Here is a 71586-nt window from a genome sequence, read left to right as displayed (position 1 = left end):
AAATTAACAGACCTAGACAAGCAAAATTTGGTTTCCGGGAAGTAATTTTGATGTAATTTTGAAATTTGATAAGAAATATAGGCGTTGCCTTTGGAAATTTTGTAGTTTTTTCTTATTTGTAGGTATAAACGGCTCCTTATGAAATTTTTGATTCAAAAACCTTCAAGAGTGCGTTAATATCTTTTGAATGATACCTCAGTCATGATTGCACAATAAACATGGGTCCCTTTCCTTTTCCATGGGTTCCAAAAACATCCCTTTTTCTTTCTACAACTGTACCATACAATTGCACGGAAAATTCTGCCTCTGTAAATTTTATTCAAGGATTGTTATTGTGATAAAAACTTTCTCAATTCCTCAGTTTTGAAAATAAAAGTTTAATTAATTTTAAAAAGTAAAAATAGCTATTTATTTTGAACTATACTTCTGTTTTATACTTATATAATTGTATCCTATCAAAATTTTTAAAAATCCGCCCCCCCCTCCTAAAAAAAGGTTTCCTTGACCCTATTCTAGTTATAATATATATCGGGGTCTCTAGCTTTCAATAAAACACTTTGAAAGATCAAAGATTCCTAAATACATCCTTATAAAATTTAAACGTTACAGCACAGCTATTTATAGATGTAATTCTTTAAATTATTCTTTTTTTGACAATTCCTATGTCCACATATGACCTTTAACTCTTCCTTAAGGCTAAAAATGAATAAAATATTTCTTTAAAACCTCTATGAATTAGGATTGATTATATAAATATATTTCCAATGATTTCGACGGATAAAACATTTTTATAATAGTAAAGCGAGCAGCAAGGTAAAATTGTCCACTTTTTTTCATAAGAAACAAAATAAAGATTTTAAGTGATTTTTTTAAAAAAAAAATGCTAATAAATAATATCAAAGTATTTTTATTTTAGTAATACCATCTGTTTTTCTTACAAATGAATACAAAATTAATTTTCCATCTCATATTTTAATTTTAGCCATATAACATGCTACAGTTTTATTATACAGCGGGATTTAAAAATCCTTTTTATTGAAGGTAAGAAATATAAGAAAAGTAATTAATATTAATTTTTCAATTAGAACTTATTCACTGGAAAACTTCTCTGCTATAAATCAAAATTCTAACAAGTTACTTTGCTATTTTTTGAATTTTTTCAAGATGTATTAAGGTATCCGGATAGGTTGTAAAGATGCTTTCTCCAGAAAAATTTGAAATTTTATTTATGATCTGAAAATAGAGTCCAAACTTCGTAGATTCTAAAACAGACCTTGTTTTTAATATATGTAGCATATAACTATAGATGCAGTAGTTTCATTAATACACAACAAATAAAAATGAAATCGGAAACAATGGTATTTTTAACCAAAAATAAGTGATTTATTTTATTTTTACCGTAAAATTCTCCAAAAAAATATCTTATATGTTTATATTAACTCTCTACCTACTCAATCGTAGTTTGTAATTACTTATTTTCGGCATTCCTGTTTAATAAATCGCATTTGTTTCCAGTGCATTTAGATGAACTAATTTACAATATCCAACCACAATTTCTGAAGAATGAATATTTCGTTGTCATCGATTTACGGAAAACTTGATCACAAAATCAATTCAATAAAATTTCATGAAATTTGGTATGCAGGTATTCAAAACCTTTGAAGGTGTGATAGACCATATATTTTAAGATAGCTTCATTTAAGCAAGTTTTACAGATACTTTAAGTTCGAAACACAGACAAATTTTGACACAAAATCATTAAGTGCAACTTCAAATGCTCATATAACTTTTATTTATTAAAATAATTTTTATCTTGTGGTCTGTTACATTTTATGTAGTTTGAGCTATATGTAGGTGAAGCAAAAATTCAATATTTCCATTATTTTTTTGACTTAATTGTTTTTTCTGACATTGAAAATTTTGCTAAATTTTCATTAATTAAACAGTTTTTTCCCAAAATTGTAGGCAATGAATGTATTTTTTTTTCTTCTAATAGTGACCTTTCAAATTTGTTTTCGGTATTTGGTACAATAAATAATGTTCATATATCAGTTTTTAAAAATTCGTCTCCTAACCTAGTCGGTACCAGTATACAATCTGTAAAGTGCTGTGTAGGATCAAATTTACGCCCCGCAACAGGGTGGTCTTCCCGATAAGATTCGAAAAGAGCTAAATGAGCACTAAAGAAGCCATTGTGGTAAAAAGCACACACTACGTCATCCAAGCTCTCGAAAACTTAAAATAACTCCTACATTTACCTTTTCTTTGACTTGCAGAGCAACCAACTGTAATTCTCCCATCCCAACCATCCCGGAGGTCTAAAAACAAACGTTTCAAATCAACGACGAAGGGTTCGGAATCTCTCGAAAGATCAACCATCTAGCTGAAAGAAAATGAAGACGCGTGTTTCTTCAGTAATTTCATTAATGCATTATAATCGGCTGAATTTTTTCCTTCTGCTTATCGACTAATATATGCTTTTTTTTCTTTTTCTTTCCTACTTTTGTATACATTTGACGTCGTTAAACACGGATAGAAACGCGAAATATTTTTGCCGCCAAATTAGAGCTGTGAATGAGAAAATTTTAAAAGCCTTTTAATAATTCCTTCCGACTCCAGAAGTCTAAAAAAAATCTAAATTTTTATCATTTAAAGTAAGTTCTCTCAAATCGTGGGCCGAATAAAATATTTCGAATGTTACTCAGACTTTTGCACTGCCTCTACTTTTATCATTATTTAGTATGCAAGTTGCCAAAATGTTCGTCTTGAATTAAAAGCTTTCGATAAAGTTTGTTTTGGAAATGATTTTCACTATCTTCAAAAATGGAAACAAAAAATACCATGAAGGAAAAAACATATTCACTATATTGAAAGAACACGCAGAAATATGTAAAAATAAATTGAATAAAAATGTTTTTTTTAATAAAGAATAAGATTTTATTTGTCATTTTTTTTCTATTTTTTAGTTCTAAGTTATAATTGATTTTCAAAAATATAATGCAACCTTGACAATAACTTTTCAATTTCATAACCTAAAAAGTTAATTTTAGTTTGGACAAACATAGGATAGTTTTTTTACGAAATTAAAAGATAGTATTCATTTTGTATTTTGTTAATTTTCTTCAAATTAAACTATTCGAAACTGCAGCGGTTACTTTAATATTTCCACTACTCATATACGTGAAAATCTGTGCTAAACAGTATCCTAATGAAGGTAACCAAAATTAGAAATAAATATTAAGTTAACAGCCAAAGAAACAAAAAGAAAGATTAAATGAATCCGGCCCGAAGACTTTTTCAAGGGTCACCCTCAGGCAAGGATTCAAACCAGGGATTTTTTCTGTGAGGGGTCTGACTTTCGTCCAACAAACTGACCCCTCGTGACCCGAAAATCCCAGAAAATTGAGGTTTTTGGAGATAAATTAGTATCACAAGATTAAAACAAGTAAAAAAACTAAAAAAAAAAATCCAAATAAACCACAACCATTCCTTGTTATAAATTTTTGAATCCATATAGAACTAGATTGGAAATCAACCCATTGCATTTCAAATTCTTCAATTTGCAACTAATCGAATTAGGATAAGTTCAGTTTATCAAATGAAATCGCATCAGGGTACATAATAAACTTGAGCGTTTCGAATAATTCTTTGAACTGAGAAAATCTGACTGAAATTCCTTGATTGACGAATCAATTACTGAAATAAATTCTTCAATAACTTTTTCTTCGTCTGGTTTCTCATATACATCTAAATCTTTGATATATGTGGTGTACGGAGCGTCATCCTGTTGGCGCTCGCGTCATCACTCAACAGCCAATAAGAAGCTATCTGATTCCCGCCCTTTAAACTGTATGCAGTACTGTAATAGCGTTCATCGATGTAAAGCGGCCCAGCCGTTCGTCCAGTTCATTAAATTCGTTTATGTTAAATTAGTGTGTGATTCTTGTAATAGGAGCCATCTCTATGCATTAATCGCAACCGGGCTTTCCCCTAGGGCCCCTGAGAGATATTTGATTTGATATATAATCCGATTGGTAGAAGCCTGTTTTTCGAGCCAGAGTTAACATGTCTCTACATATATTTCAAATTTAGGAAGTACTTGTAGTTTTTTTTAATAATATCGTTCCTAAAACATGCAATGCAATGTCAAAAGAGCGAATGAGATCCATCATGACGATAATTGTTTCATTTGTGCCTTGAAGCTTTACGTTCAATTCATTGAAATATTGGCATATGAATAAAACATCAATTTTGAGTCACATAACATCCAACAACTGTGAATATTGTTCAATTTATCCCACAGAAACAGTTCAATTTACAGAAACAGTCTGATTTCTTCCAAGCAGTCAACAAATCTTTGAAGTACGTTCCCGCGGCTCAACCAGCGAACATTATTAAACATTAGTAAGCCATTATACATCAAGATGACTTCATGCAATAAAACCTCAAACTTTCGCTTATTTAAAGTCTGCGACGATATGAGATTGATTATTTTTGTGACTAACGCCATTACATTATCAACAGATGTTAAACCACACAAGGCTTGTTGGTGAATAAGGCAGTGGAGTTCAAGGAACGCATGTCCTACGTCTGTTTGAAATAACAAATTAAACCATTTTTTTTTGCCCACCATATTTGGAGCACCATCAATTACTGAAACAAATCTTTTCAAATCAATTTCTTTCTCACCAAGCGAATTTTTAACAGCTGTACAAATATCTGTGCACTTTTTTTAAATGGAATGGGAACACTCACGTTTGTTTGTAATACTTGTTTGTTTGTTTGTAAATTTGGTATATGGTTTCTACAACAAATTTGTAGATTTATATCAATTTTTGAATGAAACCCTTTCAGATTAAGTCTATCCGTGCGACTCTCCGAGTACAAGTGAACACGATAACTACAAAATGTAAAGATTAAGCCAAATAAAATTTGGCACATTGCTGCAGTATTTAAAAAGTAAATTTGCACCGAATTTGGAACCAAATCTCTAAAGGGGTTGATTGCCTGTTGGTCTATATTTTTGCTTGCATGTAAAATAGGATAATTCAGAAATGTAGGTAAATAAAATTTGGTTCAAGTTTTAGCATCTGAAGTATAGATTCTTATGAAATTCTGAATCTGTCAAAGAGTTGACCATTTGTTGTTCTGCTACAACAGTTGTAGTTCTAAGCCAAATTTTGGCTCCAATCTGTCGGAAAAAAGGCACCCAAAATATATTTCCGATTATCTTGTTACAACTGCATGCTAGTGATCAAAGATTGTAAATTAGGTTCAGTAAAAACTAGATTCACGCGGAAGATCAATCTATTGTTATTATTGCTCTCCAGTTGTATATTGTTAATACATCAGTTTTCTTAGCTATGCTACGAAACGAATTCTGACATTTGGAAATAAAATTTAAAGAACCAAGCATTCGTGGCTTGTCCAAGGTACACAATTCTATGCGGGGATTACTCATTCATTTGAAAATATAAAGAAAGTTGCGCTCGCTGGTTTCCATTTCGATAGATATATTGATGATTACAGTTTACCAGACTATATTTTACCTGGTAAGATTATTATAATGTAAGATTACCGTGAATGAACATACATAGGAAAATTTTGTAAAGGTATTACTTTACAAGTGTAATGAGTATATTATTTGTACGTTACTTATACACCAGATTTACTGTAAAATTATAATTTGAACTTCCTTGAAGTGACATGGAGTTTTATTCAAATAAATAAACAAATAAACAAACAAAGAGTGCAAAAAAAAAAAAAAAAAAAAGGGAGAAGATGACGATTGTTTGTCTAACGTGTTGTGGACCGACGAATCCCATTTTACACTGCGAGGGTCTGTTAACTCCCACAGCTGAAGAATTTGGGCTATCGAAAATCCTAGAACTATCGTGAAAACCCCGTTCCAAGACGTTGCTTGTGAGGTTACTTGAAATCGCAAGTCTACCGAGATGGTCCGACCTCATTAGGGATGTTAAAAGGCAAAATCCTACAACAATTTATCACCACACCTACAGATATGCTGTACAGTGCTGTTCACAACATTCTTTCTCCACTACAAGTATTGTTGGCGAATAACAGTCAAAATGCTGGGCATTTGTTATAAAGAAGATATTTTTAGCTAAGACTAAATTGGTATGCTAATTTTTGATTTTTGCTATCATATGAAGAGCCATCTATTGGCCATTTTTTTGGTTTCAATAAAGCCCCATGTCATTTCAAACATGTGTGCCAATTTTTACCTCTCTGTCTACTTTATTCTGTAAATTATTGAATTTTCAAATGTTAACAGATTTTTGAATCGCCCGGTATGTGACGAAATTCTGCATTCAAGTATCATCTTACAACTGATGTGCAGTGAAGAAGAGCACCATATAATTTCAACTATTCAAGGGGAGATTAGTTGATTGTTCTCAATAGAGCCCCACCCGTAAGGTCCTTGTGAAAGACTGCAAAGAAAAAAATAAGCAGTCAAAATAAAAAAGTTTTATTTTTTAAATATTCATTTTAGGAATTTTTTCTTAGGTTTTTAATTTTGTTTCCATTTCTTATGTGATCCATTTTTTCCCAGCCATGAGTTTTAAGATACTAAAAGCAGGTGATAATAGAAAATACTTTCTGGAAAGAGAGATTGTATCCCAGCCGTCTTATCGCAAGGTTCTGACAGATATAAAAATCTAAGTGATGATTGTGGCCAGGGCTTGTACGGAAAAATTTAAAAACGTCTGTAACAAAAAAATTCTATTTTTTCTTGTTTGTTTATTTAGCTAAGAAAAGGCACAGGAAATGCCTACCCATGTCATTGCATCGGGAAAGCTAGCAACTTAACAAGTCTGTCACTTGTGTAATTCGATGATGCCTTTGGATTGCAACGTCTGTAAAAAAGGGGTTCGAAGTAGGCTAATATACTAGAGGCCAAGGAAACCATCTCATCGCTAAAGTCCTTTCTATTGGATAATATTTGGGGCTGTTACGAAGAGTAGTTTAGATATATTAACGTCCCGTTTTAAAGCAACACTAGGGTTATTTTTGGGACGGATTTCGTAATTTTGAACCTCAGTTAGATGATGATGATACCTGAGCTGGCACCCCCCTCTCCAAACTTCTACACCACACCAGTGGGAGGACGGTTACGAAGCGTAGGATAGCAGATTAGAAAAATGCTTTCCCATTTCCCATTCAACTGAAAAAAGGGAATTGAAATTATTGTAACTGCCAAACATAGTACCTTTTACCTTGAAACTACTTTTAAAGAAGAGCGTTAAATCATTATTATTTTAGAATAGTGTAACTTAGTTACTTTGAACGATTTAAATTTAATTCGTCAGCAATTCGAAACTTTTCCTAACACCTTGAATTTCCTATTAATATAATGTAAGAATATCCTTTGTAATTCGAATTTATTTTGTGTAGCTTGAGGTCAGGATCACAAATTGTAATTTTAAAAACATTCAAAATTTTTTTCGCTAGTTAAATATGGCCGCACTTTGTGCATTCAGTGATCCTGAAGGAATGACTTTAAGTTCCTTAATTCAATCGAGCACTTGACTGCTATTCTATGAATGAAATAAAAAGAAAGCAACAAAAATTCCATAAATTATGAACTTTAAAAAAAAAATGTATAAATAATATTTTGTTATAATTATTATAAAATTATTAACAATAAATTATATTATTTTATTTTCAAATTATTAAAACTGCTAATTATTCCTTATGTATTATCAATCATTTATTAGTACCAATTATCAGTATCAATCATTAAAATTTTATAAATGAAACTTTAATTCATTCATAAAATATATGCTAATTTATATAATATTATGTTTGCTATACTAATTTTCAGATAATTAGAGTTTTATTGGTTAAGTTAACTTCGAATTTGTCAAGTTCCGTTCTCTTTAATTTTTTGCTTTGCTTTTAAGTTTTAACAGTTCTAAGATGATTCTCTAAAAATTCTCTATTAATTATATTTTATTTTTCTTTCCATTGTCCCATTGAGTCTTTTAAAATGAGTATTACAGAGAAATAAGAGAGGTCGGTTATTTGTCGGTAGTTGGATCATCGACTTTATGAGGAAGAGAAAGGAAACACGAGAAATTGAATATTTAAGATATCAAAAAAAAAAAAATGATGATGATGAAGAAAATAAAATTATTTGCTTGCAATTGTGAGCTCTCCAAAAGAATGACATATTTCAGTAACAAAGAACGTTTGAATATGCCGATGATTTATGCTGTATAAAATCGTAATGCTGACCTATTTGTTGAAGAATGCGAACATCGTTTTCCAAATTCCGATAATTCTTCTAGGAAGTGCGTTCACAAAACGTTTATCTATTACAAACTACATGGTCCGTATTTCCACGGGAAGGAACGTGGAGGATGAGGTGTAATACATGTGATGTAGAAATTGACGTTTTAGTTTGTCAAGACTAGAGTACTAACAATCGGTTCTGAATTAAACATGACCATCTAGGGAATATTTTAATTTAAAAACTGATATCCATACAGCATTCGACGAGTCCATGGAGTGTTAACAACAGTTATATGGGCAATTACGCGAAGGACGTTCAGAATTTTACAATTTGGGGCATTTAGAGTTGGAGTTGTTTATTTCTATTTCTTTAATTATGTCGATTTTATCAATGTCACCAAAAAAAAATTTCTTCAATGGATTTTATAGTTTTTTTAATGAGGCGATGTTTAGTGCGTATATTATGATTCAGTTTCTCATGGACGTCCTCACTTTAATAATTTCCTTAAGGATAATATTTTGGCTCCAGTCGATGACGTTAGTTACTTTTAGTAGCATATCTCCAAATTGGGCAAACATATGTTAAAAGAGGTTTTAATATCATAATATAAATAAGCACTTTATTTTCCATAGACATTTCAGAATTTCGAAAGATTAGAGGATTGAATTTAAGGGAATTATCTTGTAATTTTTGTTTAATATAAGTTAAGTGAGGTATCTTATTATCTTAGCTCTATCAAGTATAACGTCTAAATATTTTGTTTCCTGCAACTATTCTATTTCTGTTTTGTTGATTTTTATTTTCCATGTTTTATGCCTTCGTTCTTTTCTTTAAAAAAGTACAGTTTCGGCTTTGTTACATTTATGGCAATACTCCATTTATAAAACTAACTTCTTACTTCTTGAATGTGTTTATTCAATGTGTGGGTGATGAATCTTAAATTTCAATTTTTGACCAGTATGGTAGTGTCATCGGAATAAATGCAAAGGTGTGTTTCATGTGTGTGTAGAATTTTATTAATAAATACTGAGCAGAAACATTCCTATTTTGTTACATTCGAAATTCATTTTGCTTCATACCTATTTACGGTTACAATTGAAATTTGTGTATTGTCGTATTTTCTCCTGAAAAAATTATATCGTACCATAAGGCAGAGCTAAAACTTAAATAGCAATATGGGTCGAATGAACTAAGCCTACGCTTATGCAAACCGCAAATAAGGAAGGGAAAAAAAGAAGAAGAAAACCCCTTTTCTGCCTATTTGTGGCCTAAAATCAGGTTTTCTTTCTTTCTTTTTGGAACAAAGTATAAAAAAGAGCAAGGACAAAAGTCTTCATTCTGACACTTGGTATCTCTTCTCTTTCCATTTTTTCGATAGTTGCTATTTTCAAAACGGACACAGTGCTAATGTTAGTCACCGTTAATCTAACAGGAGATTTTATCTCCTTTCGTAAGACAAACTAATTGTACCCTTTGATGACTAAATATTCAAATAATTTTATTTGCCAATTTTCAAGTGTTTGTATATCTAGCTGTCATATATTTGTAAAACTCAGATATTTAAATTTCAATGAATTTTCCTAACAAATTTGAACAGTACTGGATCTGCATATCGTTAGGGTATTGCTTTTACATTTATGAAGAAAACAGAAGAAAAAAAAAAAAAAAAAAAGAAAGAAAGAAAGAAACTTTTCTTCCGAGGATTTAAAAGCTTCAAACTCAGTTCTTACGCTTAAAATTTATTCTCCCTTATTCTCAGTTATTCAGTTTCTCTTAATTTAGTTCTCTTTTCTCTAATTCAGTTTTTCTTAAATTTAATTTTCATATGCAGGAAAGCGCTTTGACCCTAGAATGCAAGACTTTCCATTTTTCTTACGAGAAAAATACATGTGTTTTGAATAGCTGCATATAATTTATGAAAATTATTTTTTTAAAAATTAGTTTATTTTCTCTGGTGAAATTTTAACGAAACAATTGTAATGTGCCAATTGGCTACATTGTGAATTAAACAATATCCCAGGGACATAAATCACGTTATAACAATTCTGCAATAAAAACAACTCCCTTTTTATCAACATATTTTTTACAATGGAAATAAAATATTTTGATAGCATTTTTAATAGTAGAATTATTCATACAACAGACACCTTCGTATTTTTCTAAATTTCCAGTTTAAATCTAATTCTAGTTCCGCTCTTGTCATATATCGATGTTTTCTGCAAATTTTTTATCAAAACGCATTTAAAAAAGGATTTGAATCACTCATTATTGTCCTTTGAGGCAGTCATGTGAAGCTTATGAATGGAAATAAAAATGTGTAGCCAAATGGCTGCATGACGCATTGAAGGGTTAAATATCATTTATATTTGAATACTTGGCCACTCGCGATTAAATATTTGATCAAAGGATTTGAATTTCATTGCTACAACGAAAAATACTGTATAAAATTGCTAATATGGTATGAAATGTTTTTTTTTAATTGCCTGAATTCAAGGAAAAAAAAATCGCACGACAGCTAAAAAATAGTACCATTAAAAAGACAATTTTTTCTTTAAATTTAAAAACAGTATGAAAAACAATTTTGTGTAGTAATATTTCGAAGATTAAAGGCCTAATCTTGCATAAGTTTTAATGAAAATGTCGCTCAGACGTCACGTAGTTTGGACGGGTTTTATACTAATAATAAACCTTCTAAAAAACTCTTCTCACGTAAAATGAATACTTCAAAAATCATAAAATCACATGCCCGCTTAATGTTATATTTCTTTAGCATAACCTCCGAAATATATTCCATCGTCAACTAAATAGAAAACGTTTTTTACCAATCTATATTTGTTCCAGGAATTAACATTTTTTACAGACACACAAGTAAATTAAAGACAACAATGGAATGTAAAATATTTTTTTTATTTCTAATACTGTAAAAATCAGATCATTGAGAAGAAAATGCAATGGAAAGTAAATTCATAAATATGACTATTTATTTCAGCCATTTTGAGAATGTAATCTTTTCCGCAATGACCTTAATAGTAAAGTATCATGCGGGCGAAAGTATTTTGAAACGTAAAGGAAGAAACCAGAAGAAGAAAAATTATGTTTAAAAAATAGTAAAAGATATTCTTAAAAACTAATCACCACAATTTTTTTAAGATGCGAAAGTCATTTTCTAAGCTTCTACACAGTATAAGGCATTACTAACATCTAAAATATCACTATTATGATAAAAGCACCACATCAGAATTTTACAAAGACAATGAAAAACACTAATTTAAATTATTCGCGTGACAATTTTATCACCATAGAAAGCATTTACGTAAACAAAATTTAATAATACACTAAATGGACTTTTAAGGTTTTGAAAATTGTCTGTAACTTTATTTATATATGATCAAAACATCGGAGTAAATCTATTAACAATTTAAACATCGATATATATATAAAATATTTACTAATTTAAACTAAGTTTCCTTTTAGAACAACAAATTTATGGAGACATCAATATAAAATGAGACAATGTTTGATCCCTAGAAACAAAGAAAACATTTTTTAAATGTGTAATAAAGAAAGAATCAAATAAAACAGCTAAAAGTGCAAATAACTTTTCGATGGTATATCAAGAAACATATTTTAAATTGATTTTTAGAAGCCATGCATGCAATACATGTATGCATTCTATCTTAAAACCTGGAATATCGACGCCCCAAAATGACATGTTGAAACAATAGATCACATTAGTCTACTTCATACTAAACATATTTTTGAAAAGCAATTTGAAGCATTCAGTACTCATAGATACTCAGATTTCCATAAAAACTGCTTACTTCGTTGTTTAAATTCTAAAACATAATAAGTACAAAATCCCCACTTTTATTTTGGATATATACGTTATTTCAAAATATATCTTACTGTTTCTTAATGCGCTTTTCCTTACAGATACAAAAGTATGCAAGTAAAAAAAGTTGCTTCCCTGACTTATTCTTTTATAATACGATGGTTCCATGAATATATAAAGAATTCTCAATAACTCTGTTTATCTTTGTTGCAAACGCATTTGAAGATTTTCCTTAAATCAGATACGTCTATTTACATGGTATTTATAAATGGAATAAAGTACTTATTAAGTATCCCGCTCTATTAATAATTACTTAGTTAATATTTAATAACATTAATAATCTTATTTTTTTATTTTTAATTTTCGCAATCCTAACTACACGGCAGATGAACTGTACAAGATAAATTAACATTCTTATTTGGTAACTGTTAATGACATACATTGACAATAAAAATATTAATATTGAAGAATATGGTATTTATCGTGACCTTATTTAGAGATAGATCGTAATCATAATAACATTTAAAAAAAAACACTTCATCGGAATGATTTTGGTTCAAAATTTTATTTATATAAGCATTATTCCCTTCATCAGCTAAACAATAAAAAGAAGGATTTTATTCTAGTAGTAAGAAATTACTACATTGCCATACTATTAACTAATGTTTAATTTTTCCATAAATTAAAAAAAAGCAGTTAAGTTTTAAGTCTAATATTGAACAATGAAGAATATAAGTCGAAGGAATAGTATAATATATTGTGGAAGCACGGATTTTGAGAAGGTCAAATGTACATTAAAATGATTCGCAATCAGTGAATTAGCTGATTAACAAATCCAAAAATGTACAAAATCTTATAAAAAGTACTCTATTTTTCAACAATAGCACCTGCTTCAAACTTGATTTTTCACGAAAAACTAGTAACACTTCTTTCCATTAAAGATTACATTTGTTCAACTAATTTTTTAAGTATATAGGTTTAAGAAGTATTTAAGAACCTAAAAAGATATAAGTAACGATAAATTACATCTGGAAACAAATATTTGTATAACATAATTTCTGAAGCTTTCCACGAGTCTGACATAAGCATGATACACTGGTGTCTACAAGTTGAGGAACAAATGTACTCTTTGAAGTTATTTAAAAATAGTTGCCAATAATATATTACAAATTTATGTATAATGTACGATTGCAGCAAGTAAGAATTAAAGTCATAAAGTGACTTTTAAAAGCTTAAACTTTCATTTTTTAAAAGAAATATGAAACTGGCCGATTATTTTTAATTAGTATTTTCGTCTACAGAAGTATAGTTTTTAGCAGAAAATTCTTACGATTGATTGATTACCAAAAAATAGTTAACTAAATCGTATAGATGCTGAAATAAGATCAGTAGGCTTGTTACTGGTCAGTTTCAAGCGGATGTCGCTCAGTGAGTGTCTCAAATAGTGGTATTAAGGTTATGGAATAATGACAAGCTACAAGTATCAGCACTGGGAAGATCGTCTAGAAGTTACGAACCCTGCAAATGATCCATGCACAGAATTTATTGTAAGACGCCATTCAGCCAATGGCTGGAAAACTCTTCTGGATTTCACTGTTGCAACAAGAACGATAATTTCAATGAAAACAGAATCAGAAAAAAAAGGGAAGGACCGCAATTCGCTGTTTCTTCTAGAATGCTCAAGTTCAACATTACTTTTCATCAAAATATTTTTCTTCATAAAACTCTCAAATATAAATAACGGGATAATATGGAATTTTAATAACACCTCTAAAGAATCAGAAAAATTTCTCAATAGTAAGGAGCGTAATAAGCTGTAGTCGAGGTGAAACAGGAAAAAATGAAAGATATTTGGTGGAAATGAGATTTGGAATATGTCAAATAATTCAGGACACTATAGAACAAGTGAAAATGGTTATGCACTCTACACTAGAAAGGCCTAAATTTAGTCAAACAATTGAAACTATATTTCTTAATTGCAAATCTTTCCGCTGACAGAAGCATAAAGTGTTTAGCAATTAATAAATAAAATTTGTAAATATTTCTGACGTTAAAAGCAAGAAGTCTAAAATAACAAGTCAAATTTGTTAAAAAAAAAAAAAAAAGAAAAAGTGCAGGACAGATACGCAAAAGAAAAATCGGAATTCAGGTATTTTATAAAAAAAAAAAAAAAAAAAAAAAAATACGATCTATTAATGATGTTTAATAATTACTAACCGGCGTCCTGGCAAAGGAGTAGCGCGTCTTCCCCGTGATCTGGGCGTCCTGTGTTCGAGTCCCGGTTCGGGCCTGGTTGTTCTTCATCTTTTCTCTTTGTGAGATGTGTGAATGTGCCCCCCTGTAAAAAGAGGCTGTGCAAGCGAATGTGATGCGTGAGTAGCAAAATCGTACTCTTGGCTCTAGTTGGCGCTACTAAAACAAGAGACGCTACCTCTCGGCTTAAATCGCTGACTTCGAATCAGCGGGTTTGTCCATGACAAGTGCCATCAGAAACAACAATTATTAAGAAGTGGACATTTAATTCGGGATTTGGGAGGGAGCTTAAAAGCATATATCCCTTTCTCATTTATCAGCAAAAAATGAAGAAAAAATCTGATTCAAATAAGATAATTAGGCTTACCTTATATTCCAGGACCGCCACTATAGATGAGTAATAATATCAATTTTGCACAAATAATCCACATTCTTTGAGACGAAATATTTATTCTCAGTTCACGCAAATAAATAAACACAAATAACACTTAGCATTAAAGGCATCTTAAATTGCAGATTACAATCTACCCCGAAGACCATGTGTTGGAGCTTTCAGTAGAAGGTCTTGGTATCAGCTGGTTGGAATACATACAGCGGCGCTGCTGTCGGATTCCTAAGGCCAAGATGGGAGGAGTTTGTGACACCCTTAATCATAAAAATGCAATAGCATTTTTTAAAATTTATTTTTTGAGTTCAATCTATCTTTTCGTTTTTCTTTTTTATATAATAATACAGCATTTAAGGGAGGGGGGAGGGGGTAGCAAGAGATTTACCAATCTGCTATTTCAACCATTGAATTTTTAAAGCTGAAAGTTAATTTAGCACAAATTAGTTAATTTTTCTCATACTACTGAAGTAAAAAATGTGAAATGAGTTCTACCTACTTAGAAATGCCCATTATTCAACCTCTAATTAGATATAGTGTAAAATTAATTGCGATTTTTAACTATTTTTCGAATGATAAAAGTCGTTTGTTGAAATCAACAGTTAAATCAGACTGGCATATTCATCGTGTTTCTGTTGATTCTGAAATATTTCTAAGATTCAACAAAAATATCAGCTAAATTTTTAAATATGGTAAAACATTCCAAAAGAAGGAGAAAACAAAAAAGAATTTACTACAGTAAATTGCTTCTTTATCTTTGAAGAATTTGAAAATCTCTTAATGATTTTCCAGTTAATATCAATCATCAAATATTAAGTTAATATCTGATGATTGACATTAACTTTATTAAAAATTGAACAGTTGTAAAGTTCATTCAATTATATGAGGGTTTTATTTTTCTGGCACTACCTGAAACAAATTCATTAAAGATATCTAAAGCAAGGAAATGAGCCCTAATTAATAAAACACTAGTCATGCACCATCCAAAGAAAAGTTTCGAAATGAAGATATAGCATTATGTTGGAAAATTTTGGTCGCAGTTTAAAACACTCATCACAATTTTCAATTGAAAGAATATTTAAGTAAGGATGCTATTCATGAACATGTGAATTTCAACAATTTTCTATTTACACACTTCCATCATTCAGAATCTTTCAGTTTTCAATAATATGTTCTTAAAGGAAAAATTTTAAAACAGAAACCTTTCTAAATCCTTTTTCTTTACACATTTCACCAAGCTTATCAATGTAGAAACTCAACAAGTTTTATACATATCACAAAAAAATACATTTCAAAAAACTTTTCATAACAATTATGTGAAAAATTCACATATAATAAAATTATCTCGCTAGACAAGTGAACTATCACCAAAAAATCAAGTGATATGCATAATAATTATTGCTCTTTTTCACATCCTAATATACAAAATATAAAATTTTAACTGGCATAAAATTTATTAAACACAACGGAAAATAATTGGCACTTTCACCATAGTTACAAGAAAGCACTTAATACATCAGAAAAATTGAAGAATGTTATATTTCTTAAGTATATAACTGAAATTAATTGAATTATTATTTATAAACTATGCCAATGATCAGCAGCTATAAAATTAAAATAAACAAGAACACATAATTTACAGCTACTGTCGAGAAAAGTAAGGAATGCTAGAAAAAAGGCACATCTCCCCCTTAAGAATACACTTTATAACAATTATTTACAATTCACCAATCTACTATATTTTTCAAACTAAACTTTACTTTTGGACCCTTCAATGCAACTATTCAAGATAATTTCCATATTGATAAGGAAAAAAAAAAAAAAAAAAAAAAAAAAAAAAAAAAAAAACCAAGCAGGAATATAATATATCACAAGGCATAAAATCCTGATATGAATTACTTTTTTTTTCTAATAAAGGAAAGTGCGAAACTTAGCTCTCACAAAATGCGATATTTTTTTTACACAATAAATACACGGCCAGTCTTCAGTTTTACGATTCAAAAAAAAGTCTTGCATTAAAAATATAAGCTCTGTGTGTATATATATATATTACACACAGACAGAGATTTCTGTAATAACCCTTTTATAGCAGATCACATTTTAGGAAGGCCAAGTTCTGCACATTGTCTTTAGCCAGGAAAAAAATCATTCCTATTAACCATAAGTTCTTACTCCATTATCTCAAAAACAAACTGAAATCATGTATGCTTGCAGGACTATGCCAATTGAAGTGAATAGGAACATAGTTTTGTAGCTTCAAATGATACAATAAATTGAATGTCAATTTTGATATTTGAAATAAAGATTCGACTAAGAGATAAGCAGAATTTTCTGTTAGACATAATTCAACATGAGAATAGTCGTATTTGATAACATATGCATACTTGCAAAATTGTAATTTTATATGGAGTATTACAACAAAAAATCTCAGTTCAAAAGCATACAACTATATTTTAGAAATGAGTGAAAAAATTCATTTTAAACAGAAAGAATTATATGAGTTGCTTAATATCTCAAATATAAAATGAGCATATTTAAAAAAGAGAATTTTCAATTAATTATAAATACATAAAATAAATGAGTATTTAAAATTTATGGAGACTTAGGTCAGGTTAAATTAAGACGAAAATTTCAAGACATTACTAATAATATGACTAGCTGCAGCAAGACAATCACCTTGAACGAATCTCACAAAATTATCTCCAACTAAAGGCCCAACAGCATATATTCCTGGATAATAGGTACTTTCATGGCTGTAAAGGTCTATATTAATAGGATTTCTTTTACAATCCACAGGTTTTTCTGCATCAATACCAAGTTTTAAATCTTTATTAGGCAAGAAAGATAAATCAGGATGTCTACCAATAAGAACAAGAACATGGGAAACTTTGCAAACTGAAATGACATTATTGTTTTCAAAAGATGTAATAATGACTGTACCATCAGGTTTGATTGAATGTATCTTTGAGCAAGGAAATGCCTTGTAGCCTTCGTAATAAACACGATTTGAGTCTTTCATCATTTGATGAACTTTGTGATATTCCGGATATATATCTTGAGGAAGTTTGTTAAATATAAGATCAGGATCATTGACAGAACGTCGAAATACATGAACAGTCGGAATGCCATAGAAACGAGCAGTAATCACAGCATCTGCAGCACTAAGTCCAGCTCCCACAATAAGCAACTGATCAGAATTAGGTGAAAGTCTCTTTTTATACATCATATATTCCAAATCTGCTAAAGAATGCAGAACAAATGGCAAATCTTCACCATCAACATTCAATTTATTTGGTCTGTCTGAATTTCCAGTTGCTAATACAACATGAGGAGTAATGTATCTAAATGTCTGTTCAGGTATAGATGATTTATTCTTTATTAATCCAGAAACTTGCCAGAGAGTTTTATAACCTAGATTAAGAGCTACTTCCTCACTAACAGGAGAAACTGATGTCACAACAGAATTATTTAAAAAATATGAATGTAATCCTTGAGATTTTACATAAGATGCATAATATTCAGCAACTGTTTCAACTGTAGCACGTTTCTGCCGCAAGCCTGACTGCATGGAATGTAACCTAGTGTATAAACATTAGATAAATTAAAACATTATAAAACAAATATAAGAATAAGTTATATTTTTCCTCAAAAAAAATTAATTAACTAAGAATACATTTATAGAAGGTGATTCAAAATAATAAACTAAATAAATTGAAAATAAAGTCTGATTTCGAATCAATAAGATCAAATGAAAGATTTTCAGTTATTTTATTTTCTATACGAAGTAATTCTTCTAGAGCCTCCTAACAGTTATTTAACATTTCAGATTACAACAATTTACTTTACTTTATATTTAAAATAATACAGAAAAAAAGATTCATCTAAAATACAACTAATTGATTAAAAACTTAAATGTTTTCTAACAAAGTTATTTGCTAAGTTTAATAACATTAAAGAGCATTTTCAATACCAAAGAGTAGTAAATTCGATCATTTTAGAATTAAAAGAAAGATAAATACGTTAAAATTGGTCCAGGAGAAAACTCTTAAACAGTAAATAATTTTTTCTTACATTGCTTGCCGTCTTGCATCTCGTAATACAATTTACATGTAATATCTTCAGCAAAAACTTATGGCAAATAAACTTAAATAAAGATATTTATTTTTTTAGTTATAATCAAACAAAAGAGATCTACTTCTATTTTTATGTTTATCTGACTAATCATAAAAATAAAATGTAAAGAGATTTTATTCAGAGTAGAAGTTTTTGCAATATCCTGCAATAATTAAACGATCTTTTATGAAGTTCTCCTATAGTTTTGCTACCATTTACTTCTCATGTACTACACTAAAAGAATACATTTTGCAATCCTACTATTTATAGACTGAATCATAGGATATTTCTTAATATCGTGTGGGGTCTCATTTTGTCTGGTGAAATGTAGCAAGTTGATGTGTCATTATTTCAACAAGTCATTAGTCATCTTCTGGAGAAATAATCTTCCATACTGTCTCTACAGCCATAAATAATAGTGAAAATATTACAGAATTTTCTGCACGAACTGATCTCTCTATTATGCCATGTAACAACTTTACCATCTGGCAAGAAGAAGAAGGGGGAAAAAAAACCCACATTGCTTCGACTGAGCAAGAATGAGTAGGGAGAACCAGAGCCGGATTATCAAACACACAAAGTAGGCAACAGACTGGGCTCTCAGCTTTAGCAAGGGCATAGGCCTCAAAAAAATGCTACAGCAATTTCAGAGTAATTTAATTTTGCACTTTCACTGAATATATAAAAGGCTGTGCACTCGAACTTATTCAAACTAGAATCAAGAACCGTTTAAATTTTAAAACATTGTTCCTATTTGCCTTTTGTGTTATATTAAGTTACTTAGTAATCTTAAAACAATATTTAATTTTATAATTTAAAAAATGTCCAATAATTAAATAGTATTTAGAATATTATAATGCTTTGTCTTTTTTATTATTCTATATAAATTTCAATTTTAATATTGCATTTTGTTATATTAAAACTTTCTTTAAAGTGATCCAGAGCTTAATGTTCTGCTATTTCAGTTTTTCAAAATTCTCTACTTAAAACTGATTATATTAAAATCAATAAAAAAAATCCAGTTATGGAAGGCGGGGAAAGAAAAAAGGAGGGCCCTCGAATAACACCAGTCTCGAGGGTAATACCAACAAAGAGAGCACGTTTTTTTGGCGGCAGCGGAATTTTCCCATAATTATGTTTTCCTGCAGCATGGTTCGCTAGAATAATATTTTAGTGTTACAATGCCCGTGTTATTATGCTTGTTTGTAACTAAGTCTTATCCACGTACGAATGACCATAATAAAAATATAAATGCTAAAAATATGAATTAAAAAAAACTTTTGTAGATTCATTGGTGTTCTTCTACGGACCAAGACTATCCTCCCGGACAGATATGAAATATGTCCAACAGTGATTGCTACTGTTATTTACAATGTCGCATTTCTGTTCGTTAATACTGCCAACTAAATACACACATTGCTAGTCTCAGGCGTTAAGCAGAAGCAATCGGTCACTGTGTTATCCATGGTGGAAGATGTCTGAAATGATTTATTATTGGTGTGGATTACTGTGGATCGAAGAATGATGAATTGCCTAATAATTTCAGAATTATCTACTTCCAACTAGCATTTCGTCCTCTAAGTTTTAATTTTTGTCATGCAGTCTTATAACGGACAGAATAAATAACTTGAGTACAAATAACAGTCCTGAAAATATACTACCCATTCATGCATTTCTTATGTGATACTATTGCCAGCCGTATATTTGTATATTGCTATCCCAAGACATTTAGAATATCCATGTAGTAAGAAAAATTAACATATAGTATTAAAATGAGATTAAAAAAGATGTTCGAACATTAGAGAGAATCTATTAATTGAAAATGCTAAAGCATAATTATGCTTACTAAATTTTCTCTCAGTCTGAAAAAATATTATAGCTGATATCCAAGTTAGCCAAACATTTTTCTGACAAAATTAGCAAGTTTAATAGTCAATTCACAAACTGAAAATATTTGTGAAAAAATTAACTGAAAATATTTGTGTGACGTGTGATATAAAAACGACACATTCATGAGCTTGAAACAAAATGAAAACCTCAACAGAATAACATTTATAATGCTTTTATATAAAGATCAAACGAAAGTTCATTTCCATTCGTAATAACTACTAAAATATCACCTCACAGCACTATATTTTAGAATTTAATATTGTGAAAGGATTACAAATTGTACCAAATATTGTAGTGAAAAATATTAATAAGGAACACATGCCAAGTCTGTCATTTTAAGGAATAATATTGTTAAAAATTTACATTAAAAAATCTGTTGATTAATAGATAATAATTAATGCACATTTCTTCTTTACAAAACATAACTTAAAACATTTTAAGAATAATACAATCAAAATATAACTTTTTTCGATCACATTCTGAAATAAAATCAATGAAAGAAACCAAAAATGAACTGTGCTGCTTAACATGATATATTCATACCTAATTCTGTGGTCATCCCACTCCCTTATACTAAGATTTGGAAGTTCCATCCATGATCCAAGGCTTATAGTTAAAGTAGAACCGTCCATTTTCTAAAATAAAAGTTTTAATTTTAAATGCATATTGAATATATTTAAATAAAAAAAAATTCTATAAAAGTTTTGAACTTTTTTTTTTATATCACTTGTTATTACAAGGGCAAGTAAAAATGAAAAGAAAATGAGATATAGGACAAAAAATTAATTGGAATTTATATTGCAAATTGAAAAAGAAGATGATTATACCAACTAACACTTTTTATAGCAACTCACTAGCGCTCAGGTTAAAAAAAAACAACTCTGGATAAAAAGATATTGTATGTGTTTTTTAACAATTAGCATTTAACTGGATTGCCAAAAAGCATGATTCTTTGATGTTTTCTGACTCATATTTCTTTTATTCTCATAAACTCATTTTTTTACAGCATTATGTTGTACATATGAATGCAATTACTGCCTATTTTAGATACAATCATCTCACTACAGTGCTGTTTTATAGATGACAAATAGCTCAAGCTACAAAACAACACATAACAGATTAAAAATTAAAATTAATGGGAGAATTCAGCATATTCAATTCAATCTAATAAAATGCATGTTAAAAAGCAGTTGCTTTAAAAAACAAAAACCGCTGCATTATCAAAAATAACTTGGAAGAAACAAGTCCAAAGTTGTAATATAAGTTAAAATAATTATTTAAAATAATTTATAGCTATAACTAAATATACATTCAGACAAAAAAAAAAAAATCAATTCATCTTATGATGAATTGAAGGAAGGCGTAATTAGTACCAAGTGAAGATTTTTTATTTGAAGTAAATGAATTATGGAGAAATGTATTTAGTTCAATTTTTTTAATATTTTCAATATATATATATATATATATATATATATATATATAATATTTTCAAACATCTACAGAATTAGTGATTCAACATTTCACAATTTAAAGGTTTTGTAAAAATGAGAATTTAAACGGAAAATTATAAGCAGAAATTACAATAACTGTAAAACTACATCTGTTATATATTTTAATTTAAATGCCAGAAATATCTTTTTAAAGTAATGTAAACTTAAGTAACATGAACAATAAAAATATCTATTATACCTGCCAAGATCCACCAGGAATACCTTTACCAATAACAACATGATTAACAGCATTGTCAGGATTAAACTTCCATGATATCACAGATGCATTCTCAATTCCTACATCCGCCTGCGGACGAACTAAAGTATCAAATAACACAGACACAGGGTTAAGAGATCGACCTTCAAGACCTTCTGAAAGACTAGCTAGATCCTGCGAATAAATAAATATACATATATATTTTAAATATTTATTTTTTATGTAATGTAACATACTACAATTAAATATATTTATATTATAAAAAAATAGTCACATCTACAGAATTTTGTTTTTAATAAGCAACATATACGTCATAATGGACGAAAAGTTTTTATTTATTTATTTTTAAGTCTTGAAACAAAATTTTTCAAAAACATCTTTAAAATAAAAAGTTCAGCTCTCAAGCTCAGGCAAACATGGACCCCAAACAAACAAGCATGGAAGGAGGATTAGCTAATCTTATTCATACTTCTGGGCCGGAATTTAAAGTTAATCATCCTTTTTCCTATTGACAGAAAGCATCTCCATCATAGAATATTCAAAATGTATGGGACGAAACATCATGATCCAACGATCTTGCCTCTGAGATATGTGAAAGACAATCAAGTTTAAACACGTTACTAAGTTTTAGAGAGCACTGTCTACACATAACACTGATTTTAATCGTCAAAGTGGGCAATTATCTTGACCTCTTAAATTTGAGTTCTAAATAAATACTTTTAAACGAAAAGATGTATTTTTTTAACATATAAGCAAAATTTTACATTTACATTTTGTCAAATACCATTTAAGTCCCGTTCCCATGGCCCGTGTGCGCCTTTCGTCCGGCGCATTTTTCCCCTCTTTCCTCTCATTTGAAGTTATTCGTTGCTCTTTGTCAGTTCATTTTACCGACAGTTATATCCACAGCTCTGGACCGATGTCATAGATAAGAGTGGTCTTAAAATGAGTCAGATGGCAGATTTACGACCATATCCAAAAGGCAACAGGCCATAGGAACGGGGATTTACTGAGAGTATGCATCTGCTTACAGAATGTATTTTAAAAAAGATTTTATAACTCAGATGTGTTATAAAAAAGATTTTACTGAACGTCAAATAACAAAACAAAAATTTTATACAGTAGACTCCCGCTTATCCGCGCCTGCCGCACTAAGTTTTTTTTTTTTCCTTCCAAGCAAAGAGAAAATGCTTTCAAAGCAAGAACAGTATTAAAACAGTTACAGTATTAAAACAGTACATATGTTTTAATTTTTCTGTGTATCCTTGAAGCCTCTCGTAAGTACAAAGCACTTTTCCGTTTTCATTAACAAAATGCATTTTAGGTTAATTTTTAGTGATATACTAAAATATTAAGCGTTAGTTAAACATTTCCTGCTGTTTATTTTACGTTTTATTGTACATAAAACGATTTTTCAAAGTTGGAATGACTGTTTTCTCTTTTGCTATACCCGTTTTTAGCTTTTTTCGGATTATCCGCAATTTTTGTTATCCGCGGCAGCCGCGTCACCCAATTCCGCGGATAATCGGGAGTGTACTGTATTTTACATAAATTTTAAAACAAGTAAAAAATAAATTACCTGTTGCACAAGAGATTTATCGTTATTTTCAAGTCGATACTGCAAAAAGTCAATAGGGTGTGGTAGTCCATTATAATATGGCCAGTTACCACTTAAAATGTATGACAAAGTTATGCCAGATGGTCCATTACCTACATGAAGAAGAAATATAAAGTTAAACAAAAATGTACGTTATTCTCAAAATATTACTTAAATTCGAATTACTTTTTCTTTGTTTAGCGAAATTTTACATAAACTGCTGAACACTTCTGAAACTGGAAGAATTTTTTAATTTGTTAAGACTGGTAAATAAAGAGAAAATTTGATCATTGAACCACTGTTGTATTTCAAAGAATAAACCAGAATAGTTCAATTTCAGAATAATAATTAATTCAGAATGGAACTATGAAATCAATACACAGCATTTTCATGAGTATTTACACAAGGTTTTACCACCCCACCCCCCATAAGCAGAATTGCTAAAAACTATCAAAATGTAAAATGATCGATATACATATCGATAATATAATGATATACAGTACTGTGCGAATTAATTGGGACAAACATATTTTTTAAGAAAATTGTTCCTTTCTCGGAAAATTTCTGCCCCAAACCGGTTTCAACTGCATTTTTTTACAACGCGCGACTGCCCTTGACTAGTCTAAACCAGTTTGACCACGTGACCATGACATGACGGAAAATTTTTCCCATCAGTTGTGCTTTAGTTGCTGTAAGAAGTGGTCGCTTGTGTAAATTGTCTCCTTTTGACGTGTATTTCAAAAAATGGATATTACACCCAGGTAAAGGACTAGAATTATTACCATTAGTCAGCATACTTCTATGATTGTGAGGAATATTATTGCAGCAGTTGGAATTGGAAAATCCAGTGTTTCTAAGATTATTATTCAGCAAAAGAATTTGGGGATAGTGTCTCCAAAACGAAAGAGTAAATGTGGACGCGAACGCAAGACCACACCTCGAATAGACAAATTTCTTGTATGAAATAATACAATGCATCCTCACAAAACAAGTAGAGATCTTCTGAGAGAATTATTAGCTACTGGTGTAAGCGTGGATTCATCGACAGTTCGATGAAGGCGTATTGAAGCTGGGAGATTTGCAAGAAAACCAATCGAAAAACAGTTATTAACACCTGCAATGAAGGGAAAAAAATATATTTGGATTGGGCCAGGAAATATCAATCCTGGACTGCACAAGATTGGAAGAAGGTTGTATTCAGCGACGAAACGCATTTTCTTGTTCAAGAGTTGCGACCAAGATTTGTCAGGCGAAGTGGTGGAGAACCCATCAGGGAACAACATCTTATTCAAACAGTTACGCACCCTCACAAACAGATGTTTTGGGGTTATTTTACTTCTGGAGGACCTGGCAGCTTAGTACCATTTGAAGGGATGATGAACTCTAAATTCATTTCTATAATAGAAAGCAAAATTGTGCCTATGATGCAAACGTTCGCTGGTGGTGTTGGTATCTTTCAACAAAATCTTGCTCCATGCCATACTTCTAAGCTAACAACGAATTATTTTCAAAATAAAAAATAATAATAATAATAAATAACGGTTTTGGATTGTCCTGGTAATTCTCCTGATGTAAATCCCATCGAAAATCTGTGGAGCATTGTAAAGAGACGTGAGAGTAAAACGGACTACTCAATAAAGAAAACAATGATTGAGAATGCTATAAAAGTTTGTTTCGTGATGACGAGATCAAAAATTTATGTTCTAATTTAGTGGAATCCATGCCAAACCGTGTACAGGACCTCATTCAAGCTAGAGGAGGACATATTTTGTATTAGACTGCTATACCCTGCATGTAAGTTAACCTATACTAATTAAACAATATTTGTGAAAATTTTTGTATTTGTCCCAATTAATTCGCACAGTATTGTACATAATGATTTATAAAAATATTAATAATAATGTAACTTTTTTAACAATCTCAAATTATCACTTTTAGCATTGCTTATTCTAATTATGATTTACTGTAAAAGTTATGGAAGTTTTTAATTTATCAGCATATATACAAAGACTTAAAATAAAAGTATTTACCAATAACAACAGCATCTTTGAAAATTTCTTTTTCCATAGATGTTAAATTGAACAGCATTAACTCAATTGAAAAAAAAAAAATGTTCCAAGTTCCAACTAAGGTTATTTTATTAGGTCACCTGAAAAAGAAAAGAAAAGAAATGTTTAAAGAGTAATTTTGCCAAATTAATCTTAATATCATTTGTATATTCATTTATCATTTGTATCATTCTTAATATCGTTTGTATCACATTCATACACTGATTTATCTCCTTAAATTTTTAGGAATTTCAAAGCATTCATACATCCTCTTGCAAGTCCTAAAAAAATAACTCCAAATCAGATCAATTATCCCAAAAGCCTTTCATTCTGTTTTCTTATAGATTTAATGATATTTGAAAATAAAAATAGTCTAAGAAAATAATTTTATTCAATTTTTCCATATTACCATTTTGGGCCAAATTTTCACTTATTTCCCAATTTTCAGAAAAGTGACCTTTTTTAATTTTTTTTTTTCACATGAAAATGCAGATTGGCAAAATTGGGCCAATCTGTCCAATTTTGGCCAGAAAGTGATAATAGTCCTTATATAAACTACCAGTCGATGCTGAGGACAATATACAAATCTCATTAACAATAAAACTAGAAATAAACTAGTAGTTACAAAAAATGCATTAAAATCAGAAATATAACTCATATTCGTAAAGTTTTTTTAAGAAATTTATTTACTACTGACCCATTATTTAAGTGGAAAATAAAATAATAATAAACTTTATACTAAAACATATTTATAAAACAATATTAGTTTAAAAAAACATAAGCTGAGAAAATTAAACATAGCTTCTGCACCATAATAAAAGTTCGTAAATAATTATCCATACAATCAAAGAATGATTCTAATATAATTAAACAAGGTGCATAGTGAAAAACTGCTGCAAAAATTAAGCACTTAAGTATATTATTCAATAAAATCAAGTACCTTCATGCATACATGCCTACAAACATCACATTTTCTAAACATCGGATGTTCCCTGTTTCATAATAATGCATAGTTTTCAATGAAAACACACACACATATATATAATTTTAATATTTATAGCTATACATCATTATATTATCAAACATCTACTGGAAAATAAAGTATATCTTTTTGGCTTGATCAAAAAAAAAAAAAAAAAAATTTAAATGGTAATGCAAATTATCATTACCAAAAATACTGAGACTAGCTTTTATAAAATTAAATAAAAATAAGAATCTGTGACATTTTTTTAATATTTCTTAAAATTATTACCAATAAATTTGGATTGATACATCATTTTTAAAAATATTGATAACAATGTAAAAATATAGCACACTGAAAAATTTTTAGATGGGGGTCGATAAAATTTTTTTCATTATATTTATATCAAAACAGAATAAAAAAAAACCTAGAGAATGCATTAAAAAATCAATATTTTATCATGTGTTAAAATGTTTAAAAAAACTTGATAACTTTTTTCATTTTATTAATGTTAATTCACTTATATGCCCTGGCTCCCCCACTGTGGATGTTGGGGAAGGGGAATCAAGAAATTTGCTATTTTCTTCCTAGAGGCAGTTTTGTTATTATTTCACCAGAGACATCATAAGATTTACAGTTCACATATGAATAGCTGCATTCTGGATGCTGTTAAGCATAAAAGTTTTGGTATCACCATCACCAACATTTCAAAATATATGTTGTGTTTCGCAAGGAAGCAAAACACATCTAAACTGATAACTTTAGTACAACTACAACAGTTCATTTCTCAAGTTACTGACACATTTTGCAAAATGAAGGATTGATAAAAATTACATGCACTTCACCAGTGGCAACATATGTATGCTAAAGACAATTCAGTAAACTTTGAATTGTTAAAAACTACATGCACACTTCAATCATTCAGAATAAGCTTCATTATCTTTCAAATGCATAGTAATAAATCAAGAAAATTAGATTTGTATCAGATAGCAAAAAAGTTTAATAAAATGCATTTCTATAACCCAATTTAGTAGCACTATTGTCATTAGGATATATAAATATTATGAGCTGATTTATCATATTTTTATACATAAGTTTGCCCATTTGTGGTTACATCTGTCTTATAATAATATAATTATATTGCAAGTCCCTTTTCTTGCAATGCAAATCATTGGATATCTGAAAATGAATGTGAAATAAACCATCTATTTGTAAATATTTAAATTAAATGTTTTTTGTACATTTAAATATATTGCATATGCTTTAATATTAAAAAATGTACAAATTTTGAGATGAATGGGGTAAGAAGAATAGTAAGCTATTGTTTAAATGAAGTTGCCAAATAACAAAGAATAAGATTTATAATTTAACTATTGGATCTTATTTTTGTGATTCATTTATGCTTGGTTAAATTTAAAAGAGTTCTAGTTAACAGAATTACATAATTTGAAGAAAAACTTTTTCAATGGTGAGGGTAATTATTTCTTTTAAAATGTGTGGAATCAGAATAATAAGCTACAGATGGGGAAAAAAATTCCTCTAAGAAATTTGGCAATATTTCTATATACTGTTCATCCAATGACTATTCAACTACAAGATAAAGATCTGCTGAAAATTTGAAAGGATCATCATTACCCCCACTCTTCATCAGGTGAATCTTAATCAAAAGTAGGGCTATTTCTATTAACTCTAGTTAATAGGAACCTAATTAATTCAAAGTTGGGCAGACAATGGTTCGTATGGAATGGACATTAATGCCATTCCTATTAGCAACTGTAAAGAATTAACCCTTCAGCTGCTTATCCCATGATTTTTGTGGGTTGGCAATAATCCGTTTTCTTTTGTATCCTGCGTTTTTTGCAGTTAGAGTATTTATTCTTACGATTACAGATTTTTCACTTGGTTTGAAAAATATTTGAACTTATTTGTGAACATTTTGATAAATGCACATAAACTGATAAATGCACATCCTTCTTCTTCTTCTAATATAAGTGTACCATTTCTCAAACAGAAAAAAAAGCTATTAATAATTTTTTTAAAGCCATTCTCAATTAACAAACAAATAAGTGATGTCAATTTTACATTCATTAAGGAATAAAATTAAATATAATTTATTATAAATCGAAACCATTAATAGAATAACAAAATAAAAATATTGGATAAAATATTCCATTTCCAAATTAAAAAACATTAAACATAAACTAAAACCTATCTAAAATTGAATATACTTTAAAAAATAATCTATGTAAATATTGATATTTCTGCTATTATGTACAATCAAAGGCAAAATCCCATGAGACAATGCTGAAATTATCACTGAAAAGAAATCAAAGGAGGACATCTTGACAAAAATTTGCCCAAAAAATCTTGTATGTTCAGCTTTTTTTCTTTTAAAATGCAAATTAATATTAAAAAGTAAATTATTTTTGATAAAATTAAATGAAAAAAATCAAATTATATTTTGACTTATGAATAACTATATGGATATATTCATAACAAATACATGATATCTAGAATGATGAAATATAAGAAATTTCCTATAAAATAAAACAATTAATGATTATAAAAATAAATAATAGTAAACCTTATCTATTTCAAATACTTTATGACAACTTATAAAACACAATACAATGAATATTTATTATATCAAAACATTTTTGATAAAACTATAAGCATTGTTAAATCATTTTAAAGCATTAATTTAACAAAGCTTATAATTTTACAAAAACATTATAATTTTTATCTTTCATGTACATATTTCACAAAATAGACGCATGAAAAGATCTACTATAAAATCACACTAGAATGTCATAAATTTTTCATAAGGACTGCAAGCGAAAACTGAATATGATTCAATACGCTTGATACTCAGCTGATACACTTTACATTTTTATTATCTTTGAAAATTATTTTATTAATCTTATTTTGATTCTTTAAATTTTATAGTGGGTTTTTGAGTTTGTGAAAACAAGAATCCATAAATTCACGTACTACACAGCAAAATATTAATAATAATAACGTCGTTTTCAAGAACATCAAATTTAGACTTTGTTGCATCTGATCGCGCAATAATTTCAAACTATTAAGCAATAATAAAATTAACATTATATAGTGAAAACTTCTTTGCTATATATCTAAACGTGGATAAAAAAATAAAATAATAAACACAATTTGCAGAAATATGGAGAATTATAAAAAGAACGGGAAATACTAACAGTGTGAGTGATGTAATTTTCCTTTAGAACTGCGGTAGGTCGCCATAGTAGATCTTGGAAATAATAAAGAAATCCAAGAGTACAAGGATAACAACTGAACATGCAGCTCGATTTGGTGAAATACCTCTGAATATAACAAATTGCAGATTTAAATAACAGGCAACAGTTCATGATGAAATCACGATGAAATCCAAACGCATATCTTTGATAGAGAAAATCAACAATCAACAAACAAAACGAGCCGGCGATGCCACATTAAGAAAGCTAAAAAATGCAAGAAACTTCCAAACAAAATTTTGCTATAATTTCCTCTTCTTATTTCATTAGTAAATTTAAAAACACTTTTAATGAAGTTAGAAGGGGAAAAAAATTCTGGTGGAGAATATTTTCTCTGATTTACAGTTATTATTCTATGAAATATCCAAGTTTCACTCTCGAAAGTTCAGAAATGACGCTATAAGAGATTTTTTTCTTCTTTTAAAATGTTGATTCTGTGTATAGTTACTCCTTATGTATACTATTATATTTAATTTAGAGTGTAAAAGGGAAGTTCATGACCTATTTTTAAATGTGATTGATAATAGGATCATTTTGATGACGTCATCGTCATCAAAATGCTGGTCAGTTATTATTTTTTTATGAGCTCTGATCCTGCTTGTAGTCGTTTATCCGATATACTAATACATTTTGAGTGATTAAATTATCCAGAAAATTAAGCATAAGATCTTTGTTTATTTTTCTTGTTGATCCAGTTTACCCAAAAAGTGTGATCCTTGACTAGAGATGCATAATCCACGATTTTTTGAATAACAAATAATATTGCTATTGTTATTTTTAAATATGCGTTCCAAATATCTGTTATTTCAATCATATTATTAATTAAAAATTATTACTTAATATTAAATATAAAATTTATTAATTGTAATTAATACTTAATTTACTAATTTAATTAACGTGTGATTGAATTAATTTATCTGTTTCAGCTTACTTCTTAAATTTTATTTTTTTTTCTCAAAACTATTTATTTATTAGAGTGAACCATTTTCTGGAAAAGGTGAGTTAAAAATATATGTCATTTCTTTAAAATGTTTACTTTAGTCCTATATTCTATCAATAGATGGCGCCAGCAGTAAACAGAGTACATGTAATCAAAGTCAATCATGTCACGAGCAATAAAAAATGATCTGTATGGAATAGTGCATCATCAAATGCGAATATCGGTGACTTCGCACTTTCCAGTGAAGCCTCGCACTTTCCGGTGAAATCACCGCTGCGATAAATTTCAGTGATATGCAATTCAATGATACGATACGATAATTCCAATAACCGGTCCGTTCACTTTTCATCCAATCACAGATTTCTTTCGAGAGCTTCCATTGGACAGATCGTATCGTCACCGCTCCGGCAAATTTCAGTGATATCGTATCGATTGTTAGTTTCTATCGTGATCCAAAACTTGTAATCGAAATATCATCAGTAAGATCGTATGAAGGATTTGAATCACACCCCTCTTTGAAAAGTATTGATCACTTGTATTTGTGACTTTTTGATATTGGTTACGTAATAACCGCTCTGAAAATATTCGTCATCCCTATCCTTGACTGAAGTCAGCTGGGGGGAAAAAATTAGATGACACAGAGCATCCGAATATAAAGTGTCCTAAATTTATGACTTATTATTAGGGAGCTACGAATCAGAATATAATACACTGCTCCGTTATGGATTAAAAGACCTTACGTTTTTTTTTTTTTTTTTTTTTTTTTAAGGTCTAGCCTATTCAGCCGAGCAATTGGCAAGAAGATGAAAAGCCGGTCCAACGGATTGCAATAGTGAAGATTTAATTTCAGTTTAATTTTTTATTTTTTATTCCATATAATTTAATTTAATTAATTTCTCCATTTAGTTTCATTGGTAAAAATTAGGCTCCATTAGTAAAGTAACTTTGCTCTTATACAAATTCCATCAGATTTCTTGTTTCAATGAGATGACGCTCCTCTGTACTGTCACGGGGAAGTTGTATTGAAAGAAATAGCTTGATTGCCTGGCCGCAAAGTTCTCTGAATTTGATTCCATAAAACATTTTTTGGTTGGAAATTCATTAAATCAGTTGAATATTCAAACTGTGGATGAGTTCAAGAAGCATATTATTTAAATTATTAGTCTAACTACGCCTAATATGCTATAAAACATTTAGGGAAAACTCGATTACAATTTATATATTTGTCTAAATCTGTCGCTATTAAAACTTGGGGAGACTTTCTTTATAATTAAATATCTTTTTTTTTAAATTTCTAATTATAATTCCATGATAATAAGCCATAACTTCTGGATGCTTTTAGTTAGGATACTCTGTATATACTGTATGCATCTTGAGTGGATGGTAATAAATAATAAATAAATAAACATGCATGATAAAATATAATGAAAATTTTATAAATCACTTATGTAACTTTGTACATTCTAAATAGATATTGAGCCCATCACAGGAAAATTCTTGATTTATTGTTTAATACAATAGTTTTATATAAAAATTGATCTTCTTTTCACTGAAAATAAAAGCAAATGCGAAATCAAAAAGACATTCAGCTGTCAAGTAACTCTCCATTAGTTGCATAATGTAACTTCACTGTTTCGGTATTGTTCATTTATAACGCTATGAAATAGAAAAAACTATGTAAAACCCTGAAAACTTGGAATAAGTGCTTTGTCCAACATGATTCAATTAACACTTTTATGAGGTTTTTACGTTAAAAAAGCATCGGGAAAATGACTTTCTAAAAAATGAAATTTAGTTACAAAAATTCATCATTTTGGTACGTATGAATTTAGCTTAAATTACCTTAATTACACATGACTCAGCCAATAATCGTTTATGTGTGTAAAGCAAGAACCATTGTACAAATCATAATGATCCAAACTAAACTGTAAAATTATATCACGATAAAAGCAAAATATTACAAATATACAAAAAAAAAAAAAAAAAAAAAAAAACATTAAAAAAGTTTTCATCGAAAATAGTTTATACAATAATTATAAAGTAGATAATTTTGAAAATGTTTATGCCAGAAATTGCAAAAAAAAAAAAAAAAAAAAAAAAAAAGCCACAAATATTCTTTATTCGTTAGACAAAATTCATTTTTTTATTCCCTTTGTAAAATTTTTAAAAATTTAGATAGGTTTTGATATCAAGCGACGTAATATCACATGCCAATAGCGTAATTCTGAAATAAAAATATTCTTATGCCAACGACTATACAGCGATAAAAAAAATCTGATATATTCATAAACTTTAAAATTACTTGCTTCATTTTTACAATTTAAGAATAAAATAAAATTCTTGATTAAAAATGTTATTTAGGGTGATCTTTCTTAAATGAAGAAAAGCTAGTAATTTAAAGATTTGATGGAACAACGAAATAGGTTTAACTTGTATGTCAATATTGAAAATCACAGTTACAGATTATCTTTAGATATATTCTTAAAACTGTCATATTTAAATACATTTTTAAACTTGGGGGGAAATCGTATAGTAACTAAATATATCATTGAAATGGCGAGTTTTTCAATTTTAAGATTGTGTAAAAGCTATTTTTATACCATAATCTTTTCAAGAATAATCACTAAAGTCATTGAAATTTTGCTTCATGCTTGATTAATTAAAACTCTAATAAGGATAAACTAAAATAACTAAAAATAAATTGCTTCAAGGTACACATTCCTACTTTCAAAAGTAAACTTGTGATGAATTTGGTAACATTAAATCGAACGGTTTGGCCTATAATATACCAACAGATACACACATTGCTTTAAATATTTGTATAGATAATTGCAATAATGAACATTGAATACGGACAACACTTTCATTTGAAAGGCATTACAAAGATATATCATAAAACGACTCAAAATAATTTTATAAATTTGTTTCGAAAATTATGAAAATTTGTTATAATGGTTCATTAATATTAAAACCACATAGAAAAGACTCAAATAAGAAATCCCAACAGTTGTTTTGGCGATTTGGCGAAAATTTGATACATAAGAATAATATATATATATATATATATATATATATATATATATATATATATATATATATATATATATATATATATATATATATATATATATATATAAGTGTTTTAAATGTATAAAATGTAATTTAAAAAATTACGATATATTTTAACTATATTTTGATTATTATTAATTTGCTAAATAATTTCCATATTATTTATTTTCATAATTAGTTTAATTAATTTGTTTTGATAATTATGATGCGATTATTTAAATTTAATTTCAATTTTTCCCTACGCATAAATTTTCGGGAGAGCATAAAATTTGTTGCATTAAAAGAGAGGAGGGCGCTGTTTTGTTATTTGTTCTAGGCACCATTTTATTTAAGTATGCCTCAGAATGTGGTATGTGCAAAATTACACTAAAACGGAATCGCATATCTATATCCAATATCTTCACTATAGTCGATGCGATCAGCATAACCATAGGTAATAGTCTAATTCTGCCTATAGCTTTTTACAAAGCTCAAACATAATACGTTAGAGACTGATATTTAGAAAACTCAACATAAGAATATTGCAGATAAGAGCAGAATCATTTACAGCAAGTGGCCAATAACCTACAGCGTTTTGCCTTTGAGTATGGTAATTGATCCCTTATTACATGCAATTTAATTTCCTGTAAAGACATTTCATTGTTGTTTTTCATTTTAAATCTGATTAAGAATATGCATCAACTTCAACGCTATTTAACATTGCTTTTTCTTTTTAATTAGAAAATTACATTTCCAGTTGTAGAAAAGCATTTAACGAATGTAGAAATCAATCAACATTTCAGTTAAGCAAGATCCAAACATGCAGTCAAAAATCGGTTAAATCGCACCGTGACAAACCAGATTCAATGGTGTTTAGAGGATATTGTTTAGATTAAGACAAATTTATGGACATGATAAGAGAGAGTCCTACATGTTGAGATGATGATCTTTACTCGATAAATTGTAATGTGACAGAGATAAAGAAACGCCCAAATGCAAAATCTTTAAAATGTTAAATTTTGAATTCTATATAACATCGTTAACTTGTAGCAATATTGAAGACCATCTGGTGACATTTTAATCGTAAACCTGATGTCATTATTGCTCTTATGGTTGAATCATGCTTGATATTTTCACTAAATAATTAGATATCGCCCTGGAGTAGCTCTAGTGTTACAACATTACTTAGTAGTTTTTAATAAAGTTGCGCAGATTTTTGTAGCTTCGAAATACAATTTTCCGAAAAATGATGCGTGCTAATAAAGAAGTTATCTAGATAATAATACTACACACACACAATACTAAAAAACTTCCCAAAAAGTAGAGCTATAGCAATTAACCTTACATTAACCTTACACTATGCCGGCGTCCTGGCATAGGGATAGCTCGTCTTCCCTGTGATCTGGGCGTCCTGGGTTCGAGTCCCGGCTCTTGCATGGATGTTTTTCATCTGTTCTATCTGTGAGATGTGTGAATGTGCCCCCTTGTAAAAAGGGGCTTTGCAAGCGAATGTGATGGGTGAGTAACAAAATCGTACTCTTGGGCCTAATTGGCGCTACTAAAACAAGAGACGCTCCCTCACGGCTTAAAATCGCTGACTTCGAATCAGCGGGCTTGTCCATGGCAAGTGCCATCAGAAACAACAACAAGAATAACCTTACACTATTAATTTTAAAGTTTCATCAAATTAGGATCCGAATGTATGGAAATACGTTGGTTTCTGTAGCGCTTGATAACAAAATGTGATAAAATTAAATTTTTACACGGATTGCTGAATGAAAGAATGTAATGAGAAAATGTATTGCTTTCAATCATCTGTTAGTACACAAATTTTCATTTTTTTCTATCTGCAAAATTTTTTGAAATATTAAAAGGAACATTTTTCTATTCCTCAGAATGGTGTCTCAGTGAATTTTTCGTTGTCTTTTTCAACCATAATACATATATCATAAAAGATTATAACAATTGAGGACTCAATTTTTATAACCTTTATATAATCTTATATTTTTATAACCTTCATGCATTTATGACCTTTCATTAAATTTTGAAAAATGGTCAAATAATACATTAAATGCAGTACATAAAAAACTTGCTCAAGATGAACACCTTTGACACCAATATATAGTTGCATTCTTTTAACAACATTTGCGTATACGAGATTCAGCTCATCATTTGTGACATTAAAACTGACTTTTTGATGGTAAAAATCTGATCTGTCTTCCAGAAACATGTTATACACAGAAGAATGTAAGCAACTAGATAAAAAAAAGCAGCAAGCATGAAGTCAGGAGATATAGGATAAAATACAACAGGTTCTAGTAAATTAATTCACCTATCAAGAAGTTCATCACCCAATCATCGTCACTGGAAGGGAAACGGAACTACTAGCTCATCAATACTGGAGAACTTGTATATGTGGAAGTTTAGAGCGGGTATTCAATTCAATATTGCCTTCTATTAAAGCGATCAACCAAACACATGAAGACCATTTTAAATTAGCTTCTATGCTGCTTTTAAAGGAGACATTAGTCTAATTTTACTGAACTAGTAATAGAAAACTTGGCAAATTACAATCGTTTTTGAACGTGATTTGGAAAAACCGGAAAGAGGAAAATGTTAAATTGCTGCACATGAAAATTTCATTACTAGGTATTATAATTGCATATTAAGAATGCATACAATAATTCACTGCATTTAAAATAAATACAAGAAAGCAAATGGTTGGCATCACTTCAAGGACTCAAATTCAAAGTGAAAATTGGTAATTCGGTAGAAATTACTGTGAATCCTGAAACGCTTTTCTGCTGAATATTTCACCTGAAGAAATCAGACATTGAGTTACAGTATTACTTTGCGTAACACTTTAATTAGTTTGAGTAATTAGCACTTTATCCAATGGCACTCTTATGATGTGGTATTAGAAAGTATTCTAAGTATTTTTTTAAGACTTTCTCAGTCCAATAGCCGTCAAATTCATTACAGGCTTACGCTATTCATAGTAGATTCCTACTGCACTGCGTAATTTCAAAGTAATAACTGACTTTCTCAGCACTGCTAGAAAAACATATTGTGTACGTGCGAAAATATTGCAATCAAGCTGCCATTTTTTTATACATAGCCAGAAAATATACTAGTGGAAAGCAATAAATCAGCTGAATGCCCCTGGTGTGTTAAGAAGGCCCATTGAAATCATTATACACAGGAAATAATATTCATTCAGTCGTATCAACGCAGCGTCATTTCATTGAGTCGTTATATAAGTAGTACAATGAGTGTGTCTAGAAAGCAATTCCTCTCAAGTAACAGCGAAAAAGGAAGGTTTATAGTTATTCTGAATGATAAAGTTGAAAACAAATGTTTTTCAGTTCTATAAGCTACGGAGGATGCAGACCGCTTGTGCAATTGCTACTGCAGAACAATATAAACATGTTGTACCATTAGAGGGAAGATATTACTTTTCTCCTCTATTCACAGCATTAGCTTCACCATCTACGTTTTCCCCCTTGAAATCAAGAAAAGGAACCTTATCGAAATTCTATACCAGCGGCTTCAAAATTCTCCAAGTATGAAAAACGCTTTTGTGTATCCTCACGCTTTCAGTGGTTGTAATATGATTTGCTCATTTTACAGGCAAGGCAAGAAAAATTTTGTAATAAAACGCTTTTGCATATCATACAAGTTTTCATGAACAAATATGTCCAACAGGACAGCATAATGCATGAAAGACAGAATATGATGATAGTACAGTGTGGAAGTAAGAGACCTTGAATGTCTTAAGATTTCCTTTGTGAAATCGCCTGTTTAAATCAATTTAAGTTTGGGTTTACTATTCCAACACTGGAAACACTGTATGCCAGCTGTGAACATATCTGTAAGTTCAAATATATTTAGGTAATGAAACAGATTTGCTGAACTCGAGATAGCAAACTACCAAACATCGTCTAGTTCCAATTATGACGATCAAACAACCCTCCAGAAAATTATTTTTGGTGGTTTCATCCAGAAAATGAGCCAAAAAGTGTATATCCACTTGCAATTACAAAAAATCGAACATCAAGTACTCAATGATTTATGCGAATTGCAAAATGTATTCCTGCTCTAATTCTCCTCCGGAAACTATTTTAGAGATTCAAGAGACGATGATCATCTCAATGAATATATACTTCAGCTGAGTGAGGAAGAAGATACAAATGACGCTGAAGAAACGGACAATTACCTGACATTATCACTGAATTATCATGATTGTATTGGTTATAACAAACATTTGCTTTCTTACTTTTCTAGTTTGTTTTCACCTCATTCTAATTTTCCTCATATTTTCTTGCTTCACATATACAGAATATACAATAATAATTTTTATAGAATGAGAGCGATTCCGTGGAAAAGCATCTCAGGATTCATTGGAATTTCTTTATGGCCTATTTTCACTTTGAAACCGATTCTTCGGAGCGACGACACCCGTTTTTTTTTTTTTTTTTACCCTCTCGCATTTTTTTCTAATATACACGTAATTATTTTATTAATACTTAATATGCAGTTAAAATACTTAGTGAATACGAAGTTTCACACGCCACAACTTAATAGGTTTGTCTTTCCTCTTTTTGATTCGAGGTGAAAAAAAGTCGCAAATTAGCTAAGTTTTTCTGGTACTAGAATAATAAAGTTAGATTAATGTTCCATTTAGAAGCCCATGCAAACTCAACCTCAAAATTTTGAACTGTGGTTGATTAAATAGAACACAATCTGAAGTGGAACGTCCTTTACAAACTTCCACACCACATTAGCGGTTGATATTGAGACAATAGCACACATAGACACGTCCATATAAAAGTAAATATTTTTGCCAAGGATTTATCTTTAGGCAATTCCTTTGACAGTATGCGTCGACTTTCGAAAGAACTTCATTTATTTCCATTCAATCCAAATCCATTGATATCGAATATAACCACACAGCAAAAAGGCAATTGATTCATATTTACTTTTTATATCTATCGCCACGTTGAACAATGCTCCATTAGAAAATGATGATTATAAAGCTTTATAACAATAAAAAGAGTTTGATAATTCTATTTATTTAAAAGATATTGAGTAAAAAAGGTAAATACAAAAAATTATGGAATAGTAACGTTTGAAGTTATCCTTAGGTTGTTATTTTGAGGACATCATATCATATGAACGAGGTCCTTAAAACGCGGAGTATCTGATTATTTAAATAGGAAACGGTATAGGTTCAATACCTCAAAGGGCATATCTTCAGCCAGAATTGAAATATATTTTATGATACCGAATGTACAAACTGCATTATTTTCCTTAATGTTTGAAAGAGCCCTTTATCAATTCGTCTTCTATCATAATTGCAATACAGAGCATTAAGCATTTTGATATATTTGAAGGAAATATTGTTGATTATAAGTGTTGTTGAGCTGCCTTCAAATTCTTCAGATGTGAATTAAGATGAGAATAAGTTTGGTCTGATAATCCAAAACAATTTTACATTTAGAAAATTGCTATATAGGATACCCAAAAGATTTTAAGTTCTGTTATAAACCTTTTTAGGAATATTACTGTTATTCCATGTCACATTCCAAATTCTCACTCCTCATCAGTTTAGGATGGATGGGAGTGTAAAGGGAATTTATTTAAAAACTTTTATGAGTAGAGAAAGTGAGACGTGTTTAAAATTACATGAAATAAAATTTACAGGGACTGGATTTTTTTTTACAGCATACAAGTTCGGAACTAGATTTTCACTTGCATTTCACTTAATATCTTTTCTTTTGAGAGACTGCCACTTAGAAGATGGAGAAAAGTGATCATTGGGCTTTTAGTTGAAAGTACATAAAGTTTTAAGAACAGAATCGGGGGAAGGGAAGAAAGAAATCAAGATATATATATACAAATAAAAAAATTTCAAACGTTGCTTCAATACGTATTCTAGAATAACATGATATGTAAAGTAAAAAACAACAACCCTTAAGTGAAAAAAAATAGATATAAATGAAAATAATCTGCAGAGTGAACTACTTAAGCATACAAGGCTTATATAAACATATTAACAAGGCACAAAGCACGTTAATTCTAAACAATGAACATATTTTCTTGAAGAAGAGAGAGAGAAAGGTAATATTTTAAAATGCATGCATACGTAAAAAGCTGAGAAGTTTTCAACAAATGATAATAGTGGAGTAATTATACACATTTATAAATGTTTTCTAGGAATTTCAAGAATAACAAAAAGGAATTAAATAATCAAAAATAGCATATGAAAGGAAAAAAAAAAAGGTTTGATAAAATTATGGAAGAGTCATTCATGTTGAAACGAGATTTTTAAAATTAAGTTTCATCTGAAAAGTTCAATGTTCTGTCCGAGTTTGTATTGATGTAGTCACGAAAATGATGTGCACTTTTAAGCATCTGAACATTGAAATATATGAATAGTATCTTTTTAGGAATGCTGCGTCCAACAAAATAAAAAAACAAACAAACCTGAATTTAAAATTTTTATGCATAACAAACTAGTAATATTTTACTACCTGCTCCACTGTTCCCAACTAGGAATTTTCACATTTTATGCCACAAAAAGTACTTCGACGTCATATCATATGCGCTTTATTTTTGTAACATTTAGATCATTATGAGAAGATTCTGCAGTGTTTTAGGAGCAGACTTCATAGACTGTTAGTATTATAAATGTATCGTAGCCGTTATCCATTAGATACCGGCAGCTAGGAATGTAACATCGACAAATAAGTGTGATATTTTGTTTTCACCTTAATGTGTATGAATGGAGAACTTCAATAAATTAACAGATTTAGCAGAAGCGATTATCATTTATGCTAATGAAGATAAATAAAGCGCGACCTGTTTCCAGACTTGAGGACTATCTAAAGAAAGAAAAGGTTTTCAACAGAACGATGATCATATATCTGAAAACCTGAAAAATTAGATCGCCCGAAGAATTTTAAAAAGCAGCAGCTAAAATCAAAGCTTTAGAAAATCAAGTTAGTTTTTTTCCAAATAAGATATTCCTAAAACTAAATTAAGACAGGGGAAATTTAAATTATACCAAAAATAATAATGATACGTTGTGTTGTTGTCATAGAGACAACTTACAAGGATGTACTTAAATTTTAATCAAACTACTGATAATTCAAATGAACTCGATGGTAACAAGCAATTTAGCAATTTAAGAGTGATTGAGGAAGAAAATAGCGAGGCTATATCCAGTAAAGTGCTCCCACTCCATATTTATGATGACATAGAACTTTCTTAATGATCCCTAAATGTAAAGATCTTAGCGAAATAGAGATTAGAAACGGTGGATATATCTGAAGTTCTATCCAAAAGATGAGGAAGCTCATAAGCAATTTATACCATATGTAAAAAAATAGATTTAAATGCTTTATGATAACTTTAAGAACCATTGCTCCATTAAAGTAATAATCAGAAGTATCAAGAGATTTTTCTCTGATATTGACAAATATGAAATATAAAGTTCAGTACACGAAAACGATTGAAAACTTTCCAATTGATTAATATAAGTTCAAAAGATCCTCCAGTTATTGCTAATAATTATTCTCAATAAAAATATAATAAATTGTTCTGGGCTATTAAAAGTGTCTTATTTCTGAAAGTGGTAGTTGAACGTTTTAAGAGACGAAAAAGGCAATCAATTTACCATGTTATTTTCAAACACTTTAGATTCCCTGTACTATAGATTCCTCCTATGTTTCCAGATTCTTCAATGAAAGGTTTGCAGGGACTAAAATTGCTAACGAATATGTTTAGATATCGATGAGTAGCCTACTATCCTTTGTAATTCCCCTCTATTAAACCTCATACGTTATTTCAATATAGAAAGCAATTATTACTTCTAAACTATGACAAAAATCAACTATCTCTAATTCGAAAAGACAGTGTTTTCTTTCCTTTAGGTTGATTCCCCAAGTAGGTTTCTCTCATGCTGTTTTGATGCTAGGAGCTCTCTTGGACAATCTTTAATAGAGTACCAAATTATTCGACTCATACTGATCAAAACTTTTACAAACATCTTACTCTTTACGAGTTATCTTCAACTACAAATCTGCCACCTGTTGACACATACGTCATTACAATCATTCACTACAATATAGAGAAGGGTAACGAAAACCAATGGAATGATTTTAGTTGAAGGAGACTGAGGGCATGTAGTTGATGGCAAATGAATATTTTTTGTTTTATCTTGATATTTTTATTATACAACTCCTCCCTCCCTCACCAAGAAAATCTGTCACTTATACGATCTCTTGGGACTTGCCGAATCAAAGACATGCCCCCTCCGTCCCATACGAGGGCCGTCCTTCGCTTTCGACCAGTATCTTTTCTATCCCGGCTATAGTAATCTCATGTAGATGACCGGTAGAGAGAATACTTTTCAATGATGAAAGAAAACTAATTGCAATTTTAAAATCGGAATGTAAATTTCAGTCAAAGTCAACAAAAATATGATAAAAATTACAAAATTCTCTCTTTGCATAATTTTTTAGTAAACTTACAAGAAAATTTTTATATTTTATAGGATAGCTATCCATATATCCAGTTTATTCTGGCAATTCAACCCTTACGATTTTTTATGACGAATTTCGCCCACAAATTTTTTTTTAGAGTCCTATCACTGATTTGGGTTAAAAAAATATTTTCAACTTTTAGAAAATTCATTTAAATGAATTATTTTATATAGACCTTGATAACAGTAGAGTTCTGAGGCTGGAGAGCTCTGTATACCAAATCCCATTTACCGGACGTTCTGCCGAACGATAAATTCATGAGATTTTTTTGCTCTCACTCTAATGAAGTGCGGAAGTTGGGAGTCGAAGTTGCCTGCTCATGTCATTTCCTCACAACTCAAAATGAGTAGATCTGTTCCAAAGTAGCAGTCCTGTAACTTCAAAACGCGTTGTTAATCTACTATAATATTATCAAATAATCCCTCAGATGATATACATATATTTTGAAATGTTGCCAATTTTTACTAAGGTTTGGGTTGGCCTTGTAAGAGATACTAGAAGTTGTTCATTGCTGGAGAGTCTCGGGTTCAAGAACCGATTCTATGAAAGGAAAACCGGTAGTGAGCATTAAATTTGACACGGGAATTCAAACGTCCTCCCGCCGATGTGGTGTTAAAGCTTAGAGAGGGGACTTAAGTGTCATTAGCCCGAGGTTCAAAATGCCGAATTCTGCCGCCAGATAAACTCTTGGGCTTCAAAAGGAGACATTAATATCCCAATTTGCATTCTTTAACTTACGGTAATTATCATTCACATCAAGCATTTTTTTCTCCTTTATATTTTTATAAATTAAGTGTTATCATATTTTAGCTCTTAATGAAATAACATAATATAATATTTGCAAATTGTAATTAATTAGAAATGTATTAGAATAATTTTACGAAATTAATTTAGATTTTAATCTGAATAAGTTTAATAAAACGTTCTTTACAATTAAATGGAAACACAAAATTAAATACCTTTCATAAAATCGCAAACAAATCTGGAGGACTTGGGACCGCGATAAAGTTTTGGGGTCCCTAAGCGATTGCCTACTTGTCTGTCTAACAATCTGATCCTGGAATTTCCACCTTTCAACCCATGGTGATTACTTGAGAAGACCGTTGTGGCCCAAATAAGGAAAATCGAAGATTCATTACTCCTTCAGTTTTGATTGACAAAAGGTGGATTTTTTTGTATAAAATGCTAATGTACCAATAATACTTTAAAAAATATGACTAATAAGAACGGGAAACTATACAGAAATTTCGGCTTCTTAAATCTTTCAACAATATTTTGTTAACTCAAACAGCATAAAATGTAATTCTGGGTATCATTTAGAAAACTTTTCCTATTAGAGATTCACTCCAATCTCTAACGCAAATTCGGTACTATCGGTCTTACAATATGAGAATGCACAAAGGCGGGTGAACGCAGAGGGTGGGACATGAAAATCTTCAACAAAATGCAGGATCGGTTTTTTTCCCCTGGATGTGGAAGTTTGCTTCAAAGAGAAATATGCAAATCAAAGTACATGAATGAATTAAGTGTGCATGTAGGAAAGCAAGGAGAGAGCAATCGTAGATAAATATTTTATTTAGGGGAAATAGATTAAGATGCATGCTTTTCAATAATTGTACATATGCTAAATTTTTTCCCTACAAATATTTTCATGCCTACAAATATATTCAGGCTTTTTCAAGGAAATCTAGAATTATAGGCTTTCTATTTACCGCCGATTAGTGTCAGGCGGGGTGGGGGCTCTTCGTAATTAAGGATGAGAAGCTTCTGGCATGGTGATTGGTTCTCGCCACCCCTGTGGGTACACGAAAAAGTGGGGGTCTGGCTGTTCCCATCGATGAGGGGACGTACTTCCTTAGGGAAGTGTTGTACCGTGGTCGGTGATGGTCCTTAGGACTCAACCACAGTTTCCGCCAGTGCTGCTGGTGCTGCTGTCTGTTCATTCAAGTGCTTCCGTGTGCCTTCCTGTGGGTAGGAGCAGTCAGTTTGTGATTACCGCCGATTAGTTAAATACCCATGAAGAAAAATTCATTTAAGACTGAAGAAAATTTAATTAATAATTTGTAATACGCTTGATTCTACTCGTAATTAATAGAGAGAAGAGATAGTGGAAATTAAATGGAACAACAGACAGCTTAAAAATGAGCTACTGAGCCGCGATTAGAATAAATATCCTGTTTGTTATTACTGATTTCAGACAGAAGTAAGTTTAAACGGGAAACTATTTCTATTTTTATTGAGGAGACAAAAAAAAAAAAAAAAAAAAAAAAAACTATGAAACCAGCTCTTTAACAATCGAAATTCCACCATTAGCTATTTATTTAGTCAAAAAAAAAAAAAAAAAGTAAGAAATCCCCTTCCATTATACTATTTAGCTTTTAATCATTAATGTCAGAAATGTTTGAGTTAAGTTACGATGGTAACCATAACTACGAAAAATATTTGTGCATGGAACTAGGAAACCAGTAAATATTTTTAAGGCCGAAGGAAATCATTACTAAGAATCGATACTAATATCTATTTGCTCGCATGCACTTAGAAGAATAAGAGATCATGAAAGTTTTCAACCTTTTCATTGTTTCTAAGTTACGAACAAAATATAATGATGCACCATATGTAAGACGCACTATCCCAAAAAATGCATCACTCGTTTTACAGTTATGTTGAAAAAAGTATTAGCAATAACTAAAAGTGGATAAAATCTGAGGACTTATTCTAAGTTTTAAATTCCATTTTGGAGAGAAAGTTAATTAATATTTTGAATCTTGTCTTTAAAAATGGAGAATATGTAAAAACAATAACAAAAATCAAAAAACTGAATTTTCCTTCTAAAATGTATATTATGCATATTAACAATGGGTTAAAAACATAACATAAAAACAATGGGTTAACATCGATTGAAACATAAGGTACAGTCGTAAGGGGGGGGGGACGCAAAGCATTATGTTGGTACCGTTTATAACACTTTTATAAAAAATACGCATTTGTAAAAATGTAAAAGATTAAGGTTTTTATTGTGAGGTCATCTACATTTTGAGTTTCAAACTTTTTCTATTCTAACAACATTCTAGTTTCTTCTTCCGACGGTGAAGTTCCACGGTGGGCTGGGGGGTAAGGTCTCGACTTAAGAACGTGAGGGTTTCAGGTTTGAGACCTGATTGCAACGAAGAACGGTCTGGTGCACATTAAAACCGTTGGAGTCAAAACGTCCTCCCACTGGTTTGGTACGGAAATTTAGAGTGGGGGTGCCAGGTCAGGTGTCGTCCTCATCATCTGACCGTGGTTCAAAATAACGAGTTCGGTTCCAAAATATCCCTAGTGCTGCTTTAAAACGGGACGTTAATCTAACTAAACAAATCTTCTGGTTATGAAAACATCTTCAGCAAAAAGAAGCTCATTTCATGGCCCTAAAATTATGGCGCCCGTAATTCCATGTCATTCAACAGTAAGTTTTATAAATCCACAGAAATGTAGATAATTAAAACGAAAAATAATATACAGAAATTATTTATTGTAAATGATTTTATTATAAAAATTTTTGAAGCATTGAACGGTTAATTCTATTTAAATAATTTTCCCCATGGAAGCAAATGAAAACAATAGTTTTTTTTTCCATTTTAGCGCTTTAAACAGACTTAAGTTCAATGAAATATGCACGCAGATAAAATGAAATATGCTATTTTACATCTCTCTCTCTCTTTCCCTCTCGTATATACTTAAACACAATAAATAAATGCAGAAAATGATTTATCGCGTTATCGTCTGATTAAATCTTTACATTTTATCTTTCAGTAAGATAAATCTTCATTTTGCTTCAAGATATAATGGATAATATAAAATGGACTGTAATATTTAAATGAATTTTGAAGTTTTTCTTAAAGGATAAGGCCACTGTTTATCTTTGAAGACAGTCTACTTAATTTAGTACGGAGATGAATCGTTTATTTACAAAATAGCAAAAAGGAAAGATTTTCTGCGATAGAAATGTGTCAGGTTTAAACAAAATTTATACCTGATCTTATTTTGTTATTCACACCACATTCGTTCATGTCATTAAAAATGGTAGTTTCACTGGTCAATGTTTCTAGTGACGATTTTTAAGTTGATACATAATTTAATATTCAGGCGAGCACTTAAAAACTTGTAGGTCATGCAAACTTTTAATGGATATTTTTTTTCTCCAAATGAACTCTTTTGCCTAAATGTACAAATGATAATGCAATTATAATGTTTAGTAGATCGCGCCCCCCCCCTGCCCCGTGATTGTGCAATATGAAAACATTGCTTAATATAAAAAACTATTTGCTCCACAAATTAAAATTTCAATTTGAACTAAAAATGAAAAAACCACGTTCATTTGCATTTTTTTTATGCACAGTTAATTTAAATTAAATTTTAGAAAACGATAAGCATAGGCATTCTACTAATTTTGAAAGGTTATGATTGTTTTCCTTAAATATGTTGATTAAAACTTTAATTTACAATAACTATAATTGAAAAAACCAATGTTTAAATCAAAGTTAAAATTTGTAAGTCAATTTTATTCATAATATTGCAATTATTAAATGAAATAAAATTATCTTAAGAAGGAGAATGAGGCAATAGCCCCATTCTTCCTCTTTTACTTTGAGATAATTAAGTAATCAGCATGCAAATTAAATTACTTTCTAGAGCACTGATGCAAATTAGAATTTTTTTTTTTTTTTTTGCAAAGATAATAATTTTTGAACCAGAGTATAGTTTAGTTATATTAACATCCCGTTTTAAAGAAACACTACGGCTGTTTTGGAACGGATTTCGTAATCTTAAATCGAGGTCAGATGACGAGGACGACACTTGAGTTGGCCCCCACCTCTCCAAATTTCACACCACACAAGCGGCAGGACGATTTTTAAGCATAATTTTGCACACATAATACAAATACGTTCATTCTTACAACTATTTATTAGCATTATAAGTTTTAGTCTTTTTTAGATTAGTTTAGTTATATTAACGTCCCGTTGTAAAACAACACTAGGGCTATTTTTGGGACGGACCTCGTAATTTTGAACCGTGGTCAAATGACGAGGACGACACCTGAACTGGCACTCCCCTCCCTACACCAGCGGGAGGACATTTGGCATGACGGATTTAAAGTGCAACAGACCCCTTTACACAACGGTACTTTGGTGGAAGCGGGTCTCGAAACTGAAACCCTACGACTCACAAGCCGAGACCTTACCACCAGGCCACCACGTCCTACTATCATGATAAATAACATTCAAACTAGTTTTAATCAATTTCAAAAACGTAATTTTTATGTTTCGTAAATTTACTCACTGGGCGAAGCTTTTTAAAGCTATTCGTTACTGACATAACATAAATATAATGATTTAGCCAGGGTTCCGTTTTTTATAATTTTTCTGAGATGGAACTCACAAATCTAAAAAGTGGTCGGAAGACGAAAATGACACTTGAATCAGTTTGCTTCTCTCGAAATTTCTACACCGTACAATCAAATTTAACTTACGCTAGTGTCTCTGATAGTGGAATTGGGTCTCGATGCCATGACTTTAATCTCACGAAGTCAAGATCTTTAAAGTATGGAATTCAAACTCCTTAAAAAATGAATTGATGGGATTTTTTTTTCTCCATCTGAAGGGGGAAAAACATTTTCTACATCTTTTCAGCAACATAAACGGAAACATTTCATGATTCTTCAATATTCATGAAACGTTTTCCATTTTCTTTCCAAAAGAAGATTATTCATTTCATAATTAATATTTGATGACAGTTCGAAACATACTTTAAAGAAGAATAGGAAAAAGCGTAAAGCGACTCGTGAATCCCAAAACTTCCTGAAAGATTTCTTCTCTTTCGATTAATTTAAATATACCTTTTCATTGCGAAAGAATCGATTCATGTGACATGTAGTCACATGCTCATGCTTTGTAAACACGTATCCATATTTTGAGATTTCCATGCTATTGTTATCTAAAATTTGATACTCATGTACATTAGGACCACATTGCTGAGTAGAAAATAATGTTTAATGCATTTGAGAAGGATTTTTATTCTTAAAAATCCGATGTTATTCAAGGCAACAAATGAAGGGAAGTTTTCAATATTATGTTCTTTACGACAAGAAGGCTTACTAACGAATTTTTGAAATGTAAATATATTATTAATTAAAAACAAACGCTAATACACGTTATAGTATTACCGATGAACATAAATAATATTAAATAAATTCGAAGAAACTTATGAGGAAAAAAAAAAAACTTGATATGGGTTTTTTTCGAGAATTATATTTTCATGAAAAGCAAAATATGAACGCTTAATTTAAACTAAACTTCTAAACGTTATTCATATGATGAGTAGTGGATTTCAAATCAGAATCTGTGAAGTAACCATAATTCATTTTGTCGGAACGAATCATTATAAGAATGTCTTCAGAGAAAATACTTGATATCTAAATACTTGGAAAATGGAAATTTCCAAGATCGCTTTAAATAAGTTTAAAATATTTTTCTTTCATTTAATTTCATTTGTTTTACAGCTGATAATGTATTATAGGTTCCGATTTGTAAGTGTGAATTGATGGCCATTTAATTAGAAATTTCCAAATACTTTACACACTTAAAACAATATTCGCAAATTCTTTCTCAAAATTTCAACTTATTAAAGTAATTTTTTTTTCAATTCACATTCTCCTTTTAACTGTTAATACAAATCAGGCAAATACAGGCGTTATTTCGATTCTATACGATTTCATTTCATTGTAAACTTATTTCAGAATTTTCTTGCTTTTTTAAATTCCTATATCTTAGTAATATCATTTTTAATTTTTTTTTTCAAAAATTATTCTGAAAGATTTTTTCAATTAAAATGGAGGAATCTACAAATTTCCTGACGAAAAATTATCATTGAATTCTTAGACAGGGAATTGGCAACACAGAAATTTTTCATGTATTCCTAACAGCTCATCTGTATTTTATTTTTCTTCTGTAAAATGACTTCCAATGAACAATTATTTATCATTTGCCGCTAAACAGCATTTTTGGATGGAGTGCTCGTAGATACTTAAAATTAATATACGACTATCGAAAATGAAATTAATATAAGCAATTATCTTTGCTTGCAAAACATCACTTTGAAAGGAATGATATGACATGACGAATAGGAAGGCATGATCGAGGATTTATAAAATGTAAACATGATGTCTTATCAGATTTCGAACGAGTATCTTCCATCCAATTTAATTAAAGAAAATATAAAATTTTGATTAAAGAATGAAATTTAGTAAAGAACACAGAGAAACTGCAACATATCTGGCTTTTTTCAGCGTATTAGAATTAAATTTAAACATTAACAATCTAATGCAGTTTTCTAGTAATAGTTTTTCTGTAGCCAATCTTAAATGACATAACTCTGGAGAAACTGACCTTTAAATTATTGACTGACCTTTAAATTTCTTTTATTCACTTACTAACATGGTATATGTGTGCCTTTCATCAATCTTGCGCCACAGGCTCAACGAGTGTCAGTGGCACCTGGGCTATAATTTGACATTTTCGCCCCTAGTCATCATCATTGGCTTATCAATGGAAGCCGTTCTCAGGCTAAGATATTATTTTGGTATCCCTTTATAATATCTGATTTTTTAAAAAAGGGCATAAACGCGCTAGTATTCTATTTTCATCGCTCTCACTAAGCTAGAAAATCTATAACCCCTGCCGTCACTATGAATCGAAGGTAACCACTGTCAGAGAAAAAATTCCGCTTCTAATAAAACCCCATTTTATTAAGTACACTCTGTACTCCAGAATTTTAAAAACTTTTACTATTCTGTAATCCATAATTTCAACTTTTTTTTTTTTCTTCTCAATTCTAGACACAGACGAATTAAATAAAATTATCTTGACAAGTTAGGATTACTGAACACTGCTTTTCGAGACGAAAAATAATAAAATGTTTTCTAACAAGCATTATAAAAGAGCATTATAAACTTCAACATTTTCATAAGTTATTAATCGAAAAGATGAATAGATTGAGTATACAAAGAATAAACATTAGAAAGTTTGATTTAAAATAAATTTTACTTATTCTAAAGATATTTTTTTTATCTCTTCAATAGAATGTTTTTATAAATCTACTGAATGTTTTCATTCATGCTATGGAAGAGAACAAATATGAAGCTACTTACTACATCCGACAAAAGCATGCTATTTCTGCGGAGAAAGTGGAACGTCTGCCGGTCGAAAGAAGAATCTTTGAAATGAGGGACAATCCTCTGCGACCAATAGAGTTGGAGGCCGATTTGAAAATCTGCTAGATGATTTGCGCGTACACGTGTCAGTCACGCAAGCTGAGACACGCCTACTGATTTCGTGCTTGCGTCTCATATTTTTTTGCTTTTCAATATTTACACGATGTCTCTTAATCTATTTTTTAGGATTTATGTAAGCAAATGTATTTGGAGAATCATTTCCCATTAACTGGAAATCTTGAATTATCTGTTTTGAGATAGGGCAGAATAAAAATAAGAATAAATTTAAAAAAACGTTTTAACAAGTAAGAAGGAAATTTTTAGAATGACTCAGTTGCATTTAATTTTTGTAATCATAATAAATTCAGGGGCATCAGCATAATACGCAGATATGATACAATAAGCAATTGCAATCAATCTTGCCGCATGTTCTTGTCGTAACAAATGTGTCATAATTAACCTTTCTTTGTATGATTTTTTTTTTTTTTTTTTTTTTTTGTGAAAATCAGGACAATATAATTCATGCTCTAGATTAAAGAAAAAAAAATGTTAAAAAAATCCTAGTATAAATATATAATATAAAATAATTAAAAAATAGTATGATGGAAATATCCATCATCGTGCAAATTTACATGTTAAGCTCAGTACAAAATCTTCAATGTCTCTCTCTTCTAAATGTCTCCACGAATTATCGCTTTTATTAACAACAACAACAACAAAAAATAATCTCAGATTAGTTATAAAAAATATTCAAGAAATCTCACATTTCTTCCAACCACAACAAACAGGGAAATGACAAGTTCAAACCCGCGATAATAATTGTGACATTTTTTTTTATGCCGTAATATATATGTATATTGGACTTCTAAGAGAAGAAAAAAATTGAATATAGACGGACCGAATGGGCTCTGCTTTTATTACTACTGCATTAATTTCGGTTATATTAACGTCCTGTTTTAAAGCAACACTAAGGCTATTTTGGGGCGGACCTCGTAATTTTGAGCTGCGGTCGGATGACGAGGACGACGCCTGAGCTGGCACCCCTCTCTCTAAGCTTCCTCATCACATTAGCGGTAGGACGTTTAGCCTCGATAGATTTAGCATGCGTCAGGCCCATTTATATGACAGTTCTTCGGTGGAATCTGGTCTCCAACCTGAAACCCTCTGGTTCTGGAGCCGAGACCTTGCCGCCAGGCCACCGCGGCTAGGGAATTAGGAAAAAAGAATTCAATTATGTCGTTACTCGTATTTGTCACTTCATGGGGAATTGCTCCTAATGTTGTCCTTGGTATTGTTATTTAAATGGTAGATTGATGCAGCAAATTTGTGTGCTGTGTTCTAAAATATGAAATCAAAGTTCAAGCTGTATCGATCTAACTATTTTTATTTTTGCAACAAGATAATGCTGCTGTACATACAGCATTAAATAACGATTTGTTCTTCAACAAGCAAAAGTCTTAAAGTCTTCAAATCTTAAATATAACAGAAAATTTCTGGGGCATCATGCCTCGTGATAATTTACATGGCAGTTACAATGATTTGATTCAAGATATGCAAGCAACATGGAGGGAAACCACTCCTTATTAACTAAAAGATTTATATAATTCTTTATCAAATAGAATTTTCGAATTAATAAGAGTACGAGGTAGTTATACAAAGTAATAAAACGTAATTTTTTTCAAACTTAAGTTTAGGAAATAATGTAGCGGCAATTAAAGTAAAAGATCATTTTGTGAGTAAATTAGCATTTTTTTAATAATTCATAAGCAAGAAACTGTTCTTTTTTATATTAGTTTTCATTATGAATGAAAATATATCCATTAAACCCAGCTTTTCAAAATAATAAATATTTAGCCCTTTTATTTAACATGATGAGTCTTTTTTTAAGTTCACTGTTCAAGTGAACGGGATTGTGTAAAAGCTTCTGCTATAATTTTATACTGCAGCAAATTTTCATGTTTCTTCTTCTTTTTTTTTTCAAACAGAATTTTCCTCTTTTGGAATACAATCCTCTAGTCCACATCACAGAATTCTTTTTGTTTACAAAAAAACTGCAATAAAAGGAACTCGAAACTATAAAGAATGAATAACCCTATTTATTTTTAGATTTTCTTCTTGCATAACCTGAAGGACTTCAATTGTTCCACAACATTTTGAAAATTTTCTTTACTAAATGCGAGTTGAATTTTTATTACTATTGTGAAAAAAAAATTATGCCTTCTTAGAATTTTGCTGAAAATAAGTATCAATATTTTCCAAAAGGAAGGGATTTTCTTCCTCATTTTGATGAAAAACTTCTATTCACTCAAAATTTTATATATGAGGTATACTGAAGAATGCAAAAGTAAAACGTAGTGAAAATGTTTAGTGAATTTCCAATTTGTTTTTAACTAAACTGAATTTCATGTTTATTTGCTTACTATGGAAGTTGGACGTATTTCTTTTTATTTACTAATAGTTAAATTTGAATTAACAGATCTAATTCCGTGCTTAATTTTTCTGAATACCAATCTCCTATCAATATTCTAATTAGTAGATCTGAATGGTAAAACATGATAACTTCGCAATTTTTTAAAGCTGATTCAATTATTAAATTTCAAGAATCTTTGCAAACATTTGAAGCAATTTTCAGTAATTTTGATTTCATAGCGTAGTTAATTATCATAAATATAACAAATGGATAGTTTAATTTAGTTTAGTTATGTTAACATCCCGATTTAAAGCAACACTAGGGCTATTTTGGGATGGGCCTCGTAATTTTGAACCGCGGTCAGATGACGAGGATGACACTTAAGCTGTTACCCCCTCTCCAAACTTCCACGCCACACCAGTGGGAGGACGTTTGACTCAGACGGATTGAACGTGCACCAGACCCGTTTACACGACGGTTCTTCTGTGGAATCGGATCTCGAATCTGAAAACCCTCCAGTTCCAATGCCGGACCTTACCACAAAGCCCTCCCCCTCCCCAAATAACTGGATATATATTTTTTTCTCCAATACGTTGTACTTCGTTTCTTCCGATGTTTCTTCCCAATCGAAAGTTACTTTATTGTTTAGACATAGAGATAAACTGAGTGCTAAATTTACAGTTTTTTGTAACTGTAAATTTACAGTGCTAAATTTACAGTTTTTTGTAACTGTAAATTTACATTGCTAAATTTACAGTTTTTTGTAACTGTAAATTTACAGTGCTAAATTTACAGTTTGGCAATTTGTAGATGATGTGGGTCAGCTGTTGTTAAAATGAGATGCGAGATAGTTTAAGTAAGCGAGAAGAATTTGAAATTTGTGGGGGTGGACTTCCCACAATTTTCTCGCATACTCCCCAATTACGATTATATTTCTCTTCCCTCTGCATAAAAATTGTGAATCTTGGTCAAGATCTTAAACTCTCATTTTCAGAGCTCAGCACGTGAGCATTTTGTGCTTCGTAGTTTGGGAAAGAAAAACGTGTACGCATTTTGAACTTTTTTTTCAATTGATTGAAACCAAAATTTTGCCCAAAACTACAATTATAATAATAAGACCACGTGTCAAATTTCATTCATGTAATTTGTTGCGTTTTTGAGTTATCGAGTATAAATACTTGAGAATGTATAGACCTAAAAAAGGCCAACTCTTTGATGGATTTGGATCAAAATTCGACACACATCTACCTTTTAGATGTTTAAACTTTGTACTAAAATTAATCCGTCTAATTCTTTGCATTTTGTAGTTATGGTACAAAATGCAAAGTAGTAATGTACATGAACACGATGGTAGATGAACTTCCTTTGCATGGATTTCTTTTAAAATTTTATAATATTTGGTGCGAAGGTCAGATACTAAATTTCTTCCGTCTAGCTTAGAGCTTTTATGAATTATTGTGTTCACAGACAGACAGACGAGCGACAGATACGCTTAACGTTTTTGGCTTAATGCATAATGTTTAATAAGTAAAATGTTTTTGGATTTAGTGCGGTCTGAAATTTGGAGTTTGTCAAAATCTCGGTAACTATTTTTTTTTAACAATTATCATATTTTCCCTTTGTATACATCGTATACGAGAAAGTAAAAAAAAAAGGATCGAAATTTCATCATCCAGATTTATTTTATGAGTAAATTTAGAACAATTTGTTTTCTATTATTGTTCTTTTTCCAAGTACTGGTTCACGACCGTATTTACCAAATAGGAAATAAGGATGAATTAGTTGATTAAAAGTTGGATTCATCTTCGATATACGCATGCTTTTTTTCATTCAGTAAGAATAGTCTTCTTATACTATTCTTTACTATTTAGTATCTTAAGATAGAAAAGGAAGGTAATGATGCTGTCAAAGATAGTGAATAATTTTCGCAAAAATAAATCTAAAGATTTCAATTTCTGTACTTTTCAAACTTCTTTATCTCTAAATTTTTTTTCGCCCCTCTCTCTCTTTCTTTCTCTCTTTTTAACTTCTTTCTCTCTTTTTAACTTCTTTCTCTCTCTCTCTCTCTCTTTCTTTTTGCCTGAACTACTAAAAAGCTTATTTTGTTCTTAGCATATGAAATGAATTATTTCCCTACGTCATTGTTTTATCATGAGCGAGAACTGCTCGGAAATGCGAAAAAGTCACGGATAATTGTTTCAACATAAATATTGAAGAGGTCAATTATCTGATATCTGATGGATTTTCGAAATAGGAAAAGTATCAAAATAACTGATGTGCAAATTCTTTACTGTAAAGATGATCGAACAATGCTTGAACAAAATTATTATTTGATAATGGATTTTCCGAAATAAGATAAGTATCAAAATAACTGAAATACAAATTCTTTACTCTAAAGATGATTGAACAATGCTTGTACAAAACGAAGAAAAAGGAAGAAAAATTAAATTTAGTAAAAAATGAATTACTATTTTTTGATGAAGACTACACAAAGTATTCAAGAGATGTTAAATAGTAGGTGAGAGCATTACGCTCTTGTCCGTGCACATTTGACCACGTCTTCTAGTGCTTTCAACAAGAGTTAGTTTAGTTATATTAACGTCCCGCTTTAAAGCAAGACTAGAGCTATTTTGGGACGGACCTCGTAATTTTGAACCTCGGTCAGATGACGAGGACGACACCTCAGCTGGCACTCTTCTCTCCACACCACACCAGCGTGAGGACGTTTGGCGCGGACGGTTTAACGTGCACCAGACCCACTTACACGTCGGTTGTTTGGTGTAATCGGGTCTCGAACCTGAAAATTTCCAGTTCCGAAGCCGAGGCTTTACCACCAGGCCACCGCGGCCCGTGTTCTGCAAGAGACAAAATTTGGAAGTTTTAGTGTTTAGCACAACGATAAACTAATTATTTAATCTAACTTGTTGCTATTTTAAAGAAAGACTTACTTTGATGTATAAAGATTATTTAATTGATTTTACTACTAAAAAGTAAGTATTACAAATATAACATTTTGCCTCATAACATTTTTGACACAATTAAGATGATATTAGTGTATGCATATTATAGACAGTCTTAATAGTCTTATTATTCAGACAAACGAATAACAATTATTATCAGATTTTAAAAAAAGTTTGAACACGCTAGATTTCCTATTTAATTTGGAGTTTTATGCTACAAGCATTGTATTTTTAAGTGCTATAGGCTGTCTGCTTTTCGGAATTACTTGTTTGTTTACGGAAATTGCTATTTTCGTAACAATTAATTATGCTAATTATTACTTTATTTACTAAGCTTAACTATTCTTTATTTACTTATTATGTTTTTTATCCATTTAAACTATTAGATCTTAAAAATAAATCTTTATTGCCATTTTTATTATAACGATTTCTCTTTCTGCACTCCTTTTAGACCCAGTTTTTCATGGTCCGAATTTTTGTATTTAGAATTTCGTGTACACCCCAAAGTTAAACTGATTATCATTAAATAAAAAAAAAAGGGGGCGTGGAGACGTGGTGGTAAGGTCTCGGCTTCGGAGCCGGAGGGTTTCAGGTTCGTGTCCCGATTCCATCGAAGAACGGTCGTGTAAGAGGGTCTGTTGCACGTTAAATTCGTCATGACCAAACGTCCTCCCGCTGGTGTGGCGCGATGTGGAGAGGGGGGTACCAGCTCAGGTGTCGTCTTCGTCATCTGACCGAGTTTCAAAATTACGAGGTCCGTCCCAAAATAGTCCTAGTGTTGCTTTAACCGTGACGTTAACTGAACTGAACATTAAATAATAATAAAAAAAACATGCTTAAGTAGTAAGATAGCTGGAGAGGCGAATCTCTCTATCTCATCGATATTTCCAAAATTATATATAAAATTATTGCTAAATACTTTTCGCGTGCATACAATGTGACTATTTCTTCCTTTTTTTGTAGTTAAATACAGCAAAATATTGATACAAAACAACAAACATAAAAAAATACAGAAAATTTCATTTCTGTTTGTTCTGATTTAATTCACTCAACTCCATTTATGTATCAATATTCAAGAATACAAGGATCATTTATCCTAAAATTCCTCATTAAGATTTAAATGAACCAATTAACCTTCAATATTTGAATTATTTCATAAAAATCTGGAGTTTTATTGGAAGTTTATGGATTTTGATTAGCTTAGTTGAAGTTAAAAAAAATACTCAGAAAAAATGTAACAGATTTTAATTTAAAGCGATTAGAATGTGTCATGGAGAGCACATTCTAGTGGGAGAATGTTAAAAAATTATTAACAAATTAAAAAATTAAAGCTGTTATATTCTTTTTGAAAAGAATAAAATATCAACTACTGAATTACGGAATTTGTAATTTATTCATAACAAAAAAGGAATTTGATAAAAAATCTTAGATTATCTATAAGGTCGAGGAATTATTCTGTCACCATTTTAATCCGAGTTTTAGCATCTCTTGTTTCAGTAGTGTTATCTAGGGCCAAGAGTACATCTTAGCTACTCAATCGTCGCAGCCCTTTTCACGTGTGAACTTCATTCATACATTTCATTCACACATCCACAGAATTCCTGAATCAGAGAACGATCACCTCTGATCGATTACTCCCAGTGGTATTGTCTCGACTTGGAGGACTTTACGGCTATGACAGATTTATATGTTCACCAGCCACTATATACACGGAAAGTCTTCAGCTTCACTATTATTCCAGGGTTTTGCATTCCTAACTCGTACACAGGGTGTTTTGCTTCTTGTTTTGACTATAGCAGTTCCACTAAGAAGACAGAGTTGCTCATAATAAGTTAAATTTTTTTTCGCTATATGGTTGTAAAGGTCGAAAGAGGCTGGGTGGACCGATTTCGGGGTATCTTCTCTTTGTAGTCTATTACAGAGAAGCTACCTAGTAAGTGGCTATTTAAAGGATGGAGTTTAGAGGACGTGGTTTATTCTTGGGGCTTGAGATGGGCAAATGAGAGGTCTTCTACCAAATAAAATGCGGCTGTCAATGTCGTTTTTTATGCTCCAGAAATGCAGAGACGAAATTTTCGTTGTATGAAGTTCAGCATTCTAATATACCGAGCTGCGAAAAAGTAGGCGCAAATGCCGCTCCGTGAAAAATGATTCTTTAAGCCACAGGTGTATATAGCCAGCGACGGAATTCCTTTTTGACGTTCCAGTTGTATCCAGCTATTTTAATAAGATTTTGATCAAGAATATGATTTTTATTTCGAAGTTTATTGGTTAAGGTTACACTTCAGTTTCTTATCGATGGTGATTTCGAGATGCTGAAATGTATTGTACTTTTTGATGACGTGATTACTGAGTTTCAGGCTGGGCAGGAGATTTGTTTATTAAAGACATGGTTGCCGTATTTTTCAGTTGATCTGTTTAGGTGTACTAGCCTTCCCAATTTTGGAATGAAGAGGGTTATCTTCATTTTGGACTTCAGATTCGCATTCGTAAATTAACTTAAAGATAAAGTCATTACATTTCTGATCGAATCTCACTAGTGATGAGATTTCAGACGATTTCAGATCAAAATCTCTCGGCTCAGCCTTGTGTTTGGGATCAGTAGACTGATCTTTGGTCAATATGGAACTCGATTAGTTAGAATGTTTTTAAGCGTTTCGATGGTTGAGAAGTTAAAACTGATATTATCCAAATTATTGCAAATAGAGGAATATTACAACTTGTAAAGTATTCTTACTACGATTTTTTCCGCAACTGACATACAAATAAACAAAAACATAGCAATGTATTTAATATAATTTGCATGAAGCGGAAACCTTGAGGTATCAGAGACATCATACTAATCAGAACGACTGTAAATAAAAGGTTGTTTTATTTTATATAACAAAAATATTCGTGTTCTTTTCAATAAAAATAGTTAGAAAATAGTTGTGTTAAAACTCCTTTAATAAAATGTGTCAATGCCAAAATTTCTTTGGCATTGACACATTTTATATGTTTTACATGTTATATGACAGCATGTTACAATTTATCATATTGTGTTTTTACAATAATATAATTAAAAAAATTTTACCTTTTATACTACAGTGTCTTTCATTCTTCATAAAAAAAGGAAAATGATATAATAATGCCTTTAACAAATAAAATTAAGTAGTTTTATTGAAACTCGAATTTGAAATCTGATGTCTTGAAAAATTAATTTTGTATATGAATTACATACATTTTTATTCTTATTTTAATAGTATTATTGGTAGATTTTATTTAAATATGCACTGGAACTTTAACAATAGGTATATTAGATAATTAAAATTAATCATTCAATTTACTATTTCAACATTCAAATAGTGACGAAAAATAATAATTGATAAATGAGTAAAACATCAGTGACAAATATTATGGAGGGTAAATTTATTTATGGACGAATGAAGTAATATATTAAAAGTTTTAGAAAAAGTCTTGATCATGATTAAATAAAAGAAAAATATATCAATCTATATCATCATTATTATAAACTCAATGAAAAATTAACCAACACTTAAATAGAACGCTATGTTTCTGCATATCAAAATTTTAACTACTTATCTATTATTTTTAATTATTCTATCAACGTTTTTGCATATTATAAAATTCGAAATGAAATGAAAAAAAAATAAAACATGAAATATTAAAATGAAGAGGGGAAATAAAAAAAAGGATTATATAAAAAACAGTTAAAAGATTGAAAAATTAATACTAAAATATCTTTATATTAAAATCAGAAAAATTATAATTTCACAAAAAAATTCTGAAGTCAATTGAATGCAGGAATTTTGAAATCGATTCAAAATACTGCTTATTTGAAAATAAAAAAAGGGCAGGAATAAAAAAGGAATTTTGTAATTGCTGTTTTTATAACGTAGTACGAATTTTGAAATTTATGATATTCAGTTTGAAATATTGGAAAATTTAAAATTATTTATTATACTTTTTTTTTAGATTTTGAAATCGCGATCGAGATACCCTTTCAAAATACTACTACTAAGAAGTGCTACTTGTTAAAGAATATTTTTGAAATGTTGGTAAATCATATTTACAAAATATGTTTTAAAATACTTCTATTGTTGAAAGTTTCCATATATATTATCTGATTTAAAATGCGTATTTGCTATAAAGGTCATTATAACATGGCAAAATATTTCTAGCTTCCATTTCAGAACAAAGTAATAGACAAAGAGCGAATAAAATAATAATAACATCAATTTCGTGCATTCTCAGGCTTCTGAGTATCCGGTATATAAAGAGACTTAAAAAGAGAAGAAAAGAGTTGTTCATTACAATAAATAAATAAATAAATGTGGATAGCCCAGTTTTTCTTTACAAAACCCAATAAGCTCAGCTCAGTAAGCGATAAGTTCCCATCTTGCTATTCTCCCTAAAGCAAAAAAAGTTCAAATAGTTTTAAAAATAAATATTTCATCATTTTAACATTGTTTCAAATTGACTATCATTGCTATGACTACAGCCTTACTACCACAATATTGTGGGCTGATTCTTACGTTGTTTCTTCTTTGAGGGGAACAAATGATAAATGAAGAAACTTCTATTAGATGACTCATTATCGAGATTTGCCTCCTGCACTGTCACTGCAGAAAGAAGCGCCCCCTTTTAGCCAGATTTGCTATAAAACTCCCCTTCCATGAACAGTCTTCATTAAAAGAGGATGCAGCTGCCTCTGACACCAAACATTTGTATCAAATACTATCAATAATTTCGAAGGTATATTTTTTAAATAGTTTGATAAGTAATTATATATTTCAATCGGGTCTTATTTCTATTTTCCATATATTTCAAATTCAGTGCTTTTCTTTACACACCAAAAGCCTTTAAAGAACATTTTTTTTTGTTTATGACTTGTTTTCCGTACTTTGAAGACAATCATCAACGATAAAACATCTTGTGGCAAAATAATTGATTATATCACACAAATTTTATGATTCAAATCAAAATATTTTACAGAATCTGATTTTTTTTTCTATATTATTTCTTCATGTTACTTTATTTACTGCAAATGAAATTTTGTTACATATGAAATTATTCAGTTAAATATTGAAAATTTATTTCCAATTATGATCAGTAACCAATAAGTTTGTCAAAATTTTAAACATATTTTCTAGATATTTCCATTTGGCTGATTCTATGCTAAAAAATGACCTTATTGTCGTGCGACACTTGTGGTGGGGTGGAATTCCAATGAATTATTTAAGGGTGTTTTTAAAATTAATAATTTTCCTACAATTTAAATTTTAAAAAGAACTTTTACATCTCAGTTGCGAGAACAACTGGATTTTTCACTTTTCTCACGATCTGATTTCTGAAACTTTAACAGTTCTGCAGTAGGTAAGCTGTAGTATCACGCGAAAACTGCGCTCTTAAAACAAATGTTTATTCAGTTATATTTCAGTAATATCTTCTTCTTGAAGATAAATAATATCTGAATGCGCTCCCACATGCTCTTTTTCTACCTCAGTGGTACATCGCTCTAGTATTGTCCATGCCTTGCAGTCGAAATGCTGTAAGAAAACATGAAAGACAAGACAAAACAAGACATTCATGCGCGCATCTTAACAGAGCAGCTTATCATCTCCTAATAATTACAATCGCAATGCACTATGGGATGGTACCTAAACAGGCATCACCATCTATTATCCAAAAGAGAAGATAGAGTAATGCGACTGCTACAAACTTACTTATGTCTTACAGAGTGCCCTCAAAAAGTGAAATAAGCTTTTATTTCCTTAAATATATTAAATATGCAATGAATGTTGAATCGAAATTGTAATATTTTGTAAATATTCTGAGAAATTGAGCTTTCTGAGATCATTTATAAAATTTGATTCCTTCATTTTATTTCCTAACAAAGACAAAAAAAAAAAAAAAAAAAGGATTAATTCGGTAAGATTTCTTTTTGCTTAGAAAATAATTTATATTGAATAAATTATTTAGAGATTTTCTTTTATTTCCCTTTTGATTTTTATAATATTTCCACCGTATTTGCTTCCATCGTTTTGTATCCCCCCGGAGGGGCATCTCGAAATGAGGATGAGATACTTCCGGCATGGTGGTTGGATCTCGCCACCTTGGAGGATAGACGAAAAGGTAGGGGTCTGGCTCCTCCCATCGATGATAGGACATATACTTCCTTAGGGAAGGGTTGTACTGTGGCCGGTGATGGCTTTTAGGACTCAACCACTGTTACCGCCAGTGTTGCTGTTGCGGTGGTCCGGTCATTATTATCCGTGTGACTTCGGGTGGGTCAGAGTCAGTGATATGACTTTCCATCATTTTGTTGAATGTTGAGGCTTCCTTTATGAATATTTTTTTTTTGTAGGAAGGTTATGTATTTTCCTATATTTCTCAAATAAGACAGACTGGTTTTTTAAAAAAAAAATCTTTTTCCTTTCGAGGCTATAAATATCCGACAAGAGACGGATTTAATACCAGTTTAAAATATTTAAAAGTCTTTAAAAAAGTCAAAAAATTTTTTTATACTACTTTAGTAAGTCTCATAGTAGAGAAAAAGTAAAATTCATTATCTATCTGGTTTTCTTTATTGAAAGGAATGTATGAAATATTTGGATGTATATTTTATTAAGAATAACTAAGTTCACATTACCTTATGGCACGTAGCATAAGAGTTTCATTATAAAGAATAAAGAATTTCATTCAAGGTTTGATGTTTTCCCTATTGTAATGGCTGGATGACATTTTCGTAATCGAAGAATAGGAAGATAAATTTCGTTATGTAATTGGCCTAGAAATTTGAAAAATGAGGCTCAAAATCACTATTACGTCTTAAAAACATTCGATGAGTTACAAAACAAAATGATAACAATATGATGAATTTTTTTCATTTTTGTTTTTTACAAAACTTGTCTGAAATGTTACGGCCATCCAACTTGACAAGCTGTCTTAGGCATTACAAAATGATTTACAAATATTATTTTTCTAATGTTTGAGAAAAAGTCCTTAACATTAATAAATAATTTTAATAATACTAATGAAAAATGTTTGTATAACAGTAATAATAGTTATTTTGTTTATGATGCTATTATTAATTCCATTTACTACTTGTTATATATTGAAAATAAGCGTGAAATGTTAATTCGGAATAAGTATCCGGACTTTATGAGACAGAAGTGATTTCCAGCTATTTGATGAGAAGTACTCGTCTATTTAGGCAATTTAAATACCAGTATGAACGCATAATAATTAATAATAAAGAGAATATTTCAGTGAAATTTTGAGGGAAATACTTAATTTCATTAATAAAAAACAAAAACATTTCACTTTTATATATTAAGAGTAACCTAACTTTCTATTTTGGTTTGACTTCCACAAAATATTCTCATATAGAATATGTGTAGTTAAAATAACATGGATTTTTCTTTCTTTTTTTTAAAATGAAGATTAGTATTATTAAAAGTAAAAATACTTGCTTTTTATTCCTAAATTTACATTATATCAGCTTCTTTTATAAAGTTTCAATTTTTTGTCTTTTATTCAAAAAATAAAATTAACAATAAATTATACTTCAATTAAATTTCGTTTTTGTCACATAAAAATTTTAACGTAATCTAAGGCAGTTCCACTTGTTTCCAAAAATTCATTTCGAAACAGAAATAATAACTTATCGTTTTAAGGAAATATTCTTTTTGAAAATTCTTTAATTTATACCATGAGTTTGTAAGATTATTAATGTAAATTAAATTAAAATTAATGCATAGTAAATAATTAATATTAGAAGAAATGATTATCTATTACTAACAGAGTCTGAATGTACTTTTGTTTCTTCACTAGAGAAAATAAAGTTTCTTGTCTAAAAAAAAAAAAAAAAAATGCTGTCGGTTATCGATCATTCGGACGTTAATAATCCAGAGTCTTCAAGAAGGAAAAAAATGGATTAAGAAAGGTTTCACGGCCGGAAATGAGAGTTCAGAATTATTTTTCGAAAATATGAAAGACTGTAAAATGCAATAAAAAAGGATGTGTATGTCATATTTATTTGTTTTAAAAATTCTTCCTTTGAGTGACTTTTAATTATTATATGTATAATTGGAAAGAGTTATTTGTTTCTTTACATAAGTTTTAATTTCATCTTCACCTCGAGATTAGAATGTGTGAATGAACACATGTTCAAGCACGAAAACGGAAACTACAAAACATAGCGCTCTTTTTGTCGTGTCATGCTCTCAATGAGCGATTCTTATCTTTTATTACCCTACGCAGCATTTGTATATATATATACATATAATTTCAAGGTAAAGGACAGATTCTGCCTTGACATTAATCAGTAAAGCGTGGGCTTCCTTATTTAGACGTCATTCTGAATGACGGCATTAAGAATACTGATTAGTTAGCGTCTCAGCATGTTTTTTTTTTTTTCGTTTAGAGATAAGTTTATTTAATATTTCTGTCGTCGAATTCTTATCATTCAAATGTTTTCATCGCCTGTCTTTTTTAAGCACGAAATTGTTTGAAATGTACTGTGAGCATCATGGAAATATTGCATCGGAATGCGCAACTGTTTTTTTTAATGCTATCTGAATCGAAGCGTAATAAGCATTAAAAATGTTCCATACAAAACGAATTCTAATGGACTGATCTGTTTTATTATTCAGTGAATTAAGCATTCGTTGAATTGTTTGAATGCTCAAAGAGATAAGACTATACTTAATTGAAAACAGTTTAAATTTAAGTATGAAATCAAATGAGATTAAAAACTGCTTTATAAAATAAAAGCTCAAGCATTAAATTCTTAGAATAATTTGATATTTAAAGTGTAATTCATTGCGCCGAAACGTAAGTGATGTGCATTTATAATCGCAAAATATACATAAAAATATGTAACATAATGTTTATTTGCCTTTCATAAAAGAATTAACGATAAAATTAAAAAAATATAATGCATATTGATTTCTCTAATACAGGAGTGGAATTTAAGTCGATCGCGATAGACCGGTGGACCACCAACACATTTTTAGGTGATCGCCTTTACTAAGAACTAAATCGCTCATATTTAAAGAATCTAATTGTTACATTTATGCATTAACCATTTAACCATGTTGATGTGGAGGAAATAACTAAAAATATAAATTATATATCTCTTTATCTCTTAAGAAAAACGAAGTTTTTCTCCTACAAAATGGCAATTTTAAAAGCATGTAGTTCAGAATCTAAGAATAACATTTGGAATATAATGGACGAAGTAAAATAACGTAATTTAAAAAAAAATGCACAAAAAGGACTCTACCTACCTATGTGAATCTTCATTTTCAACGATGAATATAATTAAGACAACATATTGTTCCCATCTCACAGTTTACCACTCAGAATCCAGTGCAAGATTAGCAGTTAATGATTATATACCGAGATATTGAAAATTGGCGGACAGTATGCAGACTAAGTCTTCTATTAACTGTAACTACTAAAATTAATTTTAGATGAAATGATTTATTTTTTAATGTATTTTGAATTGTTTGATATTGAATAAATCATTTGATATTATGATATTTGTGACTATTATTATTATATTTGTAGTTATATAGGTAAGCACATATTCCGTATTTATTATTAAGGTGTAATAAATATTGTAGACCATTTTTTTCTCACTACATCTACGCTACTGGGTCGACCACAACATCTTGAAAAAATTAGAAATAGCCCGTACTCAGGAAAAATCTGCCCACCCCTGCTCTAATAGAACGAAAGCTCTTTCTAGAGAAGTTCCAACTTTCAGATAAATCGAGATTGATTTCATAGAGCATTAATTCTAGGAAATCTGATTTCGTAGATTAAATGTTCTTGAGATACTGGCATGTGGAATTTAGGGAGTGGTAGTGGGTGGGGGAAAGGTAACACTTGACCACACTTCGACATTATTTGGTTCTTTTTCTTAAATACATTCTAAAGCGAACTTATAACTAACAAATCAATCATTTACGATCTTATTTTGCAAGCAGATTATTATTCATCGCCGAAGATGCCTTCAAAATGAAAAATCAGTTTTATTTTTCATTTAGAGTCGTTTCATTCTGCATTTCAAATTTTATATTCACTGAAAAATAATTGCCCAGTTATCTCAAACTGAGGTTTACTTAAAATGTCACTCTGCTCACTTCATTCTCTTGTCATGATGTGATGCAGATATTCGATTTCGTTACTGCTTAAAACATAAGCCATTCCTTCGCGTGCATAATAGAGTCAGTGATAAAAATAAATGCTTTCCGAAAATTTTATTTCGAGTCTATCGCGTCATGTGTAATCAGTTTTCCTTTCTACTCCATTACTTGCTGCTTCACTACTCGTCGAGGATTATAGATTACAGAGTAATTCAAATTGGCTGCAATAACTTAAAACGTTTAATTCTCAATATTTCTTGGTAATCTGATATTTCCTAATATATGAATGACTCAAAAAACGTATGATAAAACTTGAATTATTTTAAGGGATGGGGAAACTACAATTATGGTTATCTATCTATACTTATATAAAGCTCAATGTGTGTGTGTGTGTGTGTGGCGGCGCTCTACAGGCCAGACCGTCTGACCTACAGCTGCCAAATTTGGTACATGTATATCTTGGAGGTCGAGAATGTGCACCTGGGGTCCCTTTTTTTGAATTTTTAATTAGAATTTTAATTATTAATTAAAAACTAACTTTCCCGTCAAAAAATCTTTTCATTTTCCCCACCGCCAAATGAGTAAGGCTTTCAGTTTTTTCCCCCACACTAATGAGGCTAGGGTAAACATTTTTCAGCCAATTATTTCAAATGATTCTGCTGATTTTCTTAATGTTTGATGCATTTAAAATTAAACATTATTAATTAATCGATCTTTCAGATTCATTCTGAAGTAGTTTTGAATTAAATTAAAACAGAATAAAGGAAATTAAAAATTTCTAATCTGCATAGCGTTAAACTGGCGTAGAAAAATTGACGCATTTATGTTACCATAACTGGCATTGAAAATTCACGCATGCGCATTGTGTTCTGATTTTTGACAACTATTTTCAACGGATTCGGAGACGATTTAAATTATTTTTAGGTTAGTTGTGTGCTATTGTAATTAAATTGTATTTATGTTAGTTATATATTTTTTGTATATGCTTAAAGTTTTAAGTAAATCGTTTTTTAAGTAGTTTATTTTAACCTGTTTTCTACCGATTATTTTAAACGATTCTGTTTATTTTCTTAGTGTTTGATGCATTTAAAATTAAGCATTGTTAATTAATCGATCTACTCATGATGAATCTGAGAAAATTTTGTTGACAAATTCTTGAGATATTACATAAATTAAGATATATAATCTTTAGTGCCCATAAAGTTTAAACGCTCAGTGACTCTGTTTTCAGTAATCATATTATAAAAAAATGCTTTGTTTCAGTAAAAAATATTATTATATTTATTGAAGTTAATCCTTTCCACTTTAATTTAAAGTATAAATTCCACGGGAGCTAACAGAAAATTAGAGAGATACGTATTACGGTATGACCAAAAGCCTTTATAATATTATGAGTGAATTATGGGGCTATCAAAATTTGAAGTTTTAAAATATTTTGATGAAGAAGCTATTAAAGTAGGAATTGCATAAAATATTTAATTATTAAAATTTTAACGAACATTAAGATTGGCAAACCGACTGGTCGCCAAAGGCGGCTAATACTTATATAAAGCTCAACGTGTGTGTGTGTTGGCACTCTACAGGCCAGATCATTAGACCTACAGCTACCAAATTTGGCACATGCATACCCTGGAGTTCGAGAATGTGCACCTGGGGTCCCTTTTATTGAATTTGTAATTAGAATTTTAGTTATTAGTTAAAAACTTACTTTCCCACCAAAAAATCTTTTCCTTTCTCCGCCGCCAAATGAGTAAGGCTTCAGTTCCCCCCCCCCCGCTAATAAGGATAGGCTTAACATATTTTCGGTCGATTATTTCAAACGATTCTGTTGATTTTCTTAGTGTTGGATGCATTTAAAATTAAACATTATTAATTAATCGATCTTTCAGATTCATTCTGAAGTACTTTGGAATTAAAATAAAAGAGAATAAAGGAAATTAAAAATTTCTAATCTGCGTAGCGTTACCCCAACTGGCGTAGAAAATTCACGCATTTGCGTTACCATAACTGGCGTTGAAAATTCATGCATGCGCATTGAGTTCTGATTGTTGACAACTATTTTCAAAGGAGACGGGCTTGATTTAAATTATTTTTAAGTTAGTTTTATGCTTTTGCAATTAAATTGTATTTATGTTAGTCATATATTTTTTATATATTCTTAAGTACATCGTTTTTTTAAGAAGTTTTTTTAACCTGTTTTCAACCGATTATTTTTAAAAATTCTGTTTATTTTCTTAGTGTCTGATGCATTTAAAATTAAACACTGTTAATTAATCGACCTGGTCATGATGATCTGAGAAAATTCTGTTGACAAATTCTTGAGATATTACATAAATTAAGAAATATATTCTTTAGTGCCCATAAGGTTTAAATTCTCAGTGATTCTGTTTTCAGTAATCATATTATTAAAAAAATGCTTTGTTTCAGTAAAAAATATTATATTTATTGACGATTAATCCTTTCCACTTTAATTTAAAGCATAAATTAAACGGGAGCTAACAGAAAATTAGAAAGATAGGTATTACGTTATGACTGAAGGCCTTTATAATATTATGAGTGAATTATATGACTATCAAAATTTGAAGTTTTGAAATATTTTAATGAAGAAGCTATTAAAGTAGGAATTACATAAAATATTTAATTATTAAAATTATAACGAGCATTAAGATTGGCGAACCGGCTGGTCGCCAAAGACGGCTAGTATGGAATAAAATGTATGTTCGGTTGTATTTTTGCATTATTGGGTGCATAAATAAAAAAATATATACGTAACAGATGTTGGATTTGTTTTAAGAGAAATATAAACATAATTGTTGTAAAATTCTCATAATCTCTGGCTTTTTTAAAGTACTAAATCATTTTAATTGCCTGTTTTAAAACATTTTTTATATCTTAGAAATTTTTAATGCAGTGATCTTCAATCTATGTACATGCACCATTGGTGGAATATAGCATTATATTGGGTGTCAAATATTTTTCATAAAAAATTTTAATGAACGTTCAGACTACCATTTGGTTTCTTTTATATTAATTCTATTTCTTTAAATTTCTGTTTCTATTAATTTCCATTCTATTACTTTCTTTCTATTTTTTAATATAAATTCCATTAATATTTCACAAAAAGAAAAAGATCAACTTTCATACATTTCACGCGACCGAAATCCCGTGGAAGCATTAAAAAAGAAAGGCTGTCAAATCATAACAAGGAATGCGCTTTAATTAAAGATCAATACAGAATGTTTCCACAGATTTCTGGGGAAAAAATAGAATTACAATGTATTCTGAAATGAATTAAAATAGTGTGTTTATTTTTTTCATAAATTGGCAACTAATTTGAGGTTCGAATTGTTTCAAAACAACACCACATAATATTGGCAAGAAAGCCTTTATTATTTCATGTTATTTTAAAAAAATAAAATGGAAATTTTTTTTTTGAAACTGCTTATTATTAAATAAAATTTTAACAGCAAACTAAGCAAAGATAAACAGATTAATATTATTAAAAATTCATTTTAAATTCTATATGTTGTGTGCAGATGGAAATACCACATATTTATTTAATGTATAGTAAATCTAAAACAAATAAAAAAATTTAATCAAAATATAAAGAGAAAATCATATTACACGCCGTATATTTTGAACAAGAAACAGTTTGAAGATTTCATTTGAATGACAGGATAACAAAATGTGCGTTTTACAAAAAAATTATTCAGCAGTAAGTTTCGGAAAACATTCACCACCTGCTGTTTTCATTCGAAACATTTCATGGAAATCGAAATAAACACCAAGAACAATCGTAAACGGGGTTTGTTATTTATTTATTTGACAAATAAATGCATCTTATTTGATAAACAATTAAAAAATAGAAAATAAAAATATTTTCTTTTTTCTAGTAAACATAATAAATTGACTGAATAATAACAATAATAGAAGTTGAATAATAACAATTTTACGACGATTCTTTTCTTTAATTATTTATACTAGATACCAAATTTGAGATAACATTTTAAAATTTTCATTTAAAATGTTCAATTTATATTGTTAAAAAATTAGCCATATCAGAAATTTCACGCCATGTCTATTGTATTTTTGTCTTAGCGCGCTTACATTACGACAGACTGAACATAATTCGAAAAGCATATTTTTTGAATTCGGAGACGTCTGAAACGTGGAGATTCCTTAACACCAAATTGAATTTCTTGACAATTACAATATCTTCTCTGCGGATACGAGAAAATAAAATACAACAAAATTTAACAAATTCGAAAGACAGAAAAAGTGATTGAATTTCTGCTGTATGCAAAAGTAATACTACAAGTCTTTTAATATAAGTTCTGATTTTCAGTTTTGTGTGAAATAAAATTTTATAACAAAATTTAAAAAAAACAATGTATCGTCTTCATATTCCAACTAATCGAATCCGCATGATTGGGAAATTGAATACTTGTTCCCATCTGAACGAATCTAGTCTGTGCATTTTAATAACTTATCAAGACATAAAATATCGTAATTTTTTAAAACTACTTTTGCACGTAGCAGTATAAATTAATTCCCTACATTTTCAATTTAAAAATAATGCATTTTCAAAGAACTTCAACCCTATTTTCTTACAAAAGTTTCTTTCTGGTAATGTGAAGAACGGAAATTGAGTTCAGCAAACTCGAAACTCGATAGCTTACAAGGAAGAAAGATTTCACCCAGAACGTTTTTAATTTGAATTTAAAAAAATCATTTATTCTTTAGCGGAAATTGCATTCTTTGATAAAGGTCAATAGTTGAGATTTATGCTGAAATGTTCAAAGGATTCTGTTCTAATTTAGTAATTTATTTTTTCGACATATGTCATAGTAGAACATAGTTCAGTATGTTTCAATTCGGAAGATGCCAAAATTTGTAAAGAAATCTACTAAAATCAACCAGACAAATAAAATTCAAATTAAACAAGAAAGTAAAAGTTTCTGG

The 71586-nt window shown here is 30.0% G+C and overlaps 1 protein-coding gene across 2 annotated transcripts; it reads right to left on the bottom strand.

The window, feature by feature from the left end:
• Window positions 1-11145: 11145 nt before the first annotated feature.
• LOC129960150 (oxidative stress-induced growth inhibitor 1-like) lies at window positions 11146-51139 on the bottom strand. 2 transcript variants are annotated; one of them, XM_056073335.1, is made up of 6 exons: window positions 51035-51139; window positions 26065-26183; window positions 24017-24147; window positions 22420-22611; window positions 21274-21365; window positions 11146-18305 (listed from the first exon to the last, which is right to left on the bottom strand). In XM_056073335.1, the coding sequence occupies exons 2-6, from the start codon at window positions 26120-26122 to the stop codon at window positions 17345-17347; spliced, it is 1434 nt and encodes a 477-aa protein (XP_055929310.1). In that variant the 5' UTR covers window positions 26123-26183; window positions 51035-51139; the 3' UTR covers window positions 11146-17344. The 2 variants fall into 2 exon arrangements, with proteins under 2 accessions (XP_055929310.1, XP_055929309.1); XM_056073334.1 differs by lacking the exon at window positions 51035-51139 and adding an exon at window positions 30259-30459.
• Between the last annotated feature and the right edge of the window lie 20447 nt (window positions 51140-71586).

The sequence above is a fragment of the Argiope bruennichi genome, chromosome X2 (assembly GCF_947563725.1).
Source record: "Argiope bruennichi chromosome X2, qqArgBrue1.1, whole genome shotgun sequence".
Lineage (NCBI taxonomy): Eukaryota > Metazoa > Arthropoda > Arachnida > Araneae > Araneidae > Argiope > Argiope bruennichi.
This window is presented reverse-complemented; position numbering and strand designations above follow the sequence as displayed.

What these genes read in the sequence shown, in the direction of transcription:
- LOC129960150 (XM_056073335.1), bottom strand. Translation starts at nt 26,122, where the DNA reads ATGCTGTTCAATTTAACATCTATGGAAAAAGAAATTTTCAAAGATGCT. An exon ending in TTCCTGGTGGATCTTGGCAG is followed by an intron (nt 21,366 to 22,419) that starts GTATAATAGATA and finishes CTTTTATTTTAG; the next exon opens with AAAATGGACGGTTCTACTTT. An exon ending in TGGGATGACCACAGAATTAG is followed by an intron (nt 18,306 to 21,273) that starts GTATGAATATAT and finishes TTTATACACTAG; the next exon opens with GTTACATTCCATGCAGTCAG.